This window comes from Vigna umbellata, chromosome 4, assembly GCF_029865625.1.
Source record: "Vigna umbellata cultivar VRB3 chromosome 4, Vumbellata_1.0, whole genome shotgun sequence".
NCBI classification, from domain to species: Eukaryota; Viridiplantae; Streptophyta; class Magnoliopsida; order Fabales; family Fabaceae; genus Vigna; species Vigna umbellata.
The window spans coordinates 28,134,190-28,206,278 of record NC_142168.1 but is presented as its reverse complement, the minus strand read 5'-3'; the positions used below and the strand labels follow the sequence as shown (position 1 = coordinate 28,206,278).

General features: G+C 31.1%; 6 protein-coding genes and 1 long non-coding RNA gene across 7 annotated transcripts in view; 4 read left to right on the top strand and 3 right to left on the bottom strand.

Annotated features, from left to right (window-relative positions):
• Positions 1 to 17,049: 17,049 nt before the first annotated feature.
• Positions 17,050 to 22,784, top strand: ABCG11 (white-brown complex-like protein). The gene is made up of 10 exons (XM_047308065.2): positions 17,050 to 18,007; positions 18,647 to 18,936; positions 20,056 to 20,227; positions 20,338 to 20,460; positions 20,609 to 20,737; positions 20,892 to 21,086; positions 21,195 to 21,281; positions 21,371 to 21,643; positions 22,085 to 22,192; positions 22,282 to 22,784. Exons 1-10 carry the CDS (start codon positions 17,612 to 17,614, stop codon positions 22,618 to 22,620), a joined length of 2,112 nt encoding a protein of 703 aa, XP_047164021.1. The 5' UTR covers positions 17,050 to 17,611; the 3' UTR covers positions 22,621 to 22,784.
• Positions 22,785 to 26,124: 3,340 nt separating this feature from the next.
• On the bottom strand, positions 26,125 to 27,355 carry LOC148199771 (uncharacterized). The gene is made up of 6 exons (XM_088112777.1): positions 27,219 to 27,355; positions 26,969 to 27,136; positions 26,786 to 26,890; positions 26,636 to 26,684; positions 26,460 to 26,555; positions 26,125 to 26,371 (listed from the first exon to the last, which is right to left on the bottom strand). Exons 1-6 carry the CDS (start codon positions 27,353 to 27,355, stop codon positions 26,282 to 26,284), a joined length of 645 nt encoding a protein of 214 aa, XP_087968903.1. The 3' UTR covers positions 26,125 to 26,281.
• Positions 27,356 to 31,208: 3,853 nt separating this feature from the next.
• LOC124833559 (putative 3-hydroxyisobutyryl-CoA hydrolase 3) lies at positions 31,209 to 37,881 on the top strand. Its single transcript, XM_088112776.1, has 16 exons — positions 31,209 to 31,396; positions 33,218 to 33,236; positions 33,396 to 33,476; positions 33,660 to 33,728; positions 33,975 to 34,038; positions 34,184 to 34,263; positions 34,386 to 34,469; positions 34,570 to 34,654; positions 34,738 to 34,823; positions 34,944 to 35,065; positions 35,162 to 35,222; positions 35,319 to 35,420; positions 35,668 to 35,769; positions 36,363 to 36,404; positions 36,505 to 37,230; positions 37,320 to 37,881. The coding sequence occupies exons 1-15, from the start codon at positions 31,209 to 31,211 to the stop codon at positions 36,634 to 36,636; spliced, it is 1,317 nt and encodes a 438-aa protein (XP_087968902.1). The 3' UTR covers positions 36,637 to 37,230; positions 37,320 to 37,881.
• A 7,104-nt stretch (positions 37,882 to 44,985) lies between these two features.
• Positions 44,986 to 46,577, top strand: LOC148199770 (uncharacterized). The gene is made up of 2 exons (XR_015786223.1): positions 44,986 to 45,990; positions 46,244 to 46,577. It is a non-coding gene; the product is annotated as an uncharacterized LOC148199770 (long non-coding RNA).
• Positions 46,578 to 50,970: 4,393 nt separating this feature from the next.
• Positions 50,971 to 52,278, bottom strand: LOC124833554 (secoisolariciresinol dehydrogenase-like). The gene is made up of 2 exons (XM_047308066.2): positions 52,200 to 52,278; positions 50,971 to 51,856 (listed from the first exon to the last, which is right to left on the bottom strand). Exons 1-2 carry the CDS (start codon positions 52,235 to 52,237, stop codon positions 51,088 to 51,090), a joined length of 807 nt encoding a protein of 268 aa, XP_047164022.1. The 5' UTR covers positions 52,238 to 52,278; the 3' UTR covers positions 50,971 to 51,087.
• Positions 52,279 to 66,428: 14,150 nt separating this feature from the next.
• LOC148199769 (putative 3-hydroxyisobutyryl-CoA hydrolase 3) lies at positions 66,429 to 70,860 on the top strand. The gene is made up of 14 exons (XM_088114142.1): positions 66,429 to 66,467; positions 66,720 to 66,800; positions 67,014 to 67,082; positions 67,289 to 67,352; positions 67,500 to 67,579; positions 68,324 to 68,407; positions 68,508 to 68,592; positions 68,676 to 68,761; positions 68,882 to 69,003; positions 69,100 to 69,160; positions 69,258 to 69,359; positions 69,593 to 69,694; positions 70,611 to 70,652; positions 70,729 to 70,860. The coding sequence occupies exons 1-14, from the start codon at positions 66,429 to 66,431 to the stop codon at positions 70,858 to 70,860; spliced, it is 1,149 nt and encodes a 382-aa protein (XP_087970268.1).
• A 1,205-nt stretch (positions 70,861 to 72,065) lies between these two features.
• The window catches only part of LOC124833556 (secoisolariciresinol dehydrogenase-like), a 1,460-nt gene continuing 1,436 nt past the window's right edge, over positions 72,066 to 72,089 (bottom strand). The window contains exon 2 of the mRNA XM_047308069.2: positions 72,066 to 72,089. This exon is cut by the window's right edge and continues 915 nt beyond it. The gene's annotated coding sequence lies outside the window, so the exon portion shown is untranslated.

The following is a 72,089-nucleotide window of genomic DNA, read 5'->3' as shown; positions in this document are numbered from 1 at the left end:
AATACATTAATTCAGAAGTCTTTGTTTAATTGTTATGTCTTTAGATGAAAAAGTATGAAATTTTATGCTATTTGATTAATGGTTAAGTCATTTTTATGATGAAAAGAAATATAGTATTTGTAATTATATTATAGACTCTTTATGATCATAATGTTCAAGTTTCTTCACATGTTATAAGTTAAATCCTTTATTATAGCCATAATATCTAAACTCATAATGCAATCTTTTAGAACAATAGCTTACCCCATTGATAATGTTGTTGTTGACGAGATCAAATCAATACTACATAACTATAATAATTTTAGTATTGTTAAGATAATAACAAAAAAAAATTAAAAAGAGTAAAGTCAACCATAAGTCATCTCCCAACAAACACAAAATTGATTTCTAAAAAAATAGTTCTTATAAAAACTATACTAAATGGGTTAATCAAATAAAATAATAAAAGAATAGTAAGAAAAATAAAATTAATAAATGATTAAATAAAAATAATAATAATGACAAAAAGAAATATAATTGAAAAAAGAAAAAAAGAAAAAATAATAATAAAGAAAATATGTTAACTGCACTATTTTTTTTCAAAATTGGACTCATAATTGGTTTTCTAAAGATTATTATTATTGATTTATTGTATAAGATTTCAGGTTTATCAATGCAACTTCTCAATTAATTTGTTCACATCCTCACTTTCAACCAAAGTTACTTGTGAATCAAAAGCAATAATTTTTTAGATTAACCATAGCAAATTTAATCAAAGTAACTTCTCATTTAAATATTACTATGTCTAATCATGTCTACTCTTTTACCTCTTATATTTAGTAAAAAACTAATTAACCAAAGTAACTTATTGATTATTTTTAATTAAAGTTTTCACCTTTAATCAATGTAATTTCTCAGTTATTGAAAAAAAAACACATTCAATGATATGAAAGTTTCTAACTTTAATCAAAGTAACTTCTTAATCAAAATTAAAAATCATTAGACTCATGATTGTTATGTTAAGTAGATTTAACACCGTACTAATTTCTAACAATGTAAAACACATTACTTTTACTTATTAAGAGAAAAAATACATAGATAAAAATAAATCACAACAAGAATCAAAAGAACAAACAAATTTATTCATCTAACTTCATAATCTAGCTAAAAAATTATAATAGAATCAACCCTAAAAAGTTAACTCTGTGAGATGTAGAAATAACATAAAAATAGAAGAAGAGATGGTAGAGCACGTGAAAGATGAGAGAAAGGACGAAATTAGGCTCCCCAAAGGGTTTCTAAGTTCTCCTAATGTGTTTGTCCTAAGTCTCCTTACATAGAAATGGTTGAGCTTTGTGTCTGACTTTTTTATTATTGAAATCTCTTTTTCTCATAATGTAATGTTCATCAATTATATTTTAAATAATCATAAATATAATTTATCTTTATGTGCTGATTATAGATATCTAAAAGAATTTAGAGACATTTAGCCCATTTTAAAAATATTTAACAAATGTTGTTTGTTTATATTTATTGATATAATTTAATAAATAAATTATTTAACATATTTGATAAATAATCAACCACTAATGTTTGCATTAATTTTCCAATTCATCCCTTCTAATCATGTAGTCCAAATTTAAAGAGAAATCTAAAGATATCAATATTTGCATTTTGTTTGAGCAAACTTTGACCAACTTTGAATATTTGACCAAAATTTAACTTAGACTTATTGAATATCCAATGAGAGACTGCCACATGGTTAGTTCCCTCTTTCTCAAATGAAGCTTTTCTTCATCTCCATTAGGGTTGTTGTTACAACATTGTGGTGGTTTCAAGGTGGTGTGCAGTTGCAGTTGAAAGGAAGATCTATGGTGGCTCGTTTATTACTCTAGTGTGATGCAGTTGTTGGAGGTTGAAGATGATGACATGACAACATATTATTGGTTTGATTTTGTGAGTTAGAGGCTTTTACGTGGCTTTTTTTGGTTGGACAAAATTGAAAATGGTTGATTAAAAATTGAAGCATACACTTCGACATTAGGCTTCGATTGTCTCTAAAATCGAAGCCGAAAAACAAAACAAAAAATATAAACATAGAGAGAAAGGAATAGGCTTTGATTATGAAAAATAACTAAAACTTATTCAACTATATGCTTCGATTCTAAAAAACAACAAAAAGCAAACTATACAAATTTTCATGCAATTTTTATGTTCTTACAATAATATATAAAAAATAAATAAATCAAATATATCATCATATCATTTTTAGGGTTCAAAAGAGGAATACAAACTTGAAAATATAGTCTTGAATGAGAACTGAGTCCAACAACAATGGTTTGAACTTGAACAAATGATAAACATAACTATGAAAACCTGAGAATGAAGGAACCTGCAAATGATGAAAGTAAACGGGAGAATGAAAGTAAGAAGATAAATTAAGAGAAAAGGGAAAACCTAGAAACGATGTTTGCAATAGTAGTAGCAAAATGTTATGGCAGGGAAGTAACTTTTCTAAAAATTTAACCATAGACAGAAGAATAGGCTTCAGTTTTTTATAGAACTGAAACTTATAGTTGTACAAATAATTTAAAAAATGTAATTGCATTTTGAAATATTTTGTTTTTTGTTGAAACAGTAGCTAATTAGACAATTTCAAATGTATTTTTTGCATTAATGGGATTGTGTAAGTAATATAAAAATAAATTTTTTACAACTTGTTGATTTTTGCCTTATTTTTGAGATGTTTTATAACTTTGATCAATTTATTTTCACACTTCTAATGAACTTAACTTAACTTCAAATAAATCAATAAACATTAGAATATCAAAAAACATTCATGCAACTAAAAAAACATTTTTTAAGATATTTTTATCTCACAAGTTCAACATGTATAATCATCATAAGTCCTAATTAAATAAATGTTTTAAACACAAAAAATTCAATTAAAATTTTTAAATTGAATATTAAACGAGGACATAATTATATATTTATCACTTGATTTGTATTTCACAGTGTGCTGTTCACTATTTTACTATGATCATGTTACTTATGTTAGCAGAAAAAGGAAAGTAGGTGTGGACCAAGAACAACACTGCAAGTGTCAAAGGATAAAAAAACTTGAATATAACTATATATATGTAGTTTTATATGTATATAGAACACAAAATGTATATTTTGTATTTTGTACAAGTCTTATATCGTGTTTATGTTTTGAAAAATTATTGCTATTTTAGACTACTCGTTCGTTCTATCTAATGCTTTCAATTAATTTGTTCTTAGTATTTCTAAAATCAAACAAGAACAGTTATATTATTGGCGAGAAACAGTTCCACAAACTCCTATAAGAAAAACTTCATTGGTTTTCTTAAAAGAAGAGAAGAATAAATAGAAATCCTAAAACACGTTCTTTTCATTGTCCTTTAGTTTGAGGAAAATGGTGTCACGAAGAGATGAGCACAAACAAGAGAAAGCAAAGAATAGAACAAAAGGGAGAAAAAGTAGACGACAAATTGAGTAAGAGTGATGATAAAGACACGCACCTGTCACTCTCTGTCATCACTTGTATTCTTTTTCAGTGGCAATGCAGAAAAAAGAGTAAAACTAAGAAAACTTGATAAGGTTGAAATAAATTTCAGTAAAAAAAATGAAAAATTTATTAATTATTCATTCGCTTACTTTCGATTTTTTGTTTAATAAAACATTTTATCCTCAATTATTATATTTTAAGTTTTATCATCATTTTTTATACATATTTTATTATCGCGTTTTTAATTTGTATTCGTTTTACCTATACGTTAATGTTAACATGTAAAAAAAATTAAACGATACTGTTTTGAAATATTTTTTAAACTATATTTTATTTTCTTCAATTGATTGATCACATTAATAATAAATCGAAATAAGACATAATACTCCGTACATTGTACTATCTAATAAATTTAATTTTTCTGTCAATTTCCGTTATTGTCTTCTTAAATTTATTATAACTTTTTTGGAATTTTCAGTTAGATGATTTTCTTTTATTTTTTATGACTCGTTAACATGTCGTTAGATGTTTAATAGGTTGCTGAAACGTGTAAAAGTTAAAAAATGTGTGAAATAACATTTGTTGTTAAAATCATAAAACAGTAGACAAAATTGGTTTAATATTACCTACCATTATTTGGTAAATTTGATTTATATAAAATTTTTTGTGCGTTTTATCAATATTTTAAAATGTTAACAGAGTAGATCTGGTTCCTAAAGAACTAAATACAAAATTCAAAGAAATATAATTTGAAATAGTTGGTTTTATAATTAGGTTGTTTTATTTAAAAAGAAATAATTATGATACATCGTTTTCAAATGTAGTTAACTGTTGAAATATTTTAAAATAATAATAATGATATATCATTAAAAAAATTATTTGAAAGTTTCATTCGACAATCTATTGGTGATATTTAAAGCTAATAAGTTACTGATTTTATTGTATTTGTTGTGTCTAGTAGTACTAAAGTTCTATCCAACAGATAAGGTCAATGATAATACCTGATTCGTGTCCAACGACACTGCAAGATTATCAACATAACATTACATTAAAAGTATGAGATTTTTCATAAGTTTTACTTGATGAGTTTGACTCTTCTTTGGTTATTATTTATTAAATATAACTTATAAGATTACAATTTAACTTTCTTTTAGCTCAAGAAGCATCAATTTAATCAATCAATATTTTATAAAAAAATCAATCATCAACAACCAAACCCAATGTTACCAATTTCTAAAACAAAACTATCTTCAATTAACAATTTCAAGTCAACATTTACCTCGAATCATCAATTCAGTTCACATTATGAACCAACCAATTCATACCATACTTCAAATCTAATTAATCAAAATCAAACTACACTTCCATCAATGCGCAATTAATTTTAAATAATTAACTTCTCTTACTTGACTAGGAACACAACAAAGTTCCCTTGATCTTTAAGCACTCTTAAACATAAGGAAAACATTATATTTCCAAATAAGACTCAGATCAATGATCATATCATAGCCTAGTGATCATAATGGAACAAAGATAGAACAAGAACCCTTAGACAAGACATGCAAGACTAAACCCTACATATGCAAGCAAAAAACCAAACGATTTTAAAAAAAGCAAAAGAACTTATTTTACTCAATAAAGTGATCGGATGAACCAGGAGTTTTACAATACTCTTTGATCTTCAAACAAATAAAGGGTTACATAACACATCATTCATTATGTAATCACTAGAACCATCACCATTCACTTTCATTATCTGATAAATATTTAATTTCATACATTACTTTCAATTATAGTTTTTTATTCTACTATGTCATTCTCAAATAAATTGATGTCATAATTATAAATAACTAAGTATTTAATTTAAGTTAATCACTCATATCTAAATTAATATGAAGTAATGAATTTATAACAAAATTCATGAATGATGCTTGAGTTAAAAATACATCATTTGAATGATAACTCTAAGTGATGAAGCTCTTATTTAAGTAATATAACATATAATTTTAGTCTTATTTCAATATTTAAGTGATATCTTTATGGATAAGAGAGAATTGATTCAATCCTTTTATAACTCAAATTAAAAGTAGGATGCTTGAGTGTTAATTTATAACGCTCAAGTGACAATACTAAAACTTGAATGATATGCACTTATAAAAAATATATTGATTTTTTTATTCAAACTAACAATTAAGCAATTATATTTCATATTCAAATTACAATTAATTGAAAAGCTACCGTAACACTTAATCATCATTAGTTATAATAGATGTTTAGTCATCAAATTATGATTTGAGAAAGAAATTCTATAACTTCATCAACTAAGTGGACAATTAAACAACAATGCTTATAATAATACTATTATTTGAATGAATTTAAAATGGATAAACTCAACATTCAAACAATATATGCATAATAAGAAAACAATATCAATTCATAAAAAGCATATATCTAATTCCACTTCAATTATTTCTATATATTCTAACTAGTTTTAACTATTTTTATATGCCAAATTCAACTTGCTTTTTACTATCCAAATTACTACTTTATTTATATTTCAACATGTGTGCTCAGCGTAAGTAGACTTAGATACACATCCATTCAAAAAATTAAGTCATTCCAATCTCAACAACCAAATTCAAATTCATAAGAAATGTTTCAAAATAATCTAAGAGAATGATTTCAAATTCTCTTACTCAAGAGTTATGTGTTTTTTGAACATTAATAACGTTAAGGAAGACAAAAATTAAATTGTACAAAATTTTCAAAAGACTAAGGCTACTATCTAAATAATCATAAATACTAATCAAAAGATGTACCAATTAAAGTAATAATTTTCTTTCATGTCTTTAATTTATTTCTCTCATTATAAGATTATAATTTTTAATTTACTTTTTGCATTGAAAACATTGAAAAAATTTCATTATTTTTATTTTAGATTTTTGATTTAGATTTATGTAACTCTAGGTTTATATTAGGTATCTCATCACTTAATATTGAAAATAAAGATTAAAACTATAAAATTACATATGAATAGACAATTTTTTTATACTTTATTTAGATTCAGATGGAGATAAAAAGATAAATAAATGAAAGGAAAATGTGTGAAACGAAGATGTTTGAATTAATAGAAACGAAAACAAAGTAAAGTGTAAAAGTGTTAAACCAAGCGAACATGAATCAATAAAAAAAAATACAATTCTTTGACACGTGTATATGTAAATCAAAGCCAAAAAAAATAATATTATTTGACATACTCGACAAATTCTAAGTCATACCTGTATATATTAAAGAAAGGATAGAAATTAAAAAAAAAATTATTTATTACAAGATTTTTACCATAAATAAATTTATAAATTTAAAAAATATTTATTTATTATAAATTTGAATTATAATAAATAAATTACCATTAAGCACATTTCCCATTCTAAAATAAAATATATGGCTAGTTTTTGTTTTTTCTTTTTATTAGTGATGGGTAGTACCTATAATTGGACCTAAATTAACGAATAAAGAATTGGGTTACGCTTCAATGATGCAAGTTGATGGTCCACATGCCAATAGAGGCCCACACTAAAGGCTGATTTCTATTATGAACAGAAAAAGAGACTTTTGTTTCAACTCTTTATGCATTAATTTTTCTTTTTCCAACCACAAAAAAAAAAAATTTATTATTGAGAGTACCTTTGTATAGGTCCCCAATCTTGTTGGGTTAAAGTAAAATCCTTATGCAAATGTTATATATTATTTTTAATTACATAATAAGTTAAAAATCCATAACTAAAAATATTTTTTGTAATTGATTCATTGTGAGTCCTATGAATGTGACATTATGTTCTATCTAATCATATTCGATTATCTGTGTATCGTGTATAAAATATTAATATAATTATTTTCTACATAATTCACTATTTAAATCACGATCTATCATCATTATAAGTAAAAATGACACTGAGAAAATGGTAAAAGCATCTCATAACGACATTTTAGAGAAAGGTCACTTTCTTTTTAATCTTTATTTCAACATGAGAAAAATATGCATAATAGATTTTTCATTTAATATATATATATAGAATAATTTAAAGTTTGAGTTTTTGTGGATAAGAATAATATGATAAAAAAAAGGAGACTTTAGGACAAATAATGTATCAAGTTTCTAACAAAAATCAATAAAATTATGAATGTTTTGTTCAATTAATAAAATACTTAATCATACAATGAATTAGGTGATAATGTTGACTAAAAAATCAAATCGATTAAATTAATTGACTGTTAAGTGTAATCTACTTCAAATTATTAAAAGTGATTTTCTATTTTCTGAAAATAATTTTTCATTTGAATCGAGATATAATAATCGAAACGACCATAAACTGCAAAAATAATTATATTTAAAGATTCAATTGACTCTTTTTTTTTTTGGAACAGTTGTTTTCTTAAGGCAATTATAGTTACTAATGAATTCTATTTAATATTCTTAAACTTAAATTTAGTCTTTATATTTATTTATTTATTATGACTTACTTTTGGGTGTAAGTTACAACTTATGACATTTAAAAGTAAATACTAAATTTTTAATTATATTAATTTATATATATCATCTTAATTATCCTTTTAATATTGCTTCATATATGATATTATTTTATAAAAAAATGACAATATTTTATTTAAATTTGTCTGTCCCGATTAAACTTTAAATTTACTTTTCATTAGTTTAATGACTTGTCTGATTTTGAAATCATTGCTTAAAATAAGGAAATTACGGAAAAAGTCGCGTCCTTCTGTTGAATTATTTGATGTTAAAAATAAATAAAAAAATGACTTTTAAAATGTGAAACTTCTTACCATTTTGTTTTAGAAAAGAATGTGTTTTATTTTATCGGCTAGCAAGCATGGTAGTTAATAAGATTTTTTTTCCCAAACGTTGCCACGATTTTAATATACTTTAAACTTTATATTATATATTACATTTATTAATAATATTATATATAAATAGATATAAATTTAATCCATTTTATGAGATTAAATTACATATAAAATGCAAATTTTTATAAAAATTAAGCAAAACTAAGCAATTTTTTTTATAAATATTATAAAAGTATATTATATCAGAAAGTATATAAATATTTACAAAGTTTATTTCAAATAATCATAAAGAAATTATAATTTTTTATAAAATAATTCACATTCATTAAGACACAAGTAGAAAAGAAAGTAACGTGAAATTATAGTTAAATTGAGATTTACTCTTTTTTTTCCCTTTGTGAAACAATTGAAATTAGTAGATAATATATTATTAATTACATTATTTCAAAAATTTTAACATACATTATATATATATATATATATATATTTTACACTATTTCAAACTTAGTATAATCAAAATAGTTTTAACACTCCACTATGTTTCCAAATTTTACAATATAATACAAAATTATTTTTACTCCACCTGAATCTCTAGCCACGAGTAAAAAGTATACAATCATTATAGATAAAAACTACAATCACAAAACCGCAAGAGTAAACTAGTGAATATTATCCATAATTCAAACAATAAAATATTCAATAATTCCAATCAATATTCAACATATTATACCATTTTTATAGCATACAAAATTAATAAAACAATTAACTTTACTTCACACATAATATTCATCATTCACTCTTAGATTAACAATTTAACAAGAATCACCAAATATCTATACAATACAGTCTCATGGCTCAATACTCATAAATAATTTATAACATAAATATTTGAATTTTTCTTTTGAAAGTCAATGTATTGACTAACTCAGAGACTTGCACCTGTCATGTCTCTCTCCTACCTCTCAGGATGTTTAAGGATTTAAACTCACAATCACAATTAGACCATGATAAGATATATTTCTATATCCATTATATAAAAACCTTAATCGATTCTCACCACTAGAAATCATACTCTACATTTGCTTGATACTAGCCGAGTTAAGATAATCCTTACATAAAATCTATCTCAACACACTACTTATCATCACTTCACATCAAAGTATTACTTTCACCCTATAAGTACAATAATTCATAATATCACATAAGAATTCACATAATTTAATCTACCACGATATTTATAACAAAGGTTCATCGTTTAAGTTTTGACAATTTTTTTAAGATTAAGACTACGAGACAAATATCTCCAACCAAAGACCTATAACTGAAAACCCAAATTGTGAAAGTAAAAGAACTATTTGTTACAAACTATGCATACAAATTTCAGCACAATCCAATGATTAACAAAGTAGAAAATGAAGTTTTACCGTGACATTCATATTTCTCTCAAAAATGCAAAAATAATTTCTCCAACTACAAACCTCTAATTATTGATCACAACAGTCAAATAAAGAATTATGTTTCATGGAATATTTATCAAAATTTTAGCTCGATTCAATAATTAGATAATTGGAGGTTTTACAAAAACAACTCAAGAAACAAAATGATACTATGTTCAACTCCCTAAAACTATGAATCTGACTTCTCTAAACACAAACCTCTAATGGAAGATCTTGACGGTCAATATGTATTACAAACCATGTGTAAAAGTTTTAGATCAATCTAATGGTTAACAAAGTAGGAACAAGAGTTTTACCGAGACAATTCAAAACAAGCAGAAACAAAATGACCTTTAGATTTTTCTAAAAATTATGAAAGTTATTTCTCTGACCAGAGACCTCTAATTAGCAATCACAACGATCAGATTGAAGAAATGTGTTACGAACTATGTGTAAAAATTTTAGTTCCATCAGCAGTTAAAAGTATAAAATAATAGGATTTTACCGAGATCACACACATTTCAATATTTAGGATCTCATTCTCTTAACTCATCAGAATTACTCAAAACAGGTTTTACTATCACAATCATTATCAAGATAATTGAAATGTTGTACAATATAAATAAATAAGATCAAAATATATAACAAGAATCAATTTACACTACAATAATTCACAATGACTAAGGAAAAAAAAATTACAAAAACATATAATTATCAAACATATCAGATTATACTGAATAAACCTAAACATGTACAAAAAATATTTCTAACTTCCCTTACCTTAAAATAGCTTTTCCAAGTTAAAACTTAAACTATTTTGAATTTTGATTGGTCCAAAATGTTTCTTATGTTCTCAATTTTAATTTTTAAGAAGAGGAGAAATAGAAATGAGATCAAAAGGAAAGAGAGAATACATTTGGTTTAAGTGAAGACAGGTTAGTGAAAAAAAAACCTTTTCCCCGACAGTCTTACTTCCTATTACTACTACTACTTATATTATAAATAATTTGGCAGAGAAAGAAACAATCATTTTATTACATTATGTTTCTTTTACTATGCATACACGATAAACATGCTACTCAAAGATATTTGCAAATGTATTGCGCAAGTGGGCATTGAAAACAAACATGATATTATGTAGTCACAATGATACTACATAGTTACAAGTCTTACACCTCAGCCAGAAACTAGACAACACTCTTTATGTAATTTAGAATGGTTTTTTTTTTTTTTAATTTTAGGAAATGTCAGTTGGTTATCAAGAATATAAATATAAATAACTATCCATTTTAAAGGAAAGTATGTGGATAAAAATATTTATAAGATGCAAGGAATTAGATCTTAGGGAATGTTTATATTACCCTTTTTTTTTTCTTTTAAGTTGGGCTGTTATTCTTGAACCCAGATAGTGTGAAACAAACCTTTCCAATCTTTTATGGGCTAATACAACTTTACTGTACTGGACCACTTAATGAGTGCAGGAAAAACAATTTGGGCCATGAAATGGGGCTGGAATTATGAGAAACAAGACAGCTGATAATATTGTATTATAAGCAATGGTTCAAATTATTTATTTAACTACAAATTTAAAATAAAATTACTAAAAAAACCTAAAATTATAACTAATAGGAAAAGAAAAACTGTCAATAAACTATAAAGCACTCCCTTCACGCGTGCATAAAATAATTTTTAAGAATATGTATAAAGCATTTAGGGCTTTCTTTTTCAGTTTTGTAATTAATTAATGAAAACACTTTTAGTAGCAAAAACAAATATTGAAAACAATTTCTATTAGGAAAAGAGAGGATAATTAATCACATATTATATAATCGTTATTATGTCTTTGAATGTTAATTAATTAGCTAAAAGAGAAAAAACGATCATTTGAAAAAAATGTCAAGAAAATTTCAGAAGAAACTATAAATAATTAATAAATTTAATGCTGATAATTAATGTGACATGCGCGTGTTTGAATAGTATATATATATATATATTAAGAAAATAGATAGAGTACTACCATGCAACGTATCATTGATGTGACGATGTTGGTGTTATATTATCACACATACATTTAATAATACAGTGCGTGAAATGATACACTCCACAACAAATCACCCAGTGTTGAATATGAAGTTTGAACCTCCATTCAACAACAAATCAATAATATTAACGTTTAATGTCAAAATAAATTTAAACAATTTGATAACTACATTTTCTTATATTTATTAAAGAACAACTTATAACCTTATTTTTCATAGATAAAACAAGTATTAAATGTAAACAAGAGTGATACTTTTAATTTACAAATAGAAGTTTGTATATATGTATTAAGTTTAATTTGGATTATTAGTTTTTTTTAGGGTTTTAATTATGATGTTAGATTGATTTATAGAGTGTGAAAGGTTGTTATACTGGTATACTATGAATGTAAAACTTGTCCATTTTGCTTTGGAAAGAGAAGTGAAGGGACAAGTGTTACTCTCAACAATAAAGTCGACAAGTCCTAACGTACGCATTGGTAATTAAAATGTTACCTTCCTTCGTTGTCTTACTTTATGAATCAACTAAGAATTCCACGAATCAATTTATTACCTTATGCTTGTCTACTCATCACTATTACTAATATATAATAATCACAATCATATAATATAAACGTCAACATCCAAATAAAGAGAACACTTAGAGTACGAAATTACAGTCATCCAAATATGAAGACAGAATTTTAAACTTAAACAGTTTAGAGTATTTCAAAATAACACCAACTCAAATTTAGAAATCCTAAAAATACTATACTGCATCATCAACATCCTCTAACTCTTGCTCCAAGGGAACCTCCTCAACAACATCTGCTCCCATCCAAGTGGATGATCATCGCAAAGGAAAACATACACAAGCAACACACAACAAAGAAAGCAATGGTGAGCTAGATAATCAAGCAGTAATCATATAGTTCAATCAATAAATATCACCGTGCTTAGCCACATATAAAAAACAATCAAGGCATACCACTTTAGACCATGACTCAAACACTCACACGACTCATCTGGATTGGTATAACTGTCGAACTATTGGTCGTCTTTGCACTTGCGTAGTTCAGCTGGCACTCCCCAACACTATGCAAGGTAAATCCCCCATCTGTCTATGTCTAAACTCTAAGACTATAGACGAGGATCTCCCTCTACTCTCACCACTTACACTGCTCTCCTCTATTTGAGGATGAACAGTGCTTCGAGTGTAGGGATATACATACCAGTTCAAAGCTCCATACAGTTATACAGAACAACAACAACACCCCACACATCACTTTCAATCATCTCACCCTGAGATGTCCAGTTCACACTCAATTTCATCATTTCAATTTGCAGTCACATTATTTCAAGCCACACAATTCAAATATATGGACATACATACATCCTGGCAGTCAAACAACATCAAACAGCTCAAACAGATGTGGAAAAATGTGAAACTCACTGAACCAGGTCTCACAACGCACCAAGATGCAAGGCAAGACAGCAAAAATTCGCACAGCGCACCACCCTTGGTGCGCTGAGCGAATTTTCCTGACAAGGGGAGTGTTTTTCAGCTAAAATTCGCATAGCGCACCACCCTTAATGCGCTGGGCGAATTTTCCTGGCAAGAAGACAACTAAAATTCGCATAGCGCACCAAGTTTGTGCGCTATGCTAAACTAAAATTCTAATACACATTATCAGTCCCTAAACCCTCGCATAACGTCCCTAATTCGCTATTCGAATTAATTTGGCTAATTTTCCAGGCTAGCAACAATCGCAAAGCGACTACATTCGCTACGCGACTTATCAAACAGAGAGCAACCCTCTGTTATAATTCGCATCGCGCACAGAGTCGCTATGCGAATGCCCTGGCAGAGAGCACCTCGCCAGGGTGACTCGCTAAGCGAAAGGCTTCGCTCTGCGAATCTGCAAAATCTGCAGAATGAAATTCTGCAAACAACTCTACCACTCCAAACTCATTCTAACCATTTTGGTGAACTTCTAATACCCCCAACTCGAAGTATATATTGAATTAAACATGTCTAACTTATTCTAACCCTTCCTAACATCTTCTTACAGTGTTTATGCGTTGATTTATACTTGAAAACTGAAAATCTCTCAACCTAGGGGCCCAAATATAATTCTATCACCTTGAGTCTGATTTTGACCATTTTAGGGGTCCAATTAGGTCCCAATTGACTTGCCTAAGCCACCTAAACTGACTAGAATGATCTGTAATGCCCCATTCTCAATTTGACCACCTCAGTTCCTCTAATAAGACCTTAAACACCCTAATTCACTTAAGTGTTGTTCTAATCACCTATTTAGCAGACTTCACTTCATACAGCCATTCAATATCAGTCTCAAACCTTATCCATACCAATTCATACGTACAATTCCACAGATTCACTATTAGACAGACATTTGAGCAATCGAGTTCACATACAACATTTTCAATTCCAGTACAAACAACACCCATACATAACAATCCATACATACGTTATTTCCTCACATCAAACAACAATTTATCTCATGCACACCCTAATCTACATAACAGAAAACAAGATCCAGCTCCCCTTACCTCAGAGTTGTATTACCAAGCTCACAAGGACGCCCCATACATACAGCAACAACTCTTAGAGCTTGATTTGGCAGAAACAGGAAAACGAAACCCCTTAGTAACATACAACCAGTAATGTTACATGCTCTAGGTTCGAAGATAGTGAAAGAGAAGGAAAACACGACTTACCGGTCCAAATGAAAATACGATCGGTTCAAAAGGAATTTTTTGATGTGGTGAACGTCTGAGCACCTTCCAACCCAAGATTGAACGGTTCAGAGAGCTGGAAATTTAGAGAGAAGGCAGAGAAGAGTTTAGGGCAAAGAGTCTTAGAGAGAGAAGAGCTTAGAAAATGAAAAATTATGAGAAGCCCTTCCTAATGTTAGGTTGACCTTAGTCTGATAGACCTGACTGCCCCACATAGGATCCAATGGCCTTAAACTTTTTCAGGCTCTTACAATTACTTTTTTGTATATATATATATATATATATATATATATATATATATATATATATGATACATGTATGCTAACAATATATACGATCAATAAATTAATTTAAATTTATGTTTCAAGAAGCTTAATTTTATTATTTAATATGGTATTACAGTTTATTTTAGAGTTGTTTCACTATGAAAAAAAATCATTAAATAATAGCTAAATTAACAATGTTAAGTGATTAAAATTTTAATAATTAATGTTAAAGATTAATTTAAAGTATAATTTATAAATTAATAATAGATTTTTTTTATTAATAATTAATAGTATTTCAAACATTAATAATTTTTAATTTATGAAATAAAAATTTAGTCAATGACTAATTATTTTTTGTTTCTAATTTTAATCATTATTTAATAATATTTTATAGTGTTTATTGAATTTATCGTATCACATAAAAATTCATTACCAAATTAATATTGATGAAATTATACCTCTCTTACAAACAAATTATATAAAAATGAATTAGAGTTATTAATATTAAATACGATTAAATGAAGATTAATCATAAATAAAATACATTTGTTAGTATATATAATTTAAAGTTTTTTATGTTGTTTTTTGAAAAGAATAATTTAATTTGAATTTTATTCACACATAATATTATAAGTATGTATTTGTATTTATTTATTATTTTAATAAATTTTTATGTGATACATATAATGGATGAATTTTAAAATGTTAATATAACTTAGATGTTAAAATATATAATAATATCTAAAATAAATTTGTTCAAAAAATACAGTACTGTTAATAATAATTATAGTTGAATTATAGAAAGTACATAAATCACGGTATCTCGTACCCTACATTTGAGTATTTTCTTTCCAATATACCTAACTCACATGCGGAAGGTATGGCGGTCCTTAACCGTGACTTTTGACTTCCACTCATCAAATTAGTTCATTTTCATAAAACAAATCTAAGAGAACAAGTCTTAAAATAAGCAGTGTTAAATCTAGCATCTATTTTTTTCACTTTAATTAAAAAAAATTGAAAAATAAATGTCTGCATTAAGTCAATCAGTTAACAATCATTGTCAGTATAATTTTTAAATTGATTATTATAAAAAATACAAAATTTATATAATAATAATAATTTTTAATAAAAAACGGCGTATTAGTACACGAATTATCGTTTTTAAATAAATTTTACTAAGAGGATATAACTATATGATTTGATGGGAACTCAATAACAAAAATTTAATATCTCTACTATAGGCAACAAAAATATCTTGTTATAATTAATGTTTTCTCACAAAATAATAATAATAATTATAAGAAGGAAGATGGCGTACTATAATTGAACTACTTTCGTTTACATCATGACATGTATCTACTTGTACATAGCATTTTCTTGTTATCCATATCATTTATATCCTTTAATCAATTCTCCTCTCCCAACTTCTTCCCAACTAATAAGATTTAAAAAATAAATAAAATAATAGTAATACTAATGAGAATGAATGAATGAATGATCCTTGTAAGTTGTAACCAAATGACAAGGATAGCCAATGTTCATTCATGAATACTAGTCGATGAGTATTAATTGGTCCCATCATCCATGATCTCACGTGGATACCCTTCTCTCAATCAATCTCATCTTTCCACCATTGCTGCTTTTCCTTACAATCAAAGAAACCCTTTCCTTTGCCTTTAGAGGGCATGCGAAAATTAATTACGCTCATGTTTCCACACACCATCACCTTTCTATCTCATTAGGGCATAACAAAAATAACATTTTTTTACATATGGAGCACTCTTTGATCCTTTTTTATTGAAAAACATTGTTAATGGTAATTTCCAATGCATTTCTTACGCTAAATTAACCATACTTGAAGGAAAGTTGTAACCTTTAATAAGTTTTCTTAATGGGACTCTATTAAAATTCTCAACAGTGATGAATGAGACTTAATAACAAAAGCTATTCATAATGGTGTACTAAAAAGTGTTTACATAAACGTTTATGTAAATGAAAATGAAAATGAGATGGGAGAATAGTAAGAGGGTGTGTGAAGAGAGGGAAAAGTTGAAAAAAAAACACACGTAATATGAACAGATTCCTGAGCCTCAGGGTTAAATGGGGGTCGGTTTGGCAATAAATGTAGCTACCAACAACTAGCTGCACCCATTAATTGATTGCTTCCATATAATGGCTGAAACTTATTGCTTCTTCTCTAAATATTTCCATCGAGAATTGAGCTCTCCCAAACAACGAATAGTATGTAGTAGTAGATATCATATCATATCATGGTGTTATAGCTGTTGTGTTCGTCATCCCTTGCATCAGTTGGATCAGAATATATAACACCCTTTGCTCCAATCACTTCTTCTTGTTCATAACAACAACTTACAAATCCTTTCAACAGTTTCAACAAATCTATGTATGCAACTCCACAAGGCTCTTTTTGCATGAGCCATCATCTCTCTTAAGAAAACCCTTTCTTTCAGTCAAAACTCTCCAATCATACCATTCCCATTTCACCACTCACACTTTTCTCTCCCTCCTATCCTATTGTCCCCTTTTGGTTTTTCTATCATAGTAACTTCCTCATATATATACACTCACATATTCTATAGGTTTCACTGCTTGGCTTTTGAATTTGGTTCCTACCCTTTTTCTCTTTTGGTGGATCGGATTTGATCAGTACCACTGAACTCTTTTGGAGAGTTTGGACCATATTGTATTGAAGCCTAAAAGGTGAGTGTGTGAGAGGTTTGAAGAAAGTTAATTATCATGAAAAACTCTGAGGCAACAACACATGCTGGTATGGAGATAGAAGCAACAGCTAGGCCTTCTGGAAATGGTTCCACCCTACCAGGGTTGAGTCCTCTCAGTGAGACCCTTTGGAGAGAGAAGGCTAACTCAGAGATCATTGGAGATGTTTCAGCAAGACTCACATGGAAGGATCTGACCGTGATGGTCACTCTCAGCAACGGTGAGACACAAAATGTTTTGGAGGGTCTAACTGGTTATGCTGAACCAGGAACCTTCACTGCTCTCATGGGGCCCTCAGGTTCTGGAAAATCTACTCTTCTTGATGCACTTTCCAGTCGCCTAGCTGCAAATGCCTTTCTTTCAGGCACCATCCTTCTCAATGGACGCAAAGCCAAACTCTCTTTTGGCACTGCAGTGAGTCTTTTTCCTCTTTTGCCTTAACATGCGGTCTTTGGTTCTTTTGTCTGAACATATAGTCTTTGGTGGAATGCTTTCAAACAAACGTGAATATAATATTGGATCTTTATTTAATACTATTAGATATATATGTTCTAAAGGTTTTGGTACCCTTGGGATCTTTCTTTCTTATTTCTCTCTTTGACCGAACTCTTTCAGTTATTGGCCAGAAAAACACCTCAATCAAAATATTTGGATTTTTTTAGATACTGTAGCACTGGCAACTCCCTTCAGAATAGAATAAAAAAAGATAAATTTTTAAAAGATGATACATAGATTTTAACATCAAGAATAGAACAAAATGTTTCATTCTCTTCTGTCTATGTACTAAATGCTCCATACTAAATGCTACTAGCGGTGTCTATGTTTCATTGGAAGAATATAGTTAGTAGATATAATATATATTAACACTTATTTTGGTCATCATTTTTCACTTTGATTTTGAACTTTTAAGGTTTGGTTTTAATTATAGCACCTAAATATGGTTGCCTTTTTTCCCATATCATGTTTTGCAACTTTTAAGCATACCATTATGCTAATTCTGCAAAAGGGTTTGTTCCTAACTTGGTTTTTATGATGTGTTATGAACTTAACCAGGCTTATGTGACACAAGATGATAACTTGATCGGTACCCTAACAGTGAGGGAGACGATATCATATTCAGCTCGTTTGCGTTTGCCTGATAACATGCCATGGGCAGATAAGAGAGCATTGGTGGAGAGCACCATTGTGGCAATGGGACTGCAAGATTGTGCAGACACAGTGATTGGAAATTGGCATTTGCGGGGGATCAGTGGTGGGGAGAAGAGAAGAGTTAGCATTGCCTTGGAAATCTTGATGAGACCAAGGTTGCTTTTTCTTGATGAGCCAACCAGTGGACTTGACAGGTTGTTACACATCACTTTATGTGAATTTAATTTCCTTGTCCTAAGTGGTTTGCATGGACATATGAAGTTATCACACGTCTATTCTCATCTAATTAACTGCTACCAAAATTTGTACTGTATACGTAACTCTGTCCTATAGTTGTGCTTTTCAAGTAATTGATATTTATGTAGAAGAAAAACTTGTTAGAAGAAAAACTTGGTATAGTAAGTTTATTCTTAATATCTCCCCCACAACTGCAATTTTTTCTGTAGAGGGTTTTGTTTTCTGTCATATATAAAATATTTGAAATAATTTCATGTTATTATTATACTGTTTGTAAATAAAAAGGATTATATGATGTTAGGTGCTCATGTCATTTAAGAAATTTTAAATGCCAAAATTTACATGTAAATTTATATAAATAAAACATAATATTTGATATTTTGAAAACAGATTTCCTTAATCACCCAATTACTTTGATAAAGTTTTTTTTTACATATAAAGGTGTCCTTATTAAAAGAGTTAGATGGTGGTAGTTAATTCATTTAAGTATGTAGGTGGATACTATTAAATGAGAATGGTAGAGGAAGAATTAACTAATAATTTTTTATTTTTTAAAGTGAAAAATATTTTGAAACAGATTAAAATATAGTAAAAATATATAGAGATGTTTTAACATTGTTCTTAAATTGACAGTTAAAAAACCTTGAAGGAGTATTCTGTCTTTTCTGTTGCTGCTTTGGGCAACTATTGATTGATGCATGCTTGTCTTGTACATGTTTCCATCGGTTCCTAATGATAAAATTTCTATGTAGCTTTGGAAAGGAAAAACGTGGTGCAATAAATAACGGGCCATGCATTGTCTGTATATTATTTATCTTTGAAATTCTTCTTATCTCTATACACAAAATGCAGAAACAAACAAAGGCATGCTTGTCTTTTTGGATAATGTTTTGCATAGTCACAACATCAAATTGTGTGCACCTTTTCTGAAGGGGGTTACAATATTCTATAATGTTTTTTTTATGGAGAATGTTTGGTTTGTGATGTCTCTCTTATTGATCAAGTTTGTAAAGTAGAAACTTCTCTTTTTGGTGAACTCATGTCATAGTTTGTTTTGGAATTTTTCACTATTGCAGTGCTTCAGCATTCTTTGTGACTCAGACACTACGTGCCTTGGCAAGGGATGGGAGAACCGTGATAGCCTCTATTCATCAACCTAGCAGTGAAGTGTTTGAGTTATTTGACCAATTGTACTTGCTTTCTAGTGGCAAAACTGTTTATTTTGGACAGGCTTCAGAGGCATATGAGGTCAAATTCACATTCCACTTTTTTCTCTCTTATGCATAGTTTCTTTAATCAATAATGATTGTAAATAAATGAAGCTTTTTGATGACTGATATAAGTGATTTTGTCTGCAGTTCTTTGCACAAGCTGGTTTCCCTTGTCCTGCTTTGAGGAACCCTTCTGATCATTTCCTCAGGTGCATCAATTCTGACTTTGACAAAGTCAAGGCCACTCTCAAAGGGTCCATGAAACTGAGGGTATTCAACTTTTCTTCTTTATGACACAAATTTGTCTTTCAATTTCATTACACTCTATATAGTTTCAACATTTTAATACGTGCTTTACATCAGTTATTTTCTAACATACATACCTCTGCTAACATTTGGTCTGAACCTTTCTCTGTAGTTTGAGGGAAGCGATGATCCTTTGGACAAGATCACTACTGCCGAAGCAATCAGAACTCTTATTGACTTCTACCGAACTTCTCAGCACTCTTATGCCGCAACACAAAAAGTGGATGAGATATCCAAAGTTGTAAGTGCTTTTCAATGATTGCTTACTGATGAAAAATAGCCAAACTTAAGAATGATGCAATTAAGTGCAATACACAAACATGTATATATCCTCTTTTTCTTGTTCATTTTCTGGAGTCAATTATTCAATGTTGTGATCATGATGAATTCTGCAGAAGGGAACAGTGCTTGAAGCTGGAGGAAGTGAGGCTAGTTTCTTGATGCAGTCTTACACTTTAACCAAACGTTCCTTCATCAACATGTCAAGGGACTTTGGCTACTACTGGCTTAGGCTTGTTATCTACATTGTGGTCACTATCTGTATTGGAACCATTTATTTGAATGTGGGGACAGGCTACAACTCTATTCTGGTACTTCTACATCTCATTTGAAAGCAATTTGAAGTTGTCAATGTATCACAGTTTTGCAAGAAATTTGGCCTTCTTGGAGTTCATGTGCTTTCTTCCCTTTTATTGCAGGCCAGAGGTTCTTGTGCATCTTTTGTCTTTGGTTTTGTGACCTTCATGTCAATTGGTGGATTCCCTTCATTTGTTGAAGACATGAAGGTGAATGTTCTGTGCCCCCCATGCAGCAACTAACCATCATACTCACTATAATGTAGTATGAAATCTCACATTTTCAATTTCAATCACAGGTTTTCCAAAGGGAGAGGCTTAATGGTCACTATGGTGTCACTGCATTTGTCATCAGCAACACATTATCTGCAATGCCCTTCCTGATTTTGATCACTTTTCTCTCTGGAACAATCTGTTACTTCATGGTTCGCCTACACCCTGGCTTTTGGCATTACCTCTTCTTTGTGCTGTGCCTTTATGCCAGTGTCACAGTGGTTGAAAGCTTAATGATGGCAATTGCCAGCATTGTCCCCAACTTCCTCATGGGCATCATTATTGGAGCAGGAATTCAGGTATGCAAGTTCCTCCCCACAGTATAGGCACACATGTGCATTAAATTACATCCATCCAAAACAATGCCATCTTTTCCTTTAAACCACCACCCAAAATTCAACCTTCTCCATCATTCTTTTATAAATTTCTGCCTTTTATTCAACAGTGCATCTACTAAATGCAAGAGCACTAATTGCATATCATGTTGCATAAGCAGTTGAAACCAGGAATTTAAAATTATCCAAGCATGTTTGAAAATACCACATCTAAAATATGAAACCAAACATGCTGTCTAAATCTCCACATATACAATGCCTGTGAAGACAGCAGCACACAATGTTTTCACAGCAGGATCATATGAAAATTCAACACAACAGGATTCGTTCTGTAAAACCTTTGATCTTGATCATCCATTCACACCTGATTAACTGACTTTTGTATTTCTACTTTTTAAATTTCAGGGCATATTCATGTTGGTCTCAGGCTACTTTAGGCTTCCACATGATATCCCAAAGCCAGTCTGGCGTTACCCAATGTCATACATCAGTTTCCACTTCTGGGCACTGCAGGTAACAGAAGCAACACATTTCAATACTGGAATGCCATGTGCTGGTGTTATATCTTAGTTTGATGATAAAAACTGTGAAAACTCTTTCAGGGTCAATACCAGAATGATTTGAGGGGCTTGATATTTGACAACCAGACACCAGAGCTTCCAAAGATACCAGGAGAATACATCTTGGAAAAAGTGTTCCAAATAGATGTGAACAGATCGAAGTGGATTAACCTGAGTGTGATCTTCAGCATGATTGTGATCTACCGCATTATATTCTTTATCATGATAAAAATAAACGAAGATGTGACACCATGGGTGAGAGGGTACATGGCTAGAAGGAGAATGCAGCAGAAGAGTGGAGCACAGAACACAACTATTGCACCTGATGTTCTCACTCAGTCACCATCTCTCAGAACCTATGTCTCCCCTCCAACAAAATGAACTCTTCAAAACTTTTACTCCTTTCATTATCAACTAGGATTAGATATATATATCAGACAAAATTCTTATTGCTTTTACACATTCTTGCTCTTTAACCCTACTTTCACTAAGTTATCACTGCCTTCTTGTTTATAATTTGAGAAAAAAATATCACTTTACTTCTACTTTCTCCAGTGTTCATTCTCATTCATGTTATATATATAGAGATAGAAAGGGTATGATTAATTTTGTTTCGCAAATACCATTGTTAAATATGATTAGCCATACTAATCACTTGGTTAATCATAATGGTCATGATATATGCAAACATGTTTAATTCTTATCACAAGTTGCTGAGTTGTTTTAATCAATTTATCCACCAACTTTTCTTGTACAAATTTAGGTTCTCTGCTAAATTTTGTTATTTGTCATATCTTCAAAATAAAATGTTTTAATATATAAAAATAAAGGCATTTTGAAAATAGAGAATCCAAAAGTCCCAAAGAACTCATTTTATATTATATAAGCAATAACTTTAGCTGTACTTCAAAACTGAGACAAGTGTGATATGGGTTAAGCAGCTTTACCACAATTGGACCATTAAAATATTCTTAAAAGCACTAAGTTCAGTAATTGAACGCTGAAATGAAATTAAACTAATCACATGTTAAATTAATAAAATGAATCTATAATAGGTTGAACCATTTTGACCAAACTGAGCAACACTCATTATCCTTCTTTGTTTGTTGTTAAAAGCACAACCACCGTAATAATGGCAGCAACCACCAACCTTCAGCCACTGCCTTAACCACAACCACCCTAATAACGGTACTAATAACACCACACGTTTCCCCATTAATGTACATTTCTCATCTCTCACATTGCTCGATATATTTGCTTCTCTTTTACCCACTTGTTATTCACACTCTCCTAATTGCTGTTTAAACTCTCTTTTTCTTCTTTTATTTTCAAAATACCCTTTGATCTAAAGAGGTATAAACCCAAACCTAATCCTTACCCTCCATTTCTGATTCCTCTCTCAATCCTTACCAATTTTCGTGTCTTCTATTTGTTATGGGCGTAAAGTATTTGCTTTAATTTTGTTCATTGCCAATTTTCTGAAAATGTATGTTATTGTGAATTAATTTAAGAAGAGAGAAAAAATGAGTCTAATAGTAATTAGAGGGAGTTTAAAAAGAAATTGCCCTCTTCTGTTTCTTTCTACTTTTCGGTTTGGATCCATATTGGGCCTCAAACTCATGTGTTCTCTCGATGCTTCCTGCATCCGTATATTTTCGGTTTGCATCCCCATATTTTCTGAAATACCATTCATACCCTTATGAAAAATAATAAAGTTGGAGTGTATTTGGTTTGTTGGATTGTGTTGTGAAGGTTGTGCTGTTCGTTTTGCCTATGGAATATAGAGAAATGGACATGAAGATTGCGCTGCTGATAGATGATATACAGATAAGAAAGTGGAAGAAAGTATAATTTAGCTTTTCATTAATTTTTTCATTAAGAATACAAGCATTATTTCGTCATGCCAAAGGAGGTGCAGGGAGAAAACATAGGGGTGCAGGAAGCATTAGCCTCTTTCTGTTGGTGACATCTAATGGGCTGAACCCAGCTTTTACTCGCACCCTCAGTTCAGGACCTCAACGTGGGAATGTGTAAGAATTGTTGCAAATATAATAATTTCAATGAGATAATTAAAAAAATTTAAGTACTTTAGATAACCCCGTCCTAACTACAATTAACAAAAAATTTATGCACTTTATTTGATAATTCAAAGATTATGTTTAAACTTGTGCATTATTAAGTTGTTTTAGTGTTTGACTTAGATTGATTAATTTTACTTAATATTTTGAAATAATCCACAATAAATTTGGTCAGAATGTTTTCTGAGATAAACCAGTATTTCTTTTATCACTAATTCATTTATACTGATTTTTTCTATGAAAATGCGTTTTAATTAATGTATTCTAGTATATTTATCTTTGTTTCTTGATTTCCCTGATTATAAATTAGTTTCCCTTTATTTTCGTAATTAGTAAACCTCTCATCTATTTTTAGAGATAAACAATCTAGGAAATCAATTAGGAATAATGGTTACTTGTTTATGGTAATGTTATTTTATTTTATCTCTCCATTTTATATTTAATAACTGAGATCTTCAAGATAATTTTCCAAAAAAAAGCATAAAAATGGTTTTTTCTAGTATAATTTTTACAACTTAAGATTACTAAGCGATAATTTAAATTTAAATGCCGTTAAACACGTCAATGTAAAGTAAAATAATTGATATTAAAGATCCTTTTTGTTTCTAGCAAGATGATACGGATTCATATTAATTTACACCGATGTATACTTTTGAAACTCAAAACAATTAAGTTATTTTTAAAGTTTTTATGTTGATTCCAAAATTTTAAGATAAGTTTAGATATCAAGTAACTCGTCTATGTATTATTTAATTGATTTTATTTACTTTATCTTTAATTTTATTAAAATTAGTTGAGTTTTTTTTAATAGTTCATTTTAATAAATAATTCTACTAAAATAAAACATTTTATTATAAATATTTAGAAAACAACTATACTAATACAATCGTCATGATATTATAATAATATAAAACATATTCACCCCCAAAATTCTAACATATATTTTAGTATGCTAACAATAAGATGATAATTGTAAAAGAAGAACACAAACACAAAACAAACTAATAAAAAAGAGAATGTAAGCTAACATAAAAAAACATCATATATTAATAAAACACCCTAGGAAAAATGAGATTTTATTACAACCTATTATGATGGATGAAAACTACCCGTCACAATAGGTTGACCGATGACATTATCGTAATAAACGTAAGACTTATTATGACATATTTATGGACACCTATCATAATTAAAAACGCAGTGAAAAACTTGCAAATAAGTTTAAAAGATATTATGAGTGGTCTACGAAGACTTGTCATAATATACCTATCACTAGTGCAGAAAGGGGTTTTAACGTCCGATATTTTGGCCTTTTGACGTCCGGCGTACGCCCGACGTTTATGTGGGTGACGTCGCTCAGACGTCCGTTGTGGCAGGACGGACGTCTCTGTAAACGTCCGTTGTGTCAGCACGGACGTCTACATGAACGTCCGTTGTGGCAGGACGGACGTCTCTGTAAAACGTCCGTTGTGTCAGCACGGACGTCTACATGAACGTCCGTTGTGTCATGACGGACGTCGACATGAACGTCCGTTGTGTCAGGAGGGACGTTTACATGAACGTCCGTTGTGTCTGGACGGACGCCTATATAAACGTCCGTTGTGTCTGGACGGACGTCTATATATACGTCCGCCTCCTCCCCCCTGACGTCTACCTTGCTGAAATGTTTTAGGTAGGAGCTGGGGGGTGGACGTCCGTGTGTGCACTGACAGACGTCTGTAGACGTCCGACTGTGCACTAACGGACGTCTACTGGGCGTTTTTTTTTTAAAAATTAGTTTATTTTTTCAATAAAACCACACCTGAAAAGCAGAAAAATGTCCCAGAACAATTTTGCAATAATATAAAAATGCGTTTTATATAAACAAAGTTCTACTTAATGTGGAGTTCAATCCACTACCAAACTATCAACATAAAACTTAAACTAAAAAACTAAACAATGTTCAACAAGAAATATAACTATTCCTAACTCCATCTTTGCAGAAGATAAGCGGTCCACTCCTGCCTTATCTGTTTAATTGTGTCTTCTGTAATAGGCGATGTAGTCTTGAAGCGCTGCAAAATTCAACAAAGATTCATTATTGTTTCATATATAGTTGTAGATGAATATGATTTGTAATGTATTGAAGGTATACATCATTACCTCATTCCAGTCATCTGTAATGACTGCTCGAATGATGGTCTTAATCCAACACATCACATAGAAGCCACATTCCCATGAATCTACCTGGTGGTTACACTAAAATAACAAACTAAATAGTTAAGAATTTAGATCATTCAATAACATAAATGAAAAGGAAACGTTAAATGACTTACAACCTTTGGATACAAAACTTGAACCAGTTGACCACGAGATTTACCAATAACTCTGTACAGATTGAAAACACAAAGTATAATTAATATGACTATTTTATCATAAAAGTTGAAGGTGAACATCAAATTCAAAGTCATTTTTGGAGAAACACTTACCCTTGAAGCATGGTTCTCAACTCAGTTTTCATCCTCCTGTGCAACGAACAAAAAAATATAATTTTACATTGTTTGGGAAGGATTACCATCAGCTGCCAGTGCGACCTATCACGAAGGACAAATAGTTATTCAACTAATTAACGAAACTATAATAATAAACTGACCACATATAACAACACCTACCCGTCAATGTATGGCACAAGGTATACGTCTCTTTTTGACTCATCCATCCATGTTTGCAAATAATCTTGTCTGTTTTGAAGTGTGTTACCAGACGGTTGAATGGTCTGAGGTTCAACAAATCCGTACATGGAAGACCGACCTTGGTCTACAACGATTGTGTCCATGTACCTAAAACAACAAAGTTAAGTTGTTAGAAACTATATAACAATGTAAATAAAAGTAATATGAAAGACCAAATTGAGTAACTTACATGCACCACAGCTGAATGATGGAAATATTCAACATCCTGTCTCCCCCAATCACCTCCAATGCATCAGAAAATGTGATATAAACTGGCACATATGGGGGAAGACCAAATACCCTCAAATCCCAGTAAAAAACGTGCATTCACAAAACTCAATTACATGCATACAAAAAAATTTCAACCAACAAGCTAACCTGGAAAGTAGATTCGAAATGAAAATGATGAAAACGGAGGAGTGAACGGCCTAAAACGCAGTCCAAAAACAGTCAAAGAAGCCTCCAAGAACACGCAAGAGTCTACAAAAAAACGGACCGAAAACGATTTTTAATCGGTTCAAATCAAAGGTATTTCATCACAGAGCAATGTAATCGGATTGAAAATGAATTTAAACGGTCCAAAAACGAGAAAACTCACCTGGAAATCAATGGCGCAGCAGCGTTTTGCGGAGGAAGACGATGAATAGTGCGTTTCCAAACGTTAACTGGTCACTGGTTCGCGGGAGCACGATATTATACTCTTAGACGTCCGGCGAGCTTGTGGACGGACGTCTATAAGAGTATAGACGTCAGGTTCGTCACTAATGTGACGTCTTTGATGATTTAAAAATGATATTCGCGGGTGGGTTTAAACGTCCGTCCTTGGGTGCGCCGACGTCTGTAATATGATAAACGTCCGTTTTGGGGAGCTGACGTCTATTATATTGAACAAACTGAACGTTTCAACTCCCCATGGCAGATCCTCAATGTCCGTCCTACGAGGGCTCTGACGTCTATAATAGTATAAACGTCGGGCCCCGCATATGGGACGTCTCTGGACCTGAAGAGAATTAAATATCCAACCACCCCTGTCAGTACATTAAACGTCCGTTATACGGGCTCGGACGTCTATAATATTATAGACGTCCGTGCCCTCGTAGGACTGACGTTGAGGGCCTGAAGAGAATTAAATATCCAACCACCCTGTCAGTACCTTAAACGTCCGTTATAGGGGCACGGACGTCTGTGTTTATTATAGACGTCCGAGCCCTCCCAAAACGGACGTGTAAGTTCCCTACTTGGGAAATTGAAACGTTCAGCCTCGTAGACGTCCGTCCCCCTGAGACGGACGTCTAAGGGCTGCAATGGGTATAAATGTTCAACTATAAACGTTCAGCCTTTTAACGTCCGTCTCCGAGGACGGACGTTCGCTAGAGTATAAACGTCCGTCTCGGCCAGGGACGGACGTTCAAAGCCTGCAAATGGTTTTCACTGTTCAGCCAAATGAACGTCCGTCACTTAGGACGGACGTTCACTCAAGTATAAACGTCCGTCTCGGCCAGGGACGGACGTTCAAAGCCTGCAAATGGTTTTCACTGTTCAGCCAAATGAACGTCCGTCACTTAGGACGGACGTTCACTCAAGTATAAACGTCCGTCTCGGCCACGGACGGACGTTCAAAGCCTGCACATGGATTTTCACTGTTCAGCCTAATGAACGTCCGTCACTTAGGACGGACGTTCACTCAAGTATAAACGTCCGTCTCGGCCAGGGACGGACGTTCAAAGCCTGCACATGGATTTTCACTGTTCAGCCCAATAAACGTCCGTCACCTAGGACGGACGTTCACTCAAGTTTAAACGTCCGTCTCGGGCAAGGACGGACGTTCAAAGAGCTGATAGGTGTTTACTAGTTCAGCCTATTAAACGTCCGTCCCCCAGGACGGACGTCCATAACATTATAAACGTCCGTCGCGACCAAGGACGGACGTCCAAAGGGCTGACCCGTGTTCACTTTGTTCAGCCTATAAACGTCCGTCTCCAAGGACGGACGTTCATAACATTATAGACGTCCGGCTAGCCCCAGGACGGACGTCTACAGTTCCACTTATTTACTAATATGCCACCGGTCAATTATATACGTTGGGGCTTTTGTGGACGGACGTCTATTGGGAGACGTTAAAACCCCTTTCTGCACTAGTGTATAGTATGACAGGTTAATTGGGCACCTGTCATGATACATGGGATAAAGTGTCAAACTCGAAATTGTTTTGATAATATATTATGACTGGTTTTGAAAAACATGTCATAATATCTCCTCTAATATAATATTGTTTTAACTCCATTATTTCATTTGTAGATTTTTAACGATTAATCTTCAATGAAAGATCCAGACATTGAAGACATTAGAATTAAATTGACTTCTTCTAAGAGTTAGTAAATTGTAGAAACTTGACTACAATTTAGTAATATATGTAGGTTAATGTAATATTTGGCTTGAATATATAGTTTCATGTAGAAATAATATATTAAATATTATTAGACAGTTTAATGTAGGAAATAAATTCCATTTTGTTTGTTTCAGGGTATATTGATTATAAATTGATTGGATGAGATGATAATAGAGAAAAATTGATTGGAGATCAAATGCAAGTATGTATTTTTTTTAAAAAAACAAGTTTTTATGATGTACATAACTTGTATATATCATAATAGGTTAATTTTGAAAACCATGTATTATGATAAGTGAACAATTACTTGTCATAATATTTGGGAGATATTATGACAGATGAAAATGTTACCAATAAAATGCATTGATATTTTAAAAGATAATGATTTTGATGATGCTGCAAGAGAAGAACTCGAAGAATGAAGTTGTAATTTATTTAAAAGCACTTTTGTAGACTTAAAATGTATTAGGAATAACCTTGAACATGTAAACACTTAGAAATTTCCTGTCTTTAGGATATCTGCACATATAATCGATTATTTGATGTAATAATTGATTATCACGAGCCTTTTTCAAAAATCATTGCTCTCGCAGATAATCGATTATTGCTTGAAATAATCGATTATCTTGGTCTAGATGAGAATTGTCCAAGTCTCGCAGATAATCGATTATTCTTCAGGATAATCGATTATCACTCTTTTGAAAACCTTGTAACGGACTAGAATAATCGATTATTACTTACAATAATCTATTATCACTGGAAGTTGTATTGTGTCTTTTTAATTTCAGACCTGTGGGCGATATATAGTTGTCTAAAACCCTTAGAGGGTTTATCTAAGTCATTTGATAATACATTGTGATCTGAGAAAGTTCTCAAGTGTTAGTTCATCACTCTTGTCAAGTCTTGTGAATAGGAGAAGCTCGCACTTTGTCTATCAAAGGTCAGAGCTGTTCTCTTCCGATTCATTGGTCGAAGGAAGATTCTTGCCGCACTCTTCCGGTTTGTCTGTCGAAGGAAAGTGTTGGTTGCTCGCTTCCAGTTCGTTTGTCGAAGGAAGCTTCCTTCCAATTCGTTTGTCGAATGAAGGTTTTGCTTTTCTATTTACATTCACTATTCTATAATCTGTACAAACTGTGAAATTGTTTTTAGTGAAAAAGGTTAATCACTATTCATAGTGATTAACGACTGGACGTAGAATCTTTTGATTCGAACCAGGATAAAAATCATTTGTGTGATTTTTTTTATTCCCTACACTTTTTACATTTTCTGCATATCAACTGTTTGATAAAATGTTTAAGAGAAAATTAAAGGAATCATTTTTAAAATTGATTGAACAAGCTCTTTGCTTTTAACAAACTATATCGTACTTTGTGTTATAATATTTTGGTTTAATACCTCTTTTGGTCCCTCAAAAAGGGGCAAATGTTCAATTGTGTCCTACGTTTTTTAAAAAGTTCAATGTGGTCCCAACTTGTGTAAAAAGTGTGCAATTAAATCCTTTTTGGTAACGACGTTAATTTTTTAACGGGCCAGCTGACAGGGTGTACTGAAGTTTGCAACGTGTCTAGGGAAGGTTAATACGTGGCTGTGTGAGGGTAAACGTGTGTAACCTAGTGGTGGCGCACGTGCAGCGGAGGCAAAACCCTCCATGGGTTGCCGTTCTCAAATGCGGAAAAGAAGGAAACAGATTGCCCCCTTTTGCGAACAAAGAAGAGAAAGAGATGGGAGAGCTTGGCGCTTTGCGCCGCAACTCGCGAAGGTCGTCGTCGGCAGCGGCGGCGAGGACGCAAGATGGGAGACGCTCTCACGCGCGGAGATGAGCGAGGAGGAAAAGGGGATCTGAGACTGTGGCTAGCGGCAGTGGTTCCGGTGGCGCCTGAGGTCGCCGTCGACGCCGAGACCGGTAGGGGTGATGGCGCGGTAGCTGGTTCGAAGAAGCAGTGGCGCGGTGGCCGTCTGGGCGAAGGTGAGCGCCTCCGGTATATTGGAATCTCACCTGGGTTCTAATTGATGCATTCACACCGTTAGCAGTTGTATTCCAATTCTAAGATGAGCAATTCTCACTCTGAAAATCATGTAAGTGATTTATTCTTTGTAATTTCATCAATTAGTTAGTTGTTTGTAGTAGCGTAGTTGGTCTGAAAGATAGAATTATCTATATGCAGGATGAATTATTTTAGAATTCTTTGTAATTCTAAGATGAGCAATTCTCACAGGCATTAAATGTTCATATTTGAAACTTAATCACCGACGACTGTTTGTAATGATTTATTGTAAACTCAATATTCCAAGTGCTGGAAATGATATTTTAATGAACTTAAGTAGATTATTTCTTGGTAATTTAACTGTATATTTGTTTCTAAATTCGTTTTAACCTTGTGGCACAATTATAAATAATGAGTTTTGGGTGGTTTGATGGGGATCTATATATATATATATATATATATATATATATATATATATATATATATATATATATATATATAAGGGTTTCCTACGAAAAGGTCTTGGGGTTGTTTCTGATCCAGCTTTCAAAAAAAAAAAGAAAAAAAAAACATTGCAATGTAAGAACATTGTTGCCTCACACAGCCATGTTGTAAACCCTAAACACAACCACGTGGTAACCTTTCCTACACACGTTGCAAACATCAGTACACCTGTTAGGTGGCCCGTTAAAAAATTAACGCCGTTACCAAAAAGGATTTAATTGTACTCTTTTTTCACAAGTTGGGACCACATTGAACTTCTTAAAAAACGTAGGACGCAATTGAACATTTGCCCCCTTTCGAGGGACCAAAAGAGGTATTAAACCTAATATTTTCGCTGTGCAATATCGGTAACAATTGTTCCATCAGAAAATAACTACGTCATAAAATCTCACATAGTATGACAGGTAAATTGAAGTACGTCGTAGTAAATATCTCATATTATGATTGATAATGGAAAGTTTATTATAATAGACTAAACATATTATGATAAATGACAGAAAGTATGTCATAGTAGGCTGAACCTATTATGACATGATTTTTTGTTACATCATAAAATGCACAAATCTGTTATGATTCCCAAAATTATGACGCCAATCCATCTGTCATAACAGATCGATTTTACCCATCATAAAAAGTCAGTCCTACACTAGTGAAATATTTTATATTCTAATACAATACACTCCACCTAAATATCGAGATTCACAAACTTTCATATACTTTACTTTCTATTCTATTTAGTTTCACCTTTAAATCCCCTAAAATAAACAACACAAAATTTCTTTTCAAATATCTCCAAGTCCATCCAATCACTCTCCTCCAAAATTCCAATTTGAAAATGAACACAACATAACTTTTTAAAAAAAAAAATTATAAACCAAACAAATTATCATACTAATTATAAAGATATATTTACCTAAAGTTCAATTGACCTAAAACACATCAATTTGTTCTTAGTAGATGTCAAGGTGGCTAAATCCTTACACCAACATAACACTATGGTTGTTCATATGACATGTAACATGTGCCAACCATCCAACATCTTGATATTGTTTTTGTTTTCCTTCTCAGCTCAACTCTAAAATCCACTCTCCTATTCCTCTTATAACTTATAATTAGATTTATAAATAGAGAGAGGTTTTATTGAGCTCAACTTGTGTGCCTTCTTTTCAAAACTGTCTTATTGTAAAAATTCATATTGCACATGGCTCCCACTCTCAACTTTGATAGGGAACAAAACCAGGTTTTCTTCTTCTTGTTCTTCTGATAAGATTTTCTGATAATATAGTACCGTCATGAAAACTTTTTGGACAGTGATATACTGCAAAGAAAGGTTATGAAGAAATTAAACTTATAAAATTGTGTTCTAACTAATCCTTAAAATAGAGATAAAGATAAAATCATATGAAGATGAAATCAGTAGTTTAATAATGAATTGATTATACGAAGCTCTTTATGATAAATTATTGTATGACTATTCTTCCCTTTATAGGTTCTTTTCACTGGAAATTCTTGTGTGAAGGTAGTGATACTAAACAGACCTAATAAGCTAAACAGCCTTAACCATGAAATGGTAAGTTCATAAAGCCAATTCTTAAATTGTTTAAAGTAGATTGCTTCAATTACTAAGAAGCTTAATTAATTGAGCTGTCATTGTTTCAAGTGATTTCATTTGTAAAGGATGCCCCATTTTAAACTAAGAGAAAATAGGTTCTTTTGTGGAGGACTGACAATGGATTTTTCTGCTGTTTTGCAGATTTGTCAAATAAGTAGTAATTTAGAGTTGTATGAGAATGACCCTTTAGTCCAACTTGTGATATTGAAGGTAAGATAAGCAAATAACCTCCCGGGGAATTTTTCTAGTAGTGTTTGTTGGATTGAAAATCAGAAGAATGAGCACAGTTTGCAGTTTCTTCGATTAAAATTCATACTTTTGAGCTAATTACAACTTTTTCTTTTTCTGAAATTAACTATCTGTTTAGTTAAATATCTAAATTATTAGTTTATGCATGATACGTTTCCATTATCATTGAGACATAATTACCATCCTTTGTTTTCTGGCGTTAACTAGGGTAATGGAAAAGCTTTTTGTGCTGGTGGTGATGTCGTATCAGTGATCACGTCTTTAGTTGCAGGTACAGTTATCCAAAACTAGAAAAAATTATAAGTTTTCAACATATTTCAAGAACATGTTGAATTAATGGTTTTGAAACTATATAAGTTGTTGGATAAGCTAACTATACTTGGCTATTTAACATTTACCTACATATATGAATCTAGGACACTGGACCTATGCATCTAGATATTACAGGAAACAGCTTACTCTGGACCATTTGATTGCAACCTATAAAAAGCCTACAGTGAGTTTGTTAAGTTTCAAATCGTAGTCATCACTAATTTCCTTCACAAAATTACTTTTTTCTTTTCTGGTGAAATGGAACAAAAGTTTTACAAAATTGGTAGCTTTGTGTTGTGGAATCAGGTCTCTCTTATCAATGGAATAGTGATGGGAGGAGGAGCAGGTCTGTCTATGCCCACAAGGTTTAGGGTTGTCACTGAAAAAGCAGTAAGTTTCTGTCATCATCACTTCCCTTCCCAGAGCATTAGAATTAAAAAAGATTGAATTTTTCATTGATTATCCAGAATTACTTATGCATTATTCGTAGGTATTTGCAATGCCAGAGGCATCTATAGGACTTTTTCCAGATGTAGGAGCCAATTACTTCCTTTCTAGACTTCCTGGCTTTTTTGGTAGGCTTCTTAAATCTGTAAAAATATATTCATGTTTGTGTTTTTTTCGTTTTTTTGTATTGATATTAATTTGCAATATGAAGGGGAATATCTAGGGTTGAGTGGAGCACGTTTGGATGGAGCAGAAATAGCAGCATGTGGTTTGGCCACACATTTTGTGCCTTCAACAGTATAAAACTATCACCTGTTCCTCAATTAATATACTTTTGACTGTAATTGGTTTTAATAATGTGATATCTAAGAACTATAATATAAATCCGTACAAATAAATTATTCTTATGCGCAACAGAAGCTAACGTCATTGGAAAATGCTTTACAAGTTCTTAATTCTCCAAATGTTTCAACAATTTCTGCACTGATAGAAACGTTCGCAGAGAAACCAAACGTGAAAGAAGACAGCCCTTTTAGGAGGTAAATCAGGAAAACTTACATAGGATTCTGCTCTTTAGATTTTGTGTTTTTTGAGAATTGAAACACATGACAAGGTTTTCACTGTACCAAACTAAGGTTGGAAGTTATAAACAAATGTTTCTCAAAAGAAACTGTGGAGAAAATAATCGAATCATTGGTAAGTATATCTCTGCATAGTATCATTTCTCCTTTACAATGTTGAATAATGCTTCGTATATAATATGATTTTGAACCATATGATCATGTTTTATAGGAAGAACACGAATCAGAAAATGGAGCTGAAAAATGGATTACGAATGCGTTAAGCTTCATGCGCTCATCTTGTCCTACTAGCCTCAAGATATTTCTCAAATCAGTAAGAGCAACAGGGATAAAAGTCAACTTATTTTAATTGTTGATCGTAATTTGTCTTTTTTATTTACTAAGGAAAATTCCATGATGCATTTAAATATTAATCAATATTATTTCTAGTATCTTTTGTAAGAACTTTCTAAAATTTCATTTTGGTTGTATTCACAAGATTACAATCAAATTTCTGTCACACTAATATTTTTTTTTTTAAATTTTGTAATATTAATGAGAATGATTTTGTTGACTGTTAGATTAAGAAAGGGCGGGTGGAAAATATTGACCAATGTCTTTATCGAGACTATATCATTGCCTCCCACTTCTCGAGAGGAACTCTTGGCAATAATTTCTCTGAGGTAAATATTTCGGTATAAAAAAAATAGGGTTAAATATGTTTTTAGTCTCTAAACTATTGGCCGTTTCTGGTTTTCGTCCCTCTTCCAAAGTAAGGTACAATTTGGTCCTCATTCTTTAGAAAAACGTTCGTTTTAGTCCTCAAAATTTTGTTTTTAGTCCTCGTTTTAGTCCTCAAAATGTTCGTTTTTCCGACTAAAACGAACGTTTTTTAAAGATTGAGGACTAAATTGTACCTTACTTTGGAAGAGGGACGAAAACCAGAAACGGCCAATAGTTTAGGGACTAAAAACATATTTAACCCAAAAAAATATTTTAACTTTTCAGCTTATGATTTTAAAAGTGATTAATAAAACCATTTGATAAACAAATGAATATGATGTTTTTGTTAATTGAACGATAAGTCTAAATTTGAATAACTGTGATATTTAATCACTATTTAAGTGTCACCTCTCAAATAAATTTGTTCATATATTTCATCAATAAGAAGTTATAACTATTTTAACTGTATATTGATTTTTTTTTCTCGAAATTAGGATACAGAGATTAGTTTTATTTATGTTGTAACATTTCTTGTCTTGAATTTACTCAAAAGGGCACGAGAGCAAAGCTATTCGATAAAGACAACAAGCCCAAGGTAAGACATAATATCTAATGTTCCATTTCTATTGATATACTTTGAATATTTCTCTTAAACTTATATTGTTTTGGCACTTTTGTTTGCTATTGTTTTGTAGTGGGAGCCTTCGAAACTAGAGCTTGTTGATGAAGAAACGGTGAACGAATACTTTAGGAGCATCAATGATAAGGAGTGGGAATATTTTCGATTTCCTGATAGATCCAATTTGGAAATTATGAGCAAATTATAGATTGAAGCTACAAGTTTTAGCCATAATAACTATATACAAATAGTTTATGAATAAATTGTAGTTTTCTGTATTTACAAAATGAATTTTTTATGCGACGTGATTCTGTCTAGGTTTTTCTATTTTGTATTTTCTCCTTTGTCTTGTACAGTATCATTTTGAGAGAGTACATGAATAAAAGAACTGATATTTTTATCGTTTATTTTTTAAGAAAAAAAGTGCTCTTCTTTGTTAGTATTCTTAAACAATTCAAGAGATTAGTTTACTTCTTACAAGTTATATAACCTTAAACTGTAAGAAAACATGAACAAGGATTGTGCCCAACTTCCTCATGGCAATTGCCAGCATTGTCCCCAACTTCCTCATGGGCATCATTATTAGAGCCGGAATTCAGGTATGCATTAAATTACATCCATCCAAAACAATGCCATCTTTTCCTTTAAACCACCACTCAAAATTCAACCTTCTCATCATTCTTTTATAAATTTCTGCCTTTTATTCAACAGTGGATCTACTAAATGGCTTCCACATGATATCCCAAAGCCAGTCTGGCGTTACCCAATGTCATACATCAGTTTCCACTTCTGGGCACTGCAGGTAACAGAAGCAACACATTTCAAAACTGGAATGCCATGTGCTGGTGTTATATCTTAGTTTGATGATAAAAACTGTGAAAACTCTTTCAGGGTCAGTACCAGAATGATTTGAGGGGCTTGATATTTGACAACCAGACACCAGAGCTTCCAAAGATACCAGGAGAATACATCTTGGAAAAAGTGTTCCAAATAGATGTGAACAGATCGAAGTGGATTAACCTGAGTGTGATCTTCAGCATGATTGTGATCTATCGCATTATATTCTTTATCATGATAAAAATAAACGAAGATGTGACACCATGGGTGAGAGGGTACATGGCTAGAAGGAGAATGCAGCAGAAGAGTGGAGCACAGAACACAACTATTGCACCTGATGTTCTCACTCAGTCACCATCTCTCAGAACCTATGTTTCCCCTCCAACAAAATAAACTCTTCAAAACTTTTACTCCTTTCATTATCAACTAGGATTAGATATATATATCAGACAAAATTCTTGCTATTTTTACACATTCTTGCCCTTTAACCCTACTTTCAGTAAGTTATCACTGCCTTCTTGTTTATAATTTGGGAAAAAATATCACTTTACTTCTACTTTCTCCAGTGTTCATTCTCATTCATGTTATATATATATAGAGAGAGAAATGGTATGATTAATTTTGGAGTGATTCACCTGTTTCACCCTCAACTTATCAATTGATAGTTATGCTCTTATTTAATAAAATCTGAAAAAAAATGTAATAATAATTTAATAATTTTTCAACTATCAACAACTCTTAATCATGTACTATTGTATTATAATAAAAATTAAAAATTAATAAACTGTTAACAAATCAATAAAAAAGTTTAAAAAACCACAAAACACAACAAATTAAATTTAAATTAATAAACCAATTAAAAACTAAAAAAATATACAACAAATAATTAAATAATAATTCATATTGAAAAATAAAATATCAATAAATAATTATAGATTAAAAAATTAACAAACAAATTTAAATTCTGAAATTAAAAAAAATTAATTACATTAAAAATAAAATTTAGAAAAATATAATATAAAAATAAAACTCAAAATTACAAAATATTAACCCCAAAATATTTAATATTTAAATAAACTAAAAAATATATAAAAAAAATATAAAAAACAAATCAAATTCAAATAAACAATTAAATATACTAAAGCAAATGAAAAGAAGGAAAAACATTGCAATTGACCGTAGTTCAAGTTGTGGCAACAACAATGAAATCACACTTCCAAGTGAAGTGCGACCGTCGCATTTTCAATTGCGGCGCAGTATGAACCGCACTTTCAACTGCCATTAGACTGCATTTTAATTTGCGGTGAGCTCTCAACTGCACTTCCAAGTGCGGAGAGCTCTGCAACCTTTCTTCCAACGCCGGCGTGCTCTCAACCAGTGTGGTTAAGGCATCGACCTTCGTGTTATGAGAAAAGAAAGGATGAAAATTGTGTACATTATTCCATTATAAGGAGAGAGTACAATTGATATGTGTGTATATATATATATATATATATATATATATATAGTTGTTTAAAACAATATAAAAATAGAATATAAATATATGAACATAAATACACAGATATATACGGAAAATAAATTAAATCCAATATGCCCCCTCAAGCTGCAGCATATATATCCTTAATGGTCAGCTTAGACAACAAAGATTGAAATTGTGTTGGATGCAAAACTTTAGTATGAATGTCTACAAGTTGGGTTGAAGTAGAAATGGACAGGAGCTTAATTACACCAGCTTGAACTTATGAGATGACAATCAATTTCAATATGCTTTATCCTCTCATGCATGTTTGGATTTTGTGCAATTTATATAACAAATTGATTGTCACAAAACAGAGGAACTAGTTGTGGTAGAGGCTGTTTCAAATACTGGAGCAAATACAAAAGTCATTGAATTTCACATGTTGTGGAAGCTAAGGCTCTATATTCTGCTTCGGTTGATGATCTAGATATAATACCTTGCTTCTTGGATTTCCAGCTGATTAAGGATGCACCATAGAACACATTAAAACTAGTCACCGACCTTCTAGTGTCAAGGAAAACAGCCCAATCAGAATCACTAAAAGCCTTGAGAGCATGTTCTGTGTTGGAGGGAAAGAATAATCCTTGTCTTGTATTTCACATGAAAATTCAGAAATGGTAATTTTACAAGATAGAGATTTAGTTAACTTTGTGACTGAAATAATATTGATTGAAAAATTAGTAACAAACAAGACATTATGTAAAGTAAGGTGTGGGCTAAGAGAAACTATGCCAGAATAATGAGCAAATGAAGAGTTGTTGGATAGTGATATTGTAATTGGTGAGATTCTACGATAAGAAATAAAATGAGACAAAGAACTGGATATATGATCAGTAGCACCTGTGTGTAGGATCCATTGGGAATATATATTACCTTAATCCTAAGAAGAAGTGGAAACATTATAAGAACTCATTAGATCGGTATAATGTGTGACTATGGGATTAGATTGAGGAAAACGTGCCAATAGACCATGAATTTACTCTTGAGAAAGTCCCATAGTTGAGGAATGTGACTGCGCCTGAGAATTAGTAGAAGAATGAACAACTGCAAAAGCCATTGAATTTCACAACCTCAAATTGGACAAAAATTTCACAACCCGAATCTCCAAAAAATCCTCCTGATTCCTCAAAAATCAATCCAGGACTATGAGTGATTAAAACACCCAATTGTTTCTCATTGAAAACCCTAGAAAGAAAAGTTAAAACATAAAACATAACGATGGGAGAGTAACAGAGGGAGTAGCCATAGAAGGAGAAGAAATTGTAGGAAAGCCAAGAAGAAAAGGTAGAAGATAAAGATCTTGGCAGTAATAGAATTGGCTGCGGAAGAACGTGATCAAGAATTAATTTTCTTTTGATACCACGCTCTGAGAAAAGAAATGATGAAAATTGTGTATATTATTCCATTATAAGGAGAGAGTAAAAATGATATATATAGTTGTTTAAAACAATATAAAAACATAATATAAATATATGAACATAAATACACAGATATGAACGGAAAATAAATTAAATCCAATACTTCGTCCCATCCAACCCAGAAATGTATCCCAACACATACAAAGAGCACATAAAATACTACATACAAACAATCCATACAAACAAATATTATCACATACAACCTTTTTATCATACAAAGCTTAAGGAAAGAACAACCAACCTAGACACCCAAGCTAAGAAGAACCACCACTACAAGCACTCACCACGATACCACCACGACAACCACTGAGGAGAGGTCTGTGCATGGTAACAAGTAAAGTGAGGGAGGAGGGGAGGATGAGAGGAGCATTGCGCACGAGAAGAGAGAAGAAAGGGTGTAGAATTTCAAAACGTGAAATGCGACAGAGAAGTAAAGGATAAGTACTTGTTTTTAACTGTTGAATGGATAAAAACAATCAAAAGATTCTCTGTGATTCTGACAAAGACACAATTGGAATAATAGAAAAATCGGGAGGTGGAGGATGAAACTGGTAAGGTGTAGAAACTCTTAATTTTGTTTTACAAATACCATTGTTAAATATGATAAGCCATATCTTAAAGTTCTTAGCCACTTTCACTTTGGTTAATCATAATGGTCATGATATATGCATACAGGTTTAATTTTTATAACAGGTTGCTGAGTTGTTTTATTCAATTTATCCAGCAACTTTTGTCGTATGTAACATCCCAAAATACAGTAATTACCATAAATCAGAATTAATTACAATTATCAGTAACATAAACAGTCTTTAAATACTAAAGTGAATTTCAAGAGCCAAACGGATTCAGTACAAAAATAACGCGCTTAAAGCGTATACAGAGGGAACTAGAACGAACGGTTTAAGTACATGAATACAGTAGATAAGGACGAACGGTTTTACAAAAAGATATAACCGAACGTCCATCCCAAAAACGATCGTCCTAAACTATAACGTAAAGACGAGCGTACTACTGCTCCGCCTTTACTTCAACTTCAACCAAGTTTTCTTCTTCGATCACGTCCTCCAGGGTAGCCTCGCCTTCTGCTCACATCCACACGGATGATCATTGCAAGACAGGACGAACGTACAAAGACAGTATGACAACACAAGGAAAACGAAAGGGTAAGCTTATAATATTTAATTCATACAATTAACACATACATTTAACATTTCCATTCACACATACAACATGTAACTTAACATAGAACAACATAGAGATAAATATATATATATATGTAAGACAGACCGTCTGGACTGTATGAATCTGTGTAGTTACAAGCGTCCTTGCACCCGAGTGGTGTAGTAACTGGGATACACCAAACAGCTGCCACTCGAGGTCAGTCCGTTCTTACGTCGCCCATGTTAACTTATGGACTAAGGACCTCCTGCCGTTCCCACGCATGACATACTTCCTCTACATGAAGATAGTACTCACGGAACATCAGGATGGACAGCGAGTCTTAACTTATCCACAGTCATACTTTACCAAATTTAATATTAACATATCTGAGACGTTCCTCCTTGGAACGCTCGTCCAAAATCCATACTCATAAAATCACTTAATATAGTGTTCGCACTGTAATTCCTTATAATTTAACATCATTCTCATCTTTAACTTTAAGAGCACTCAAGGACGAACGTTCAGTCCTTTGAAGAATTAGGACGAACGTCCCAATGAAGTACTGGATAGACGGACGTGACTCTCTGTTTGATCAGTTGAAGGAACTGACTCTATTGAAGGTATAATGGTACTTGGTAAATTTTCGTAATAAAGAAGAATATCTTGGACCAGATTCAATATACCAAGGATAGTCAATAACACTTAGAACTTTTCTTTGTAAAATTTTGTATATACAGAACCAACGCCAATATTTGTACGAACGTGAGAGGATGAATATTGTAATATTTGGACGAACGCTATTTACGTTCATTAAGAAATCAAAGATAAGGACGAGCGTTCGGTTTAAGACCGAACACTTCATTAATGCGAACGCTCGGTAGATGACCGAGCACCAATCATGACGAACGCTTGGTTTAAGACCGAGCGCTATTTAGGACGAACGTTCGGTACAAGACCGAGCGCTATATAGGACGAACGCTTCGGCATAAGACCGAACGTTACTTAATTCAATGTTATTTAATTTAAGGCGTACGACAACTCTATGCTGAACCAAACGCTCAAACATAGTATTTCAAATGAGGACGCTCGTTCTCAAACCGAATTCTTCCCAAATGAAAGAATTCTACTCTAAGTCTTTTTCAGGGAAACCGAACGGTATAAGACCGTACGATGACGACCGTAATTTATCATAGGGAAATTATCATATCCAGATTTTTCAGCTAATTTAACTCAACCTTTCTCATGTAATTCTTACTTCGTAAATTCATATCCAAGATAAATTCTCATACTATACAGATTTCATCATATTAATCAATCCAACTATACTATAATCATACAACTTTCATACGTATCCAAATCATCATGCATTTCAACCAACAGAAAACATATACAATATCAGTGATCGTTCTTAACAGCTCAAACAGCACACTGTTCATACATCCAAATCAGATCATACAACATGCAGGTATAAATTAAACATATAAGCTTCCCTTACCCGGATTGACAACCAAACTTGTCCTAGATGCAAAAGTGGCTTCGTCCAACTACGCTTATGTTCTTGACTCTTCCAAAACAAATCTAACCACAGAAAACAGAATACTTAGACTACCTACTTGCATGCAACTACAACCCTAGTTTTTCCAGAAACCTAAGAACAAGCTTCTGAAGGAGACTTACCAGTTTCAGTCTTTGAAACTGTTCGGTCCAGTTGGTAGCTTGTAGTTGGGTGAACGTTCCTACGGTGCTGCAAGTTGATCGGAGAAGAGACATGAGAATTACAGTAGAGAGAAGTTGGAAGTTTTAGAGAGAAGGTAGAGAAAATGAAGGGTTGAGTTCAGAGGTAGAAGATGAGTGTGTGTAGGTGAGAGAGATTTTCAAAAATCCAGTTTTGTTAAACTCAAGTTCGTTCGAACGAACGTGTCCCAAGCTGATACCTGCACACTAAATTCTGAACTGGAAGCTTCTCCCGCGACAGGTGGCGTATGTGCATGTGGTGCAAAGTGAGTTTTTAATGTTTTCAGAGAAATGATGTGGTACAGTTTTCCAGTGCACAGAAGCGTGACGTATCCCATTAGGGAGTGAGTTTCCAAAGAAAATAAGCTTTGTTGTGACGTAAATTAATTTGATGTGACAGAGATTTATTACTGCTAATTATTTAGGGCCTCACATCGTACAAATTTAGATTTTCTACTATTTTTTTTTTGTTTTTTTTCATATCTTCATTATTTTGAAAAGAGAGAATCCAAAAGCCCAAAGAACTCATTTTATATTATACAAGCAATAACTTTATCTGTACTTCAAAAAACTGAGACAAGTGCGATATGGGTTAAGCAACTTTACCACAATTGGACCACTAAAATATTCTTAAAAGCATTAAGTTCACTAATTAAATGCTGAAGTGAAATTAAACTAATCACATGTTAAATTAATAAAATGAATCTATAATAGGATGAACCATTTTGACCAAACTGAGCAACACTCATCATCTTTCTTTGTTTGTTGTTAAAAGCACAATGTTTGTAATTAAATTATTTTTTGTTTTTTAATTTTGTTAATTAATTAATTTTAAATAATATTGATTAAAATTAAATTACTTAAACTATATTTTCATTAATTTATATTAAGTAAATATAATTTAGATTAATTAAAATTAAAAAAAGTGAAGATTTAAGAAGTCGTATATCCTTTTAAATTTTCACTTTTTTTAATAATTTAATTAATCTAAATTATTCTTTTTTATATGCTAGACAGAAGGATAGACTTTTTTCATTTAAATTTAAAGTCGGTGTTCCCATGATTTGTCTATTTCCATAAAATTTTAATTTTTTGTTTGCTAAATACGTAGATTCAAAATTTTGCCTATTTCGGTGAAAAACCCCACAACCACCCTAATAACATTACCAAAATACCATTTGATCTAAAGAGGTATAAACCGAAACCCCAATCTTTATCCTCCATTTCTGATTCCTCTATCAATCCTCACCAGTTTTTTTTGTCTTCTATCTGTTGAGGGCATAAAGTGTTTGCTTTAATTTTGTTCATCGCATTCCAATATATTAAACTATTCACGTAATTTTTTTATCAAAATCTTTTCGTTCTTCGTTTTGGAATAATCTTCAGCAGCACTTTTCGGAACAATTCTAAAAAGAAAGTATTTTTTTAACAACTTTTTTTAACAATATTTTTATAAAAATGATAACTTATAATTCGTCCATTTTAAATATACGAATCAATAAAATAATAATATATTTTATCAAAAAATTATTAAAAAAAATTATTAAAATATAGTTTCCCAAGTTGTCTCAAAGTATTTTCTTAAAATACTTCTTAGACTTTATCTTTTAAAATTTTTTTCCGTTTGTTCTATTTTTTTGTTTGTTCTATTTTTTTTATTTATGTACAATCGCAAGTGAACATGGAATACCTTGTTAGTAAGATTTTCAAGTTTTGACGAAAATTCCAATTGGTGAATGGAAGTATTGGCAGGCGGAATGAAAATCTATGTTATTGTGAATTAATTTAAGAAAAGCGAAAAAATGAGTCTAATAGTAATTAGAGGGAGTTTAAAAAGAAATTGCCCTCTGTTTCTTTCTACTTTTTGGTTTTGATCCATATTGGGCCTCAAACTCGTGTATTCTCTCTGTAATTAGAGTGTTGCTCCTTCCACCATCCCAAGTGCTTTCTATACTTCCACACTATTTTTTTATTTCAAAAATATCCTACATTAATTTAATTTTATTTCTTTTTTAAAATCTTAAATCTCGCTACACCCCCTCACCTCCCACATCAGCTTTCTCTTCTAACCCTAGTTCAATCACCACCAACCTTGTCGTCGCTGTCACCAACCTTGCCGGAGAAAGAGGTGAGAGTTACTCCCTCCACCAGCGTCAGAGAAAACTTCAGTGGTCGCTCTTCTTTCTCTGGCGACCCTCTTAATTTCGGTGACTTTCCGGTGTCGGGGACATTCCTTAACGGCGAAAACGACGTCCCGACCCCGGCCTTCCTCTCGTCAATCCTGACCGTCACAGGAGCGATTGGATTTTGGGTTTGCTCTGATTTCTTCTTGCAGGTCTTCCGACTCGTAGCGACGACATTAGGTTTTTGGGGTTCTGTTATGGGTTTGATTTGGGGTTCTTGGGCTGGTTTTTCTGAGCGTAGGGTTGAAGATGAAGACGCGAGGGAGGAGATGATGGAGAAGAAGACGCTTGCACAGAGGAACGATTTAGGTTGGTGAAGGTTTCACAATGGAGGTTTCTGGTGAAGAAGATGATCTTGCTACTGTAGATGGTGCGACGTCGACACAAAGTGGTTCTCGTGGTGCGGCCTGGTGCGAGTAGCTCATGGAGAGGCGCTGGTGCGTTAATGGCGGAGGCGGCTTGCTGAGGATTGGTGGTGAGGATGGTGGTGACGCTAGGGTTTGATGGCGTCAATAGAGGATTCGCGGTGATGGTTGAAGATGACGACGATTTACGGTTCTGATGGTGGTGGCCATGGAGGCTCGCGGCTGATGGCGAGGTTGATGGTGGTGGAGATAGGGTTTGGCGGCGACAAGGTTGGTGGCAGCTGCGGCAAGGTTGGTGCTGATGGAATTAGGGTTTCTGTTTAAAAGGGAAAGCTGACGTGGCAGGTGAGGGGTGTAGGAAGATTTAGAATTTTAAAAAAGATAAATAAAGTTAAATAAAGTATTTTTGGAATAAAAAAATAGTGTGGAGGTGTAGGGAGTATTTGGAGTGGTGGAGGGAGAAACTCTCATGCAGTCAATATTTCTTGCATCCCTATATTTTCTTTTTGCACCCGAATATTTTATGAAATACCATTCATAACCTTATGAAAATAAATAAAGTTGGAGTGTATTTGATTTGTGGGATTGTGTTGTGAAGGTTGTGCTGTTCTTTTTGCCTATGGAATATAGAGAAATGGAGATGGAAGTTGAGCTTCTGACAGAGGAGAATACAGATAAGAAAGTGGAAGAAAGTATAATTTAGGTTTTTATTAATTTTCTCATCAAGAATATAAGGGTTATTCGTCAAGCCAAAGGAGGTGCAGGCCGAAAACATGGGGTGCAGGAAGCATTAGCCTCCCTGTTGGTGATATTAATGGGCTCAGACAGCTTTTACTCGCACCCTCAGTTTAGGAACTCAACAATCTTTGCGGAAACGTGTAAGAATTGTTGCAAATATAATAATTTCAATAAAATAATTAAATTTTTTTTAAGTGCTTTAGATGACCCCGTCCTAACTACAATTAACAAAAAATTTATGCACTTTATTTAATAATTCAAAGATTATGTTTAAACTCGTGTTTATTAAGTTGTTTCAGCGTTTGACTTTGATTGATTGATTTGACTTAATATTTTGAAATAATCCACAATAAATTGGTAAGAATGTTTTGTGAGATAAACCAATATTTATTTTACCACTAATTCATTTATACTTATTGTTTCTATGAAAATGTGTTTTAATTAATTTATTCTGGTATATTTATCTTTGTTTCTTGATTTCCCTGATTATAAATTAGTTCCCCATTATTTTCGTAATTAATGACCTCTCATCTATTTTTGGAGATAAACAATCTAGGACATCAATTAGGAATAATGGTTACTTGACTATGGTAATGTTATTTTATTTTATGTCTACTGAATTTGATTTTATCTTTAATTAATTGAATCTTCAAGATAATTTTCCAAAAGAAGCATAAAAATGGTTTTTTCTAGTATAATTTTTACAACTTAAGATTAGTAAGCGGTAATTTAAATGCTGCTAAACACATCAATGGTAAAGTAAAATAGTTGATTTTAGCAACTTGATATCGATTCATATCAATTTACACCGATATATACTTTTAAAAGTCAAAATAATTAAGTTACTTTCGAAGTTTTAGATTGATTCCAAAATTTTAGGATAAGTTTGGATATCAAATAACTTATTATTTAATTAAATTTATTTATTTTATCTTTAATTTTATTAAATCGATTGGTTTTTTAATTGATAACTTTTTGGCAAGTATACCAAATCGTTCCAAGTAATACAGTGAATAAGTAAAAGTATCGTCTCCCAAGGGAATTGTGCAACACATGACAATTTTTCCTTTTATAACTCAATTAGACCTCAAAATGCACAAAACAACACAAGAAACTATTTTTGGTATTTTATCAAACAGTTGGTGTGCAAGGAATTTATATTTAAAAGAAACTTCGTTGGAATTGGGTTTCATGAATCATATGAATATAAAACTCTGTTCAATATTTTATTACTTCATTCAAACATTCACATCAAGGCATACTAGTCCTAATCCCTTAGCAACTAGTTCTAAATTAATATATTAAAATGATAATCCCTTAGTCAATTTAATATACAATTTGCATAAGTCCAATGTTAATAATGATCAAGTTATTGACTCTATCCCTAGATCCCAAATCACTTAAGTGCTCTATCTACGTTCATGTTCAAAGTTACTTTACATCACAGTGAGTTCATTACATCCAATCCCAACGAAAGAGAAATTTAACTACTCCTAGTCATCTAAAACGTACACATTTGAAGCAATCCCGGTGTCTTGATGCGTTGAAGTAGTCTCCGGAAGTTCCTGAGATGTTTTCGTTTCTTTCTTTTGTCCGGAACTTCTGTCCGAAGAAGATGTTTCTGTCGCTCTGTCATGTCTTTTAAAGCCACTTAAATTCATTAATTCGCTCAGCGCACATGTACTGGGGCGCTATGCGAATTTTCTTAACTGCTGCACTTTAACTGATGCACTTTAACTGATGTTATTCGCTCAGCGCACAGGTACTGGTGCGCTATGCGAATTTTCTTCTTCTGTCAGTGCGAATTTTGGCTTTCGCTTTGCGAAAATGGGTTGACAGAGTCTAAATAATACATCATTTCTTGTACAATATTTTACATAACAATCTACTACCTATTACAACTTTTCAATGAGGAACAACATGAATAATTACAAGATTGAGCTCATTTATAAGTATAAAAACAACTCTTTTCACACTTATAATTAATATTTCATTTTTAATAGTACAATGCTATTAAAATGAAATATTTCGTTATAAATATTTAGAAAACAACTTATTCTCTATTATATTAGCAAAGTCATCCCATCGATAAGATTAAAATAATAGAAAATGAATACACCTCAAATTTTTAACGTATTTTCGTTTACTTATATCAATAAAATGATTATTATAAAAAAAAAAAGCACAAACACAAAACAAACAAATAAGAGAAGATAAACTAATATAAAAAAAATCATATATCAATAAAACATGTTATATCCTAATACAATAGACTCCAACTAATTGTACAAATACAAACTATAAAATCAAAAACTATTCTAAATTTAATTATCCGGATACATACATTGATATCAAATTTCAGGAGGCTTTAACACTTGTGATGGATACCCTTCACTCATAAGATCAATTGATACAATCCTATCCAAGAAAGAATACGATGTTTTCTGAATTTGAATCCTCAAAGAGCATACTAAAAATAAATCAGAGTAGAACGCATAATACGATAGAGATGAGAACGCCACATTCTATTAGATTGATAAGTCAAGTGAAGATTCGCCACAAATATATTAATCTTTGATAAGAATAATGATTCTAATCCAAGAACCAAGAGAATCCTCTCTCAAAAATGCAAATGCATATATTATGACTCAAAAGTGTCTAAATTTGTATTTGGTGTCCCTATATATAGGCGCAAATGTTTAAGGCACCTAAGAAACCCCAAAAGAAAGCCCAAAGACATTGAGTCAAAAATTAATTCAAAATTGAAAAAAAAATAGAAACAAATTATTTGCCATTAAAAGAAAATTGCAAATATTTTCAAAATCCTAAACTATTATATAATTATGCTCCAAGTCATGATCTTCATGTCCTTTGAATTCCAATCTTCATGGAGTAGCATGAGCCTAAAGGAGATTTGTTCTTCCAATTGTTTGCTCCTTGACCTTTTGTCATAGGTCCTTTGAATTGCAAATACTCTTCCTTAAGTTCGTCTTCTATAGGATCAAGGTATAGTCCTCTGTGATTAATCCTATACAGGCCACTAAAAACTACAAACCAGGATCTCCTACCACTCTCACCACATAATTCATTCTACTTTATATGAGCCTAAATGATTATTAGAGAGTCAGGATTTCCTTCAAGCTTGGATTCTCAAATCAATGTATATACACTACACAACCAATCAAACTTTCCCATGGAATTCCATCCAGTACATCAAGTCCCAAGATAACTTTCCAATCATGAATCAATCCAATATTTTCATTAAATTATTCCATGCGCTAGTTAGAAAACGCATTTGAAATTTCCTAATAGGCTTCGATTAAAAAAAACCGAAATCTTTCAATCGGTGTCACAATACTATTTAAAGACGCCAAACTTTTCACATATGACCCTCAATGACTTGATGACCCGAGCGTACCCCTTGCTCTCCCAACTAGAAGAGCCTTTTGAAGAGATGTTGATGACAAACATTTTATTATCTTAAATAAAAAGAATTAGATGTCAAATGATGTAGAGATAAGCGTTAGAGCAAATGGTGAAAATGACAAGATCATATAACTCTTATTTATAGAAATTTTCGAAAACACGTGGCCACAACTGTCAAATTTGGCACCATCCAACGACAAAAGGGAAGGTGATGCTTCACATTCGACATCAGTGTTGACATCACGCATAACGAGACGACACACTCCTTCATCATCAACAATCATATCTCTTTCTCAACAATCATAGTTTTGAAGACGAGCTAAATATATATTACGATTAATGAGGCATCAAATTTTTGAAGCAACATAATCTTCCATTACCTAGTATTAACAAACCATTTTCGCTTGTTGACTTAAGTCCAAGCTCAAGGTATGGGGGCTTGTGTATTATATGTGAACCGACTAGTACATACTGGCCAAACTACATCAAACTAATCGTCCAAGCTGGGAGGAAACCAATCGGTGCCAATCAAATTTAGCTAACCATCTACTTAAGTTAAACAGGTCAGTGACAAAGTTTAATATAATTGAGCCGCTATGATTAGACCAATCATAATCAAAAGTCTATAAAGAAACCTATAAATATAGGTCAAATGTATGATCATAGAGACTTTTACAACACATTTATTATAACATTAATTGCTAAACCGATTAAGCATCGAAATAATTTTAATCCGGATCGGTTGAAGTTTTGGAACATTAATAAAAGAAACTAAAGAGTAAAAAAGATTACCTGAAGTCAACCATCAATCCCATTCACCTAAATTTTTTTCATAAACTCTACTCTAATTATCGGTAAAAACAGTGTGCTGCCAGATAAATTATATTTATGTTGGATGGATTCCAACTTTCCTACCCTACCCATTTGTTGTTGTCACTTTTTACGTCCTCTATCTTTTTTTCTCCGTTTTAGTCTCTTTTTATGGTTCTTGTTGCTCTCAAACCACAATATTATATTTCACCTTCTTATGTTAAGATGCCAACAAAAGGTATATAAATCCTTTTCATGGGAAATGTTGTTACATTTGATAATATATCTAACTGTTTATAACAGAAAAAAAAAATAGAGTTGTAGTAACAGTAAAAAGGAGGGAAAATTACATACAAAATATATTCAATATTTTCCATGGGAAATTATTTACATATGACAGACAGTTGCACAGCAACAAGAAAAGCAGGGAAAACTGCGTAGACGAGTGATGAACTGAAAGGTTCAAACTTAGGATTGTGCAAACAGACCGAAAATTGGATTAATAGTTGTAAAGCCACCATCAACTGCAAGATTATGTCCACTGATGTACTTAGACTCATCACTTGCCAAATAGACTGCAGCCTGTGCTACATCTTCTTCTGTCAAAGTAACCCCTTTAAGATTTGAATAGACTTTTGAGAACTTTTCATCATCGAAGAACTCTTTTGCAAGTTCATTATGAAGGTAATAACATGACAGGGAATTCACTCTGATGCCAAATTGTCCAAGTTCAGCTGCTGTATTCCTTGCCAGTCCCACAATGGCATGTTTAGAACTTGTGTATGCGTGAGTTGTAACACCTCCAACGCTTGAACTCACACTTCCTATTGTTATTATGCTACCCTTTTTGGCTGGAATCATCACTCTAGCTGCATGCTTTGTTCCCAAGAACGGACCTACCAGATTGACCCTAATAACACGTTCAAAGTCAGTCACATCGTTGTCAACAATGCTGGGTTTTCCCTCATCTATTATTACAGCATTGTTCACCATTATGTCTAGCTTTCCATGCTTGGATATAGCTGTGTTAACGGCATTTTCAACATCGATTTCTTTGGACACATCACAGTGTACATAGGTTGCATATTCAGTTCCAATCTCACGTTGTAGTGCTTCACCTTGTTGGTCACGAATGTCTGCTACCACCACTTTTGCCCCATGTTTGCTGAAGAGCTTTACCATGCACGCACCAGTGCCCCTTGCCCCACCAGTAATCAACGCCACGTTTCCTTCTAGTCTGCGCAAAATTTTACAACAATAGTATTGCATGTCTCTTAATTGAAAATTACCACTGCTACTATCAATATGCAAATGAAGTTTTTGAATCCAAAAACCATCTAGGGTTGGAAAAGATACAGAATAAAACAAGTTACTCTTGGAAAAAAACACAAAAAACTGACAAATTAGTGATTTTTGTTTGTGTTGTCCTGGGTATGAAATGAACCTTGTCTTCATCATGGGATTATAAATTAAAGTCCAAATAATAATACATATATTTTAATTTAAACGAAGCTCTTAAAAGGATCAAAATTGAGAAAATATATGTTAGTTGCATATTTGTTTCTAATTCATCAGCATACCTTCTTGCAGGAAGGGGTAATAGTTGAATGCATGCCATATTAACGAGATCACTGTGAAACAATTTCTATGCAGATATCTAAGAATGCGTTGAAATCGTATAAACAGAACTCCTTAAATAATAATGGCGAAAGGGGTACACTGCATTCTGTCAACTCTCTTGTATTAATCATAATATTGCGAAATTAAGTTAATAAGCGTGGATGTCGCAATTAATTAATATTGTATTAAGTTGAAACTGAATTTCACATTTATTAACACAATTTGGCCAATATGATTAATTTGGCTTCGTTGGGTTCTCTTTCTATTGAAAGTGATCGCCTATGTGTTCACATGGACCGACCAATGAACATACATTAGACAATATTTTTACTGGTTCAGAGTCGATCAAACGTTTTCTTTTAATTTTAATGAAAGAGAAAACAAAAATAATTCTTTATCTGTGCGGTTGCAAAAAAAAATTAAGTGTGAGAAAAGAAAAATAAGAAAGATGAATTCATGATTAAGAGAAACGAGAGAAGAGTAATTTTGAAAAATACTAGTTTTTTAATACACAACAAGAAGAAATTATCTTTTTTTTTCTCTCACTAATTTCTTTTGGCAAAACACAAATCTAAAAGTTAAACGCATGCGCAGATTTTTATTATGTCAACATTACATATATGTTCAAGTTTCTTGTTCTTCAAGATTATCATATTAGAGTAAAATTGTAAGAGTTGACTTGTTTCCTAGAATTATCTTGAGTAGAAAATTTGTTTTATGAACAGATTAATGAAAAAAAAAATTGTTTTATGAATAGATTAGCCGGTTGAACTATCCCAAATACTCTATTATATTTATAAAATATCCTTTTATGGTCCGTCTACCTTATATCCATTGTTTTGAACAATTTAGGACCACACTTTATAAATGTTGTCTTAAGGACTAAGGCACAATGGTCTAACACTATTCTATCCAAAACATATTTTTTACTATCTAGTCATGGATCCAACCATTCTTGAGACACTAGCATTCCGTCTTTCTCCCTATATTTATCAGTTCTACGTTTTCAACGAACTCATTAAACCCTTGGATCTCTCTACTATAACTTTTTTGTTTGTGAATTTAATCCCCCCTTTCATTCATACTTCTTACCGCAATAAAATCCCCTACCCTCCACCGTATCCTATTTTATATGCTATACATTATGAATCATGCGTGCTTTCATAACAACAATAAGAGTCATGTATTATTTTAATATAAAGGTATTTAAAGATGATAAATCTTTTCACTAATAATGTCTATTTTTTATTTATTTTTGTACATTTATTCTCATGAATTAATCAATTTATTCTCATGAATTAATCAATTTTTCCTATCTTTTATCTTATCTTATTCTTAAGTTTAATGTGTTTAGTATATTTTGAATTTTAGTTGTTTTAGTGGTATTTTACCTTTAATCTTTTTATTTAAATGTGTGAAATAAATAAATATAGGGAGCAATTCTAGTGAAAGATTAAATTAAAACTCAAAGGATAATATTTTGGACAAGGAAAGATTAATTTAAAGAAAATATCTGCATTGGTGCCACTGGATCGTGCTCAGTGCTTCAATTAGAGTGTTGTCAAATTTTCTTGAGCTGAGTGCCACATTTGTGGAGTTGAGCACCACTAACCTTGCATAGGTAGCGCTGAGCGGTGAAAAAGTGGTGTTCAATGCTAGTTAATATGAAAGAACTTGCACTGATCGTCAATTTAACAAAGGCCATTGGTTTACATTTTACTAATAGTTCCTATCGGTGGTGATATGCCATTGGGCGACAACGACTCTTGTGCATCAAAAATGGGGGCGACAACGACTCTTGTGCATCAAAAATGGGGGCGACAACGACTCTTGTGTATAAAAAATGTGTATTTAAGCATGTTCTCTTCGAGGGTTTTGAACATGGGGGACTAAACCTATTTGTTGATATTAGATATAATGAATTGAATCTTGTATATTTTGTGATGTTAATCCATATGCTTTTCCAATATTTGATTTCTATGCTTAATTCTTACATTGGTTTGGCCATCCATAGCATGATATTTGGTTCATTGGGTGTAGAAACTGTTTTTTAAAGAATGAAAATGAAGAGAATGAAATTTAGTATTGACAATTGTACATACCCTATGTTAAATATTTTTTACATACAATTTGTTTGATAAAAATACAAAAAAATAGTTTCTTTGTGTTTTTGTGAGTTTTGTTGTCTAATTGAGTTATGAACTATGAGAGTTGTTGTGTGTTGCACAAGTCTCTGTTGAGAGAACGATATTTACTTGCTACATGTGATAGATGCACTTTCCATTTTTAACTAACACTCATTCATAATTTGCCATCTTACTTTTTATATAAATATATTTACACGCATCTCCATCTACACTCATAAATATCCGCACACACATTTCTTTCACTTGCATTTATGTTCATTATTTACATACATTTCCTTCATCTCCACTTATCTACTTCATTCACACTCATATCATTTATTCACATTCATCTCTTTCATTCATACTCGTATCTTTTATTCAATACAATTTTTTTTCTTTTTTTTTCTACTTTTAATATTTTGCTGAAGATGAAAACTTGCACTAGGATATTTTTTTTAATTATTATTATCACTGTCAATCAAATTAATACTAATTTAAGTTATATTAAAAATATATTTAATTTAGCATAGGTTAAACCGTTAAATTAACATCAACCGAGCCAAGATTATATAAAGTTAACATCTATTGATTTTAGAGTTGCACGTTTATGAATGAGGTAAATTCAACCCCATTGATTTTTTTTAGTATTGATTTCTACTTGACTTTTAACCGTCACAAAATTTCTATTTTCTTGTAATAATATGAAAAGAACGAATACAATAAATTATCATAGGACTAGTTCAAAATCCACGACAAAAGATTAAGAGAGTTGAAAAACTGATCAATCAAATCTGTTTTCGGAGAATTCACATTCTAAAGATATTTGAATATTAGTTCACATATTGAAACGTCTTCCCTGTAAAGAAGACATATATTTGGCTTATTTATCATCATATAAATGTGATGGTAAAAGAAATACATAATGGAACCGATTTCATGGACTTCCACCATCTATAAACCATTATATAATTTACCAATATGTTCATTCTAATAGATAGATACGATCTCAAAACTAAAGCAAACCTTTCAAGCTTCTCACCTGTTTAAATAGTAATTTAAGAAATTTGTTAGAAGTTGAGTTTTAGCCTAAACAAAGATAAAATAGCTATTGAAATTGATGAGATGTTAAAATTGTTTGTTGAATAAATTTTAGATTCCTAGAATGATATTTCACAAACTATGGGATTATCATGGAACATTGCAACCACAACCTTAATTTAATGTTTGTTTGCGTGCACACATACGTGTAGTGGTTTTGTAAGTCGTTCAATTATAAGTAGTGGTTTTTTAAGTCTATGATCTCTTCCTTGTTATTTGATTATACTTGTTATTGTTTCTGTACAACTAAATAAAGTTTGGTTCAGTTGAGTTCATTGAACAAGATAAACATAAGATGATCAGTGGTTAGATTTTTCAAAATTTAATTGCAACCCAATATTTAATCTCATGTTGTAGGAAATGTTTTTTTTTTATTTCTTTCAATTGTCTGTAACGTGTGTTTATTTTAAATATTCTCACTTAAGAATTCTTGTAATCTTAGATACTAGGACTATTTGTAACTGATGTAACACTTAATGATGATAATTTGTTAAACAGTCCATTTGTATACAAAGTCAACCATTTGTAAATTATGATAGTTTGATTATTTACAATTAATGTAAGACTTAACCAGTTATTTAAAAAAGTTATTTGTATTCACACTCAATAATTCTTGTAAACTATGATGATTGATGTAAGACTTGATCACGATAGTTTGTTAGAAGAGGCTATTTGTAATCTCATGAGATGATTTGTAATTGATGCAGGACTTAATCATGATAGTTTTTTTAAAAGAAGCTATTTGTTCATAATAAAAGCATAAGAAATTTTTAATATTTATATATTTTTTATAAAATTGAATGATAATTCATCATAAAAGTATTAAATTAGTTTTCAAATAATACTATTGGTCAAAATGCGCGAATATGAGAATGAGTTAAGATGAAACATAAAAAGATATTATTTTAAAAATTAAAAAGCAAAAAAGTAATTTTTAAATTTAATTTTATATTATTTAAAATGTACACCAATTAAACTTATACTTACTATTAAAATATAGTATGTTTAGTCAATTTTACTATTATAATAATTTTTGAAATAAAAGTATTTGTGTTAATATCAAATTAGTGTTGGTTTAACTTAATATCAAAAGTTTATGCATACAAATTTTAACATGTTATACACTACATCGTGTTTGAATTCAAAGTTTGACAATAGATTTTTTAATTCATAATTTGTGGTCATCATCCTATAACTAAAGTCATCTTTATTGTCATAATGTGGCTTATCATAATCATTATCATCATCTTCATTCTTATGTTCTTCTTTTCCTTTTTTTTTTCCTTTTAATTTCTCCCTCTAATTCTTTAACATCACCATCGCGGTCATGTAATGCAGATACATGTTCAACTTTGATAATTTCATAGGCATGTAACATTTGCTCAACTTGGTAGGTGGTATCCTCTTCAACCTTATTTGTGTCAATGTGATCCCTAGGCTTGGTTTGTATTGCAACAGACCAACCACGTTTGTCAATGTTGTCAAATGTTGGATATGAGACATAATAAACTTTTCTAACATTACTTGCTAGAATGAATGGATCAAATTGTTAGTATCTTAAACTCATTTGAATCTCAACAATATTATACCTAGGAAACTCCTATACCACTCCTAAAAGGACAAAACTGTTCACAATAAAAAAGAACAACTCTCTTTGAAGAATTAGAAGTGTTGTACTCTAACTCATTTTATGAATTATTCCATAGAAATAATCATAACAACCCTTTGTGAGACCCTTGACTTACACACCACCATTAGTTGTCTTCTTTCCTTTAGACCATGTATCAATGTGAAACTTGTACTCATTGATAAAGTACGTATGTCATTCTTTGATATATCTCATGGCTCAATTTCTAAATTCCTTAACTCTTGAATTGTGGAATTTAATGACTGGTTATAAACATACAATGATACTACAATCAAAATTTACATGAACTATAATATTAACTCTTTCTTTAATTGTAGGAAACATATACATACATGATATTTATTTGCTAATTTGGATACATTTCTGGTTTTAAAACTTTTGATTCTTCATGTTATGTTTCTACTCTTCTTTCTAATAGACACAAGTTTAGTCCAAGGGCTATTACAACTCTTTTTGTAGGATATTTGCATAATTATAAAGGATACAAGTTGCTTGATTTATTCTTTAAGAAAACTATCTCTAGAGATGTTAAGTTTTATGAACACATCTTTCCTTTCAAAATCAAGAAACTTTCTTGAAAATAATTAATCATCGAATTGATTTTGATGATTGTACCTTTATTCATTCTTCACAAGAAGCAAATTACAATACCACATCCATCACTTTTGATCATATTAGAAAGTGGATTTTTAAGCCTAACTCAATCCCACAAAACCGACTTTTAAGGTGAGGTTTGCACCTCACTTATATATTATAAATTGGCCTTATCTATAGTCGATGTGAGACTTCCAACACACCCCATTCACGCCGAGGTATAGATATCTCGTGCGTGATAGTAAAAATTAATAGGTGGTCCGATAGCGGCCCGACAACGGGTGGAAACATAAATGCCCAATTATAACTCACTAGGATAGGCTCTAATCATGGCTCTGATACCATATTAGAAAGTGAGTTTTTAAGCCTAACTCAACCCCACAAAAACGGCTTTTAAGGTGAGGTTTGCACCTCATTTATATATTATAAATTGACCTTATCTCTAGTCGATGTGAGACTTCCAACAGATCAATCTCATGTTCATAGAACTACTAGAGTATCTACTTGTTCTTCACACGTGTCTAACTATCACCATTACAACATTGTCACTAATATTAGCTCTTTATATCCTATTCAAAACTACATAGATTATACCAAACTTTCTAATAAACATACACATTATATTTGTCACATATATGCTAATTTTGAACCGCAAACTCATCATCAAGCCAATGAGTTTCCTCATTGACAACAAACTATAGCTGTTGAACTTGCTGTTATGGACATGAATAACACTTGATCTATCACTCGTCTTCCTGTTGGAAAGAAGCCTATGATCTTTAAATGGAATTTTAAGCTACTGATGGGATTGTTGTAAAGCACAAGGCCATGTCATAGATTCACAAAGCAATATAGTATAGATTTTCGTTGTTGCCAAGATTATCCCTGACCGCTTCTCAACATTGGCATCTAGCTCAACTAAATATTAACAATGTTTTTCTATGAAGATATTTTTATGCATATTGCTCAAGGCTACAATCATAACTTCAAACCCACATATTCTTCTCCTGTGGTATGTAAGCTATACAAACCCAAATGATCTTAAACAAGCTTTCAGGAGCTGGTTCACTAAGTTCAACACTACCTTCATTTCTCAAGGTTTTAAACAATCAAAATACGATTATACTCTATTTACCAAAGGTTTTAAAGAAATTAGAAAGAATGTATCATAAAACAATAAAACAAACTACCATCAATTTCATATTTCTCTATTCAAAGCTCTTTTCTTGGCCAGTTTTAGCAGAAAGGGACCATCACTTTTGTGGTCTTTTCCTCACGTATTTTTCAATGTGGAATTACCATAGAACTATCGTGCTTCCTACAAATAAGCAAAGCCAACACCACCTTTTTCCACCTCCACATTCAATAAAGGAGATTAAAACAAATATTTGCATTAAGAAAAAAGAATTATGTAACAAAAGATGCAAGACAAAAAGACAAAAAAAAACAAACCCCTAGCTACTTTCGAAATGGAAAAAAATAAATGCTCGTAATAACAATGAGACGATACACTTCGCGTTGGTCGAGGAAGAGGGAAGAAGAGTGGATGAGTGATAGCAAAAGTGACAACGCAATTTGTGTTTGACGTCATGAAAGAGAGCAAAATTAATCTTACAGTGAAAATCTGATGGAACAACGAGACAAATGAGAAGAACTTTAATTGAAATGTAATGTTAACCCTAGCAGACGAATATGTCTCGATTCTTTAAAGAACAACTGCCTATAGTTTTATAAATAATTTTAAAAATGTCACCAATAACATTTTTGTAATTATCGAAAAGGGTTAAATATGTTTTTAGTCCCTAAACTATCAAGCGAATTTGTTTTTAGTCCCTCTTTCAAACTAAGCTACATTTTGATCCTTCTCCTTCAGAAAACCATAGTTTTTCGTCCTCTAAAACCCTAGTTACCGCACCATCCAGCGACGTCACCGCCATCCTCGCCGACAACCGTCCTCTCCAACGCATCACACGCTACCACCAAAGCTATGTGACGAGAACGCGAGAAATCCTAGGTCTCCACGGTTTGCTTGCAGGTCTGATTGTGGTTGCAGGTGGAGGCAAGCAGCGGCGCGACTAGTGATGGAGAAGAGTGACGATTCGCGATCTGCAGCAGCTGGCGATTTGGCTGGTGGTTAGTGGTGGACGATTCTATGGTGGAGATTGGACAACAGTGTTGCTGGCGCGACGACGATTTAGCTGGTGCGAGGGTGAAAATGGTGAAGATTGGTGGTCACGACATAACAAGGGAGCGCATTGGGTGGTGGCACGAGAACGAAGTTGAGATGCGAAGGTGATGGAGGTGCAACAGAAGGGAGAAGACGCTTTGGTGGTGGCACGTGATGTGTTGGAGAGGACGGCTGCTAACGAGGATGGCAGTGACGACGCTGGATGGTGCGGCGGCTAGGGTTTCTTGGAGAGAAATTAGGGTTTGTCTGGAGATGGTGATGATGACGTGACATTTGCACCGTTATGTTCTTAACGGCGTGAGCGGAAAGGACCGAATTGAACATTCTTTAATGAAATATGGGGTCTTACTGAACTTTTGTAAAATGTAGGATTACTTTGAACCAAACCCCTAAAAGTAGGGACCAAATGATGTATTAAATCTTTTAATTTTCGAGTGAAGTGATTATATAATTTCAAATGCAACTTTCCTATTTTCAGGATGACTTCTTATGGAGAGAAAGAGTGGTACTTCTTTTCACCACGGGTATATGCACCGCACTTACATAATCCCTTCCCAGTTCAAGAGTAATTGTATTAAATTACGAGTTTATCCCCTGGACGGTCCCACTGGCTTTTCATGATGCTGAGGATGATAATGATGATAATAATTCCCAAGGATAAGTCCAGAATTTTGCTAATGCCATGGACGTTGAGATGCACGCGAGTCTTGTTTCTGAAGGTGGCAGCAAGCTCAAGATGTTGATTACCTTTGTCGATAATCTCCCTTATGAGTTTGTTCTCTTCAATCCCACAACCCCTTTTTCCTTGTACATGGTAGTGATGGCTTAGTGAGTTTTTGTTTTCTTGATTTCAGATCGTGGGGAAGTCCAGAAGGGAAGTGCAGAGATATTTTTCCAAAAAGTAAAGTTTTGGGAAGATGGGAACCTGTAGGAGGCACCACGGCCAGGGGCTGAGTTTCACGGTGGCGGAGGTCAGAGACTTGAAGATCCAGCTCGAGGAGGGGACGGTCGTGGAAAGGAAGGGGTGGCTCGGAATCACGGCGAAAGTGTTCGAGGTGGCGCTGGAGGTGGCGTCGAAGGTGGCTGTGGTAGAGTCGGAGGGAGAGGGAGGGAGGGAGAGGAGCTGCGAAAGGTTGACTAGTGTCAGAAAAGAAAATGAGGTGGCTTATTACCGTTAGCCACCTCAACTTATTTTTAACGCCGTTGATTTTGGAGAACCAAAAATTATGATTTTTTTAAGGAGAAGGATCAAAATATAGCTTAGTTTGAAAGAGAGACTAAAAACAAATTCGCTTGATAGTTTAAGGACTAAAAACATATTTAACTCTATAAAAAAACTATAGATTATTATTTTTTATAGCACCGTTGCTTATAGTTGTACAAATATTTTTAGAAAAATCATTAGTGATATTTTTTAAATTATTTAAGGTACTGTTAAACCCTAGCTGGCAGCATCACTCTTTCAGCTCTTTCCGAGAACAGGTCATCTTATTTGATCGGCCTGAGAGTCCCTTATGAACATATCAAGCTTTTCCGTAGGTTAAGTTGAACCTTAAATAATGTATTTTAAATGTACTAGTTAAACTTCACACAATTTTTTTCAACCAAAATTAAAAGTATCTAATTCTATAATATTAGTTAATTTTTTTTATTATCTAAACTAAAAAAATTATTCTCTAAATTATCTTTAATAATATTTATTGGATTGCTGTCAGATATAAATACAAGAGTACTTTTAAAATGATAAGCAGATGTAATTGAGTTTATTGAAATTTACTCATAACTATTTTCACTATTTTTTTTATTTGATTATGCAAAGGGATGTTTTATTGAATTTGTCGAGCTACTTTTGTTACGAGAATTTGGATTCTCAATTGTATTTTTAGCGCTGTCTTTTTACTATATGTTAAAAATATATTAACTTTTTAATATATTAAAATAAATACATTTTAAAAACACAGAAAAAGTCAGTACAAAAAAATTCAGTTCAGAATTTAAACTTCTGGACTGCAAAACTGAGACAAGTGTGGTATGGGTTAAGCAACTTTACCACAACTGGACCATTAAAATATTCTTAAAAAGACTAAGCTCACTAATTGGATGCTTAAGTAAAATTACAGTAATTACATTTGAGCCCGTGAGGCGGGAATAGTGGCAACGTATATGATTTGTTGGAGAAGGAGGAAGTAGTTAGGGTTTTTTATGTTCATAAAATTTTGAATTAGGCCACTATCTGGTTTGAGCCAGTTTTGAATTAGGATTTTTAATAGGTTTTAAAACTAATTATAAATTAGGGTTTTTATGATATCATTTCGAATTGACGAAAATAAATCTGTTAGTGAAATTGTGATGGTAATTCAAGAACTTTGTAGTGATTGACATTTTGTCCAATCTACTTGTTTTGGTTACGAGGTCAAGTTACCAAATACCTTCATAATTTCTACTCTTCGTTCTACTGTCCGGAGGTTATCTGCCAAAGATTATTCGACGTTAAAATGAGTAAGTTATATGTTCGGTGACTCAATACAATAGTAATAAATGTACAGTAAATATGATCTACCGTCTTTTTACCTTTGACTTATATTTATATTTTTGGTATATTTATCAGTTTTACATTTTCTCTCTATTCTGTCGTAGTTATTTGTCTCCGAAAATTACAACCACAACCTTAATTTAATTTAATGTTTGTTTGCATGCATACATACGTGTAGTATGGTAGCCACCAGGCCGTAATATAATAATTATTCAAAAATTATGCACCATGGATGGTTGACAATGATCGATAGCAATGTTGTATATGTACATTGTCTCGCATATAATAAGATGATCAGTGGTTAGATTTTCAAAATCTAATTGCAACCCAATATTTAATCTCATGTTGCACGAAATGTTTTTTTTTTTCAATTGTCTGTAACGTGTGCTTATTTCTTAATCATAACAGTTTGTTAAAGCCCATTTGTATACAGAGTCAACAATTCTTGTAAATTAAGACAGTTTGACTATTTATGATTAATGTTAGAGTTAACCATCATAGTTATTATTGATGTACGTTTGTTAAAAGAACCTATATGTTCATAAGAAAAACAGAGGAGTTTCTAATATATTTTATAAAATTGTATGATAATTTGTTATAAAAGATATATTAAATTAGCTTCCCAAATATTATTGATAAAAATGAGACATGGTGATGTCTATTGATACTAACTAAAAATAAGTATTAAAAGTAAATTAAATTAATGTTAATTTAATCAATTGTGATATTATTTATTTTCAACATTTATATTTATTTAAATTAATATTATCTAAATAAATATTAATTTAATTATTTATTTATATTGATTATAATCAATATTAGTAAAGTGTTTTATTCTAAACTTTTGTGTCAGTTTGACCGAGTAACTTAAACAAAAATTATATAATACTTTCATGTTCAAATAATATGAACAAAAATAAATAAATAATTATAATGATTAAATATACGAGTGTAATGAAAAATATGATGCAGATTAGGGAAAAAAGGTGAATGAAAAATATAAGAATAACAATATAGATGAAATAGATGTATAGAGGAAAAAGATGAGTATGGATAAAAGATACGAGTTTAAGAAAATTTATGAATGCAAAAACGAAGAAGACGAGTGTAATAAGATTTATATAAAATGTGAAAAAAACAAAAATTATTAGTGAAGAAATTTGTTATCATCTTTAAATTAAAATTAATATATATATTATATTCATTTTGCAATTGCACACGGATTTAGAATATATAAAATAAATATATATATTAAAAATAAATGAGGACAAATCTTATTTATTTTAATTTTTTTATAGTTAGCGTTAAACCAATGTTATTTATTTTAATACTTTATTATTATTTAACAATTTCTTGATTTACGCTAACTAAAATAAAAAAATATTAAAAATAAATAAAGTTAATATCGATTTAATTAACATTAATATTATTATTTTTAATATTTATTTTACTTTTATTTAACTTAAATAAATATAATTATTAAAAATAAACAAGATTAGAATATGCTAAAACTTAAATAAATATAAATATTAAAAATAAACAAGATTAGGATATGCTAAATTAACGTTACTCTTATTTGCATTATTGTATTAGTGACGTTAACTTAAGTATTTATTTATGTTTTTTTAATTTTTAACTTAAGGATATACTAAATTAATTATATGTTTTTCTAATTTTTAAAATATTAATCTTTTACATCTAATTATAATTAATTAAGTAAATGTTAATATTGTTTTGATTTGGTCTATATTAATGTTTGAAAGTGAAATTTATATATTTTTTATAATGTTCTTATTTTAACTCTAGAAGCCTATTGTCATTTGTTTTTTTATAACTTATATAACAAGACATTATATATTTTACTTGAAAAGAACCTATAAGAGAAATGCGTTTCTTTTTTTATGAAGGTAATATTTTAAATATTTTGTATCTTCTTGTTATCATAGAAAGTTAAAAAATGGTTTGACACGTATGTATATATATATATATATATATATATATATATATATATATATATATATATATATATATATATATATATATATATATATATATATATATATATATATATATATATATATATATATATATATAAAGCATTATCAAATGAAGTTGAAATGATACTAAATCTAGCTAATCGTTACTAGAGTATGCTATATCTAATTTTCATTTAAATTAATTATAAAGTTAATTTCAGACCAAACCTTAATTAATTTTAAAAAAAAAACCAACGCTTACTTTCCACCTCGGTTATTTTATTCTCTTTCTTTTTGTCTTCTTAATCTTTCTTTTACATAGTAACTTTTACTAGTATAACGAAAATATAATAGTGATTATTTTAGACAAAAGACAATGGTTAATAGAAGTATATCCAAAGTAAAAAATAGGGAGTTTTTGTCTTCATTTAAAAATCAAAGAAAATTTGCTTCAGTATAAAAAAATCAAAGCAATAAATAAAAAAAATAAAGAAAGAAAATAATTTTGAGTTTTTGGCAACGTTCTGAAAGTAATTGTTGTCATATATTTGTTAGATTTTAAATAATCGTCTAATTTTAAGATTCGTTAGATCTATGACATATCATGGAATTAAATAATTATTTAAAATTTCATAGAGTTTATGGTTTGAGTTGTTTTTAGAGTTACTGTCAAAAACTTTTTATTTATGCTTCGATTATTATGTCAATTGACCTTTTTCTACCTCAATTCTTATCACGTCTAAAGTTTGTGTTTTTTTAAAGATGGTTTTATTTATATGACATCTTACATCACAAAACATGCATGCTATGAAATAAAATATGTGTATCACATAAATAAAGAGTAGAATATATTTTTCAATAGAAAATAAAATTATAACCATAAATAAACTCAATGTTTTCATATGCTAATCTACATATTAATATATCATGTACATACAATTGTACAAATATATTTGATTATTTAACCATAAATAAACTCAATGTTTTCTTTATGTAATAAATGTACGTGTCAAGGAGTGGAGCAAAAGTTTTGTACATAACATTATGATTTCAATTAGTATATTTGATTTTCAATTTATGGAGAAAAAAAATTGATTAAATGCAAATATTATTGTTTTCAACCACTTGTAATATAGACATGAATAATGGTCATCAAATCCATTACACTGTAATCGCACTCATATGAGCTGATTTATTGAACATTGAAGAAGATTCACTTTCTTTAATTTATTGAACATAAATTTCAATATTATAAATTTCAACCAAACATTTCTTAAAAAAACTTGGAAATAACAAATAAAATTTGTATTAAATCTCAAAGACTAATTCAATACAACAATATATTTAAGCATACAATTAATCACATATCAAACATACAAAAATGAATAGCGTACTGCAAAATTATATAAAATCATATGTTCATATTAAAAAGTAAATTTTAAGCCTAAAAATAGGGATCCATGTAAAAGGTGGACAACAATGCAAAATGGTGCGACAACTCATTTTTTCTAACAGAACAAAATTCCACCACAAAAAAAATACCTGGACACAAATACAAACAACAACATATTAGTGTAAAGAACCAACACTAACTCAAAAATACTCAATAAAAAGGTAATGAAGAAGGAACCAAAGCTCACCGCAGAGAAATGTTTGAAATATCTTTATGTAGAAAAAAATGTCAGGATTTTATGACATCGGTTTTCAGGAGAACCGAAGCCATAAAACCTATTTAAAATGTTCTTAGTTTAGAAGGTCAAATTTGTGTTTGTGTAACACATCTCTAGACTTGTTGTTTTTTAACCGAAATAAAAATTTTACCGTTTCTTTTTATATTTTGGTACTTTTGATTTGTTTTATATACCAACCAAAATGCCTCTTTCACTTAATATAATAATACTTTGCCCTTCGGAGGCTAAAGCTAATATGCATTGGTAAGATCTATAAATGGAGAGGTTTTATTGAGCTCAACTTGTGTGCCTCCTTTTCAAAACCGTCTAATTGTAAAAATTCATACTGCACGATCATGGCTCCCACTCTCAACTTTGATAGGGAACGAAACCAGGTTTTCTTCTTCTTTTTGTTATTCTGATAAGATTTTCTGATAATATAGTACCGCCATGAAAATTTTTTGGAGAGTGATATACTGCAAAGAAAGGTTATGCAGAAATTAAACTTATAAAATTGTGTTCTAACTAATCCTTAAAATAGAGATAAACATAAAATCATATGAAGATGAAATCAGTAGTTTAATAATGAATTGATTATATGAAGGTCTTTATGATAAATTATTGTATGACTATTCTTCCCTATATAGGTTCTTTTCACTGGAAATTCTTGTGTGAAGGTAGTGATACTAAACAGACCTAAGAAGCTAAACAGCCTTAACCATGAAATGGTAAGTTCATAAAGCCAATTCTTAAATGCTTTTAATATAGATTGCTTCAATCACTAAGAAGTTTAAGTGATTTCATTTTCATACGTAGATGCAAGGAATAGTCACCAGAGACAAAGGCTCTTAATTAACAACAAAATAATGTAAAAAATTTAAATCAAGAGACATAAGTTCTTTTGTGGAAGAATGACAATGGACATTATTGTTGTTTTGCAGATTTGTCAAATAAAAAGTAATTTAGAGTTGTATGAGAATGACCCTTTAGTCCAACTTGTGATATTGAAGGTAAATTAAGCAAATCACCTGCCGGCGAATTTGTCTACTAGCATTTGTTGTATTACGAATTAGAAGAATAACCACAATTTGCAGTTTTTTATTATTATTATATTGAGCTTGTTACAATATTTTTTTCTCAAGTGAAACTACCTACTTAGTTAAATATATCTAGATTAGTAGTTAAATATCTATATCCTTTCTTTTCCTGTTTTAAGGGCAATGGAAAAGCTTTTTGTGCTGGTGGTGATGTGGTATCAGTGATTACGTCTTCAGTTGCAGGTACATAACTTGTCCAAAGTAGCAAAATTTATAAGAAAAATTCCCTAATCCAATATATTTCAATAATATTTTAGTTTTGAAACTAAGCTAATTGGAATAGCTAAATACTTCCATTTTTAATATTTATCTACATATGTGTCAATCTAGGACACTGGACCTATGCAGCTAGCTTTTACAAGAAACAGCTTACTCTGGACCATTTGATTGCAACCTATAAAAAGCCAACAGTGAGTTTGTTAAGTTTCACAAAATATTATCTTTTTCTTTTGTGGTAAAATACTAAGGCTGAATCAAATAACTGCAAATAAAACTAAAGTAAATTTGAACGTGGATAATATTGAATATATAAAATTAAATAAAATGAATAATTAAGATTGAGTTTGGAAAATGAATTAAAATTATACTATATTTAACTCAATCTAAATTTGTATTTTAATACTTCTAAATTTATAAATATATTCTAAATTTTAAATTTTATTTTTAATATAATATTATTTTATTAAAATTTAGTAGTAATTTATATAAAATTATAGTGCATTATAATAATAATTATTAAAATTAAAGACGACATCTTTTTTAAGTTAAAGATTTCCTATATCTTATTTATTTAAAATAAAATAATTTTTTCATTAAACTTTTCTAACTTAGTATAAATTCACAATTTAAAAAACTTCATAGAATTAATTTGTAATCCAAACCATCTAAATCCAACTAACTAAATAGATTAAATGATTGGATGTAAATTTTAAAATATTAAATTTGGATTATATGTTGAATTAGTCAAGTTAGATATTCTAACTCGACTGAATTAACTTCCAATTCGAACAATCCAAAATTAATTAACTTGATAAATTAAATAATCAAATATAAATTTTAAAATATTAAATTTAGATTATACAGTGAATTTAGATTATGCTCACCAAATAGAACAAAAGTTTTACAAAGTGGTTGCTTTTGTGTTGTGGAATCAGGTCTCTCTTATGAATGGAATAGTGATGGGAGGAGGAGCAGGTCTGTCTATGCCCACAAGGTTTAGGGTTGTCACTGAAAAAGCAGTAAGTTTCTGTCATCATCACTTCCCTTCCCAGAGAATTAGAATTAGACAAGATTTTATTTTTCATTGATTATCCAGAATTATTTATGCATTATTCGTAGGTATTTGCAATGCCAGAGGCATCTATAGGACTTTTTCCAGATGTAGGAGCCAATTACTTCCTTTCTAGACTTCCTGGCTTTTTTGGTAGGCTTCTTAAATCTGTAAAAATATATTCATGTTTGTGTTTTTTTCGTTTTTTTGTATTGATATTAATTTGCAATATGAAGGGGAATATCTAGGGTTGAGTGGAGCACGTTTGGATGGAGCAGAAATAGCAGCATGTGGTTTGGCCACACATTTTGTGCCTTCAACAGTATAAAACTATCACCTGTTCCTCAATTAATATACTTTTGACTGTAATTGGTTTTAATAATGTGATATCTAAGAACTATAATATAAATCCGTACAAATAAATTATTCTTATGCGCAACAGAAGCTAACGTCATTGGAAAATGCTTTACAAGTTCTTAATTCTCCAAATGTTTCAACAATTTCTGCACTGATAGAAACGTTCGCAGAGAAACCAAACGTGAAAGAAGACAGCCCTTTTAGGAGGTAAATCAGGAAAACTTACATAGGATTCTGCTCTTTAGATTTTGTGTTTTTTGAGAATTGAAACACATGACAAGGTTTTCACTGTACCAAACTAAGGTTGGAAGTTATAAACAAATGTTTCTCAAAAGAAACTGTGGAGAAAATAATCGAATCATTGGTAAGTATATCTCTGCATCAGTATCATTTCTCCTTTACAATGTTGAATAATGCTTCGTATATAATATGATTTTGAACCATATGATCATGTTTTATAGGAAGAACACGAATCAGAAAATGGAGCTGAAAAATGGATTACGAATGCGTTAAGCTTCATGCGCTCATCTTGTCCTACTAGCCTCAAGATATTTCTCAAATCAGTAAGTATAAAGATAAACCAATATCACACTCTTACTGTTGATCATAATTTTGAGATATAGTTATTTACTGTCTTTTTTATTTACCAAGAAAACGACCTGGGGAAATTCCGTGATGCTTTTAAATATTAATCAATATTACTATTTCTAATCTTTTATAAGAATTTTCTGAAATTCTACAATCAAATTTCTGCTACATTAATTTTTTTAATGAGAATGATTTTGATGAGTGTTAGATTAGGAGAGGGCGGGTAGAAAAGATTGACCAATGTCTTTATCGAGACTATATCATTGCCTGCCACTTCTTCAGAGGAACTTTTGGCAATCATTTCTACGAGGTAAATATTTTCCTGACTCTCTTTTTAAGGAAATTTTTGGTCATTCTGCTATAATTTTTTAAGAAATTATTAAAAGTAATAAACTGTAAAAAATTATGAAATAGAATAAATCGTGTTTGGAAAACATAATCTCGTCTTGCAGAAGTTATGCTTTGCAAATACGATTTTAACCTTTATTTTTTCACAATATAAAACTTAATTATACTTGATATACACAGCTTATGTTCATATAAAAAAAATTAAAAACTAAATTTACTAAATATGAATGCAACATAAAAAAATTTATTAGATACTACTTTAATAAAAAGAAAAATAGAAATCAGGTTTATTACATGAAACAAAATTGTGTATGTTAAATATAATTTTTATATTATTAAAAATAAGAAGTTAAAATTATATTTTTGAAACACAACATTTTTTTTAAAACGAAAAACTACTTATCCAATTTTCTAATTTTCTATAATCTGAATGGTTAATTTCTCCCGTTTATGGCAAGAAGTTAAAACCCTATGTCCACATTATGTTACTTCAAATAAAACGACTTGAATTCTTAAACAAAATAAATTCAAAGAGTTAAAATAAGTATGATTAAGACGAGGGAGTTTAATAAAAGTGTTCATTAAGTCATTTTAGTAATTTATAAACTCTTTTGATCACAAATCATCTCAAATAATAAAGATGTTTTCTTCTGATGATTTATATTTGTGGTAAAAAACAATGTCTCTAAATTATTAGAGTTGGAAAGTTTAAATCAGTCTCTAAGTGTCACCTCTCAAATAAATTTGTTAATATATTTCATCAATAATGAAATTATAACTATTTTGACTGTACATTAGTTTTTTTCCTCTCTAAATTAGGATATAGAGATTTAGTATTTTTATGTTGTAACAATTGTTCTCTTGGATGTACTGAAAAGGGTTCGAGAGCAAAGCTATTTGATAAAGACAACAAGCCTAAGGTACGACATAATATCTTATGTTCCATTTCCATGGATGTACTTTGATTATCTGTTTTAAACCTATATTGTTATATAGTGGGAGCCTTCGAAACTAGAGCTTGTTGACGAAGAAATGGTGAATCAATACTTTAGGAATATCAATGATGAAGAGTGGGAATATCTTCGATTTCCTGATAGATCCAATTACCAAATTGCGTGCAAATTGTAGATTGAAGTATAATAAGGTTTAATTGAACTCATTCTTGGTGGTTAGCCATAAGAACTATGCAAGTAATCTATGAATAAAGTGGAGTGTTTCTACGTTTACATATGAAGGTACATAAGAGGAATTGATGCCCAATGCGAGTAATCTTTTGGAAGTCTCAAATTTAACCTTTCATTTACACTTCCTTAGATTCATCTCTTCCTCTTTATTAATTATTAGACAAAAATAAAAGAGATACTAGTATAATTAAATAAGAGTAATGAATATTCAATTATTTAGAAACAAACATTAAAATTGTTGAAGATTAAGTAAGTTAAGAGCTAAAGAAAAATTGATTATACTAATGTAAAATGAGTAATAATAATTACAAAAATTATAATATTATCATTTTTTGTCGGTTTGACTGACGCTGACTAATTAAAAAAAATCTTGTACAGTCCTTTTATCTTCAATAAAATAAAATATAAATAAAAAAAATGCAGTAGAAGAAGAGTAGTGTGGATAAAGAAAATGAACATAAATAAATGAAATAAGGATATGGATGAAGAAAATAGAAGTGAATGAACAAGACGAGCGTGAGAGATCGAGTTAAATTTAATGAAAAAATGAATATCTGAAAAAAAAAGTCAACTAAGAATATAAGTGTAAAAAAATTTATATTAAAAGTGATATTAACTTATGCTTAATCAATCTATTTAGTCCATGTTAATTTAAATAAATATTAAAATTAAATAAAATTAGTTTCAATTAATTAATATTAACTTCATTTATTTTAATTAACTTCGATTAAAGATGTCCTAGTCTCGTATGTCGTAAAATTTTTTACTCCTGTTAAAAAGTAATTAACATTAATTTTAGAATGTTAATATGACTCTATTAGTATCTAATATTATATTTACACCAACTAAATTTGTGTTAATCTAACATCAACATGAGTATTTATTAATTACAAAAAAACTAAAAATGATTAACATCGATATAGAATTGGTTAAACCGTCTCTCTCAGAGTCAAATTATTTAAAACTAATTTTGTATATTTAAATGTTTTAAACAAATTAAGCCTTTATATTTCATTAGAATCAATTAACAACTTTAATAGTTTCATAGTTTAATTAACAATAATATTTGGAAGCTAATTTAATATATATATATAATGATATATTCATGTTATCATCATGTAGATATGAAACTCCTCAACAGAGGTGATGAAAAGTTATTACACTACACACCCG

Bases quoted from the DNA above. Each gene is read 5' to 3' on its own strand.
- ABCG11 (XM_047308065.2), top strand. From the start codon at position 17,612: ATGAAAAACTCTGAGGCAACAACACATGCTGGTATGGAGATAGAAGCA. The intron at 20,461-20,608 runs GTATTCAACTTT...CTTTCTCTGTAG, and splicing joins AAGGGTCCATGAAACTGAGG to TTTGAGGGAAGCGATGATCC. The intron at 20,738-20,891 runs GTAAGTGCTTTT...TGAATTCTGCAG, and splicing joins TGGATGAGATATCCAAAGTT to AAGGGAACAGTGCTTGAAGC.
- LOC148199771 (XM_088112777.1), bottom strand. From the start codon at position 27,355: ATGCACGTTTTTTACTGGGATTTGAGGGTATTTGGTCTTCCCCCATAT. The intron at 27,137-27,218 runs GTAAGTTACTCA...TTGTTGTTTTAG, and splicing joins ATCATTCAGCTGTGGTGCAT to GTACATGGACACAATCGTTG. The intron at 26,891-26,968 runs GTAGGTGTTGTT...CCTTCGTGATAG, and splicing joins CTTGTGCCATACATTGACGG to GTCGCACTGGCAGCTGATGG.
- LOC124833559 (XM_088112776.1), top strand. From the start codon at position 31,209: ATGGGAGACGCTCTCACGCGCGGAGATGAGCGAGGAGGAAAAGGGGAT. The intron at 33,729-33,974 runs GTAAGATAAGCA...GGCGTTAACTAG, and splicing joins TCCAACTTGTGATATTGAAG to GGTAATGGAAAAGCTTTTTG. The intron at 35,066-35,161 runs GTAAATCAGGAA...TACCAAACTAAG, and splicing joins GAAGACAGCCCTTTTAGGAG to GTTGGAAGTTATAAACAAAT.
- LOC124833554 (XM_047308066.2), bottom strand. From the start codon at position 52,237: ATGGCATGCATTCAACTATTACCCCTTCCTGCAAGAAG. The intron at 51,857-52,199 runs GTATGCTGATGA...AATTTTGCGCAG, and splicing joins TTACCCCTTCCTGCAAGAAG to ACTAGAAGGAAACGTGGCGT.
- LOC148199769 (XM_088114142.1), top strand. From the start codon at position 66,429: ATGGCTCCCACTCTCAACTTTGATAGGGAACGAAACCAG. The intron at 67,353-67,499 runs GTACATAACTTG...GTGTCAATCTAG, and splicing joins GATTACGTCTTCAGTTGCAG to GACACTGGACCTATGCAGCT. The intron at 67,580-68,323 runs GTGAGTTTGTTA...TTGTGGAATCAG, and splicing joins CAACCTATAAAAAGCCAACA to GTCTCTCTTATGAATGGAAT.